The 60,948-nt window shown below is 46.3% G+C and overlaps 3 protein-coding genes across 3 annotated transcripts; all 3 read right to left on the bottom strand.

Annotated features, from left to right (window-relative positions):
* Positions 1 to 301: 301 nt before the first annotated feature.
* On the bottom strand, positions 302 to 4,141 carry LOC149363385 (uncharacterized). The gene is made up of 3 exons (XM_089568507.1): positions 4,117 to 4,141; positions 2,465 to 3,387; positions 302 to 326 (listed from the first exon to the last, which is right to left on the bottom strand). Exons 1-3 carry the CDS (start codon positions 4,117 to 4,119, stop codon positions 302 to 304), a joined length of 951 nt encoding a protein of 316 aa, XP_089424633.1. The 5' UTR covers positions 4,120 to 4,141.
* Positions 4,142 to 14,576: 10,435 nt separating this feature from the next.
* On the bottom strand, positions 14,577 to 38,187 carry LOC149363384 (uncharacterized). The gene is made up of 5 exons (XM_089568506.1): positions 38,163 to 38,187; positions 36,689 to 37,538; positions 31,546 to 31,649; positions 16,289 to 16,324; positions 14,577 to 15,611 (listed from the first exon to the last, which is right to left on the bottom strand). Exons 1-5 carry the CDS (start codon positions 38,163 to 38,165, stop codon positions 14,577 to 14,579), a joined length of 2,028 nt encoding a protein of 675 aa, XP_089424632.1. The 5' UTR covers positions 38,166 to 38,187.
* Positions 38,188 to 52,066: 13,879 nt separating this feature from the next.
* On the bottom strand, positions 52,067 to 60,004 carry LOC149363383 (uncharacterized). The gene is made up of 3 exons (XM_089568505.1): positions 59,969 to 60,004; positions 53,200 to 56,052; positions 52,067 to 52,243 (listed from the first exon to the last, which is right to left on the bottom strand). Exons 1-3 carry the CDS (start codon positions 60,002 to 60,004, stop codon positions 52,067 to 52,069), a joined length of 3,066 nt encoding a protein of 1,021 aa, XP_089424631.1.
* Positions 60,005 to 60,948: the final 944 nt, after the last annotated feature.

Genomic DNA, 60,948 nt, shown 5'->3' with positions numbered 1-60,948 from the left:
TATGTATATAATCTGCTCTCTTACCTGCCAATAAGTCAGATGAAGTTAGCGCCTGTCTTGTGTCTTTCCTCTCTTGTGTGCGTGGTGTTGTGCGCTTGAATTCATTTCAAAATAAGCTATGCACCATCTAGCCCAAACAGAAGTTTTGTTAAAGTAACATCAGCACAGCAGCATATGTGCTTGTTCCGTGTTGTGTGACATTTGCAGTGGAGGGGAAATTCTATTGTTTTCTCTGAAGTTCTGGTTGTGCTCGGTTATTTTCTCGCCTTCTGAGCAGTCAAGCGCAAGACAGAAAGAAAACCTATGCTCTGACAACACGCACCCAGCTGAAAAGAAGATAACAAAGCTCACATCCTTCAGAACACTCGTATTTACGCAAAAATACATCGCACTCTAACTTTATAAAATATCCTAAACTGTCATAATCTCGTCCACATAATAAATTAAATAATTAGCATAAAAGACGGAATTATAGAGGAGCAATCAAAACCGAGCTCTTGTACACCATGGCGGGCCAATTGCGAACAAAAACGCGGCCTCGAAAACTCTAATCAGCGCAGAAAATTCTACAAAGCCATGATTTATTTTCTAATATACGCGTCTAATCAATGCCCCAAACATACAGGCCTCTTCCAGACCTTCGCCGCACTGACTTGACCGAATGGGGGCAGGAATGCAACATCCCGCAAGCAGCGGGGATCCACAACCTACAGCTGACAATAATTAGTTAGCGTCCGACAGCTGTCGATCAGCATAACATTCCTAATAGTTCTGGAAATTACGAAGCGCTGGGATCATTAAGCACGCTTGAAGCTTTAGGAAGTCATCACCGGAGAGAGAGCATGTATAAAGACATGCAGCCACCCACAGACTTAACACGAATGACGGGATGCGTGGCCTGGACTGCCGTCAGCGCCATGAAGCGCTGGGTGGAGCGATAGTCAAGCGATAGTCATCGGGTGGGAGAAAATGCTCTCGAAACATTTGCGGTGTCCGACGAAAGAAGGTGCGAACCGCGGCAGCTTAGCGGGCAGTTCCTGGCTGTGCGATAAGAAAACTGCAAAGAGTGTTGGCGGGGCCGGGGAGGCCGAATCGGCGAGCAAGAAGCCCTGAAACGCCCCCTTGACGAGCGCGCTGTCCACGCGGCGATCAGGCATAGGCGGAAAAGCAGTAGAAGCGAGCTGCGCACCAGCTATCGTCAGCCACCGCAAACATACCGAGAGCATTGTCTCGCACCAATGACTATCGCTTCGTGGCGCTGACGGCAGACCAGGCCACGCTTTCCGTCATTCGTGTTAAGTCTGTGGGCGGCTGTACACGGATGCGACACGCTCCAGCATACCGTAATGCACGTACGCATTAAAGCTCGCTAACTGGCACCATCAATCTCGCACCGACGGCTGGGCTCTTCTCACACTCTCTCAACATACCCCCGTTCAGACCAAACGCTACAATAACGCCGCACAGGGCACGTCTGTACTGAATAAACACTTAAACACCGCCATCAACGTCTACACCAACGGAAGCAAAGCCACACGCCATAAGCAACGTATACTGCTATGACCTCGGCTATACGTTCTAATGGCATCCCACAGTTGGAGGAGTAACAATACAAGCACAGTGCAGTGAATGCCTGGTGACAAGCAGACCGAGAAAATTTAGCTAGTTTATCTAACTTGCATGCTAAATTAACATTCGGCTGTCCTCTATTACCTTGCCGAATCCAACGTCATTGGTCCATGCCATGTCACATAAAGAGCCGCGTGAACGAACGCATGACTCTAAATTCTATTACTTAGCCGCGCAAGGCAGAAAAATGTGTTTCGAGAGCGTATGTTGAACATTTATTGTCCATGAGTGTAATTCCTGCACACTCGATGTTGCCTAGAAGAAGCGACCTGAGGGGCGTTTCCCGTTAATTACAAGGTCAAATGAGCCGTATTTCTCAGACAGGCCAGATCGCTGACAACTTAAAAACTCTAGTCGATTTCTTCGTTTACTAATGTGGCACGCAAAATCGACGGTCATTGCGACGATATATTGCAAAAAGGTTGTGACTGAAGATGAGGGGTGGTGTACAAACGCGTATGGAAGTTATTGTTATGCCTGCATCCACCATCAGAAGCAAAAATGATTACATGTTGTTTTTGCAATAGATCAATTAAACAATTATTCTCTTTCTTGTAATTCTTCTTGATATAATATCGCTTGCTCATTGCGCAAGCGGTGAAGTCGTTATGACCCCACAGAAAACTGAGACAAAAGAATTCTAGGAAAGCAGTTTATTTCTTGGCTATTATCAGGAAAACTAATAGAAGCCTCGAAGTCTGCTCCTCCATTGTAGTGAGCTTCAAACTTGATGCCTTGTCTAAAAAGGGCGTAATTTCTGCAATATGAAAATAAAGCATATATTAGAAAACTCATGGGCATATCAGATAGCAGTTGTACACATTTCCTTGAATACTTACACTTCTTCTTGCGGAGGAGGGTAGCGTAGCTGAGTGGGCTGCCGAGACCGTAGCCGTAGTTCAGGCCGTAGCCGAGGAGACCATGGCCGTAACCGTAGGAGCCGACGCCGTAGCCGAGGGAGCCAACACCGTATCCGTAGACTGGGGCAGAGTGGGCAAGACCGTAGGAGCCATAGGTACCGTAGGTAGCGATGGCTGGGGCAGCGTGGACGGCAGCGACAGCTGGAGCAGCGTGGACGGTGGCCACAGCTGGGGCAGCGTGGACAGCGGTCACGGCTGGGGCAGCGTGAACGGCAGCGAAGGCTGGGGCAGCCTGGACAGCGGTGATAGCTGGAGCAGCGTGGACAGCAGTAACAGCTGGGGCAGCAGCGTAGGTGGCGACAGCTGGGGCAGCGTGGACAGCGGTCACAGCTGGGGCAGCATAGCTGGTGGCGACCCTGGTGACAGCAGGGGCAGCAGCGTAGGTGGCAATGGCTGGAGCGGACTGCACGACCTTGGTCACAGCTGGGGCAGCGGCGTAGCTGATGGCTGGGGCAGCGGCGTAGGTGGCGACGGCTGGAGCGGCGTGGGCGACGGTGGCAACAGCTGGGGCAGCGTGAACGGCAGTCACGGCTGGAGCGGCGTGGTAGGTGGAGATGGTGCGGGAGACAGCTGGAGCGGCCACAGCATAGCTGGCAGGCCTGGCCAATCCGTAACCGTAGCCAAGACCGTAGCCAGTCAGGCCGGAGTAGCCAATGCCGTGGGAGAGGCCGTAGTGGCTGATGCCGAGGCCGCCATAGCTGAGACCGGAGTAGCCGAGGTTTCCGTAACCAAGGCCGTAGCCGAGGTTGCTGGCGAGGGTGTAGGCACCGGTGCCAAGGTGGCCAATTTGACCAGCGAAGGCGCTGGTGGCCAGGGCGAGGACGATGCAGGCACGAATCTGGTGGATATGAAGTGTTGCGCATTCCTGTCAGGCATTCACCTATTCTTTTTCTGCACCCACATACTTGTTGCAAGTTCTGCTCATTAGGTTCTGTGGTGACAAGTTTTATAATGACTGGTATCAGTTAAGTTTTTGTAAGTTTTTTTATATTTGACTGTTATTGAGATAATACGGCGCAAAGAATGAAATGTAAATAGCCATTCACTGCTCATATGTTTAATCTGTGCAAAAATTTTTGGTAGCATGTTGTAATACCCACACGAGAATACATAAAGCGTGCGACTTAAACAGGCTGGGTTGGAGCAGCGGAGAAATAATTTTTGCACTTTCCATTTAATATAAATGCGAATATATGGAAGGTTTCGTATAATTTCCAATAACTCAAATCATTTGTCTGTGGCGACATTCTGAGGTGGCAATCTTTAAATAATAAACTATGTTATTCAGCTTAATTATACTTCAGCTCTAACTCCACCGCTATATTCCTGGTCTATAGGCGACGATCTTCACCGAATATTTGTCAAACTTGCTCTGTGGATAGTTTTGAAATAAAAAAAATGCCCTTCTCAAGCAATTGTTTACCAATATACTCAATCACAAACTTAAAGTACACATTTAACATTGGCGGGCAGAAAATGCAATGTCAACAATTTCTCTAAGTGGGCATGTTGTAACCGAAGCCAATTAGCGCTAAGCGTGAGAAGAGAAACCGTAACAGTGACTAACCATTGTGGTGTTCCTTGTCGGTTGGAGGAGCAGAAGCTTCTGATCTGTGCGGCTGGCGAGGATCCTTTTATACCAGGTAGTTGGGTGCAAGAACTGGCTCAAACTGGTCTAACAGTACGTGAGAAAGAAGGGCGCACCCTTTTTTAAAATAATCGTTAATCGGCGCCGATTCTTCAAGCCACGTGTCTTGAGCAACACGTTTGAGGCCAAAAGATAATCCCTATTCTTCTCCATGCGTCCTAACTTATTTTTTTTTTCCTTGGCCGGCAGCCCTACAGCTTTGATGCTTGCTTTTTGTTGCGTGAAGCTCTCTCGTTATGCGTACAAGAACCAGTATCAGACTGGCACGTGCACGAAAGTGCTCAATTAAAAATTCCGCCTGAGTTTCTACCCGGAACCCACGTGAAGCGAAGTGAACATGGCAAGGACGGATGCGGGGCCTACTCTAATTGAACTCAGCCTTTCTTGGCACTGGTGTCAGAAGAGGATCCTCATTTACGTCTTGTTTAATTAAACATAAAACTAAAGGTGAAAAGTTTGTGGAAACAATAATTTCAGTGTTTCCTCGCTTGGTTGCTTGTCCAGTGGTTTTGCTTGGGTATCAACTCGATCGCCTGAAAATTAATTATCTTCCACGATCCCATACCCTCCAAAGTTTTGTCAATGATTTTACCTTTTCGGCCTCGAGGTGGTAGACGTTATTCGTTCCTCTGGGCAGCCACCCCATAGAGAATGGGCTATGCGTATCGCTATTTGCTAACATTTTTATTTTCGTACCGGCAACGTTTCCCCTCTTAGCAGTGGGGAAGTCATGGTGGACTGATCTCTTTGGCTGTTTGTAATTGACCCTTGTGGTGGCATATAATCCCAACAGCGTCGAAACTGTTTTCACCTCACTTCATTGCGATATGAGGTACAAGCGATCGCTAAGTAATTTGGGTGAGTGCGCGATGTTTGAAGGGTAGCGAGATTGGTAACCCAAAGGCAGTGTCCACGACGGTCTCCGGTGGCCGACACAAAACCTATGAAAATAGGCCCGACTGTGGGCCCCTTCAATCCGTTCCTCTGGGGGTAGCACGTTCGCCGATCACGGGTTCCAAGCCGCAAACGACAGCATATCTCTGTCAACAACCAGCTTGCGTTCAGGAAGGACAGTCGCTTTCGAGAATCGGTCTGTGTCGTGTTAAATAGAATATTGCTGTGTTTCCGGTCACACTATTATCAGCCTTTACTTTGTTTCAGTATGAACTTTTTCTCTCCGTTTCACTCTTCATCGCTTCTCGTTCAATTCAACCGCTGTCGCGTAATTTGCTTGTGCTCTAGCAGCAGAGTGTATATCCATATGCAGAGGGCTGTGTTAGCTGCCATCCCTTCGTATTCCGTGGTGTGGGGTGTGTGTGCGCGCGTGTGCGTGCGTGTGCGCGTGTGCGCGTGTGTGTGTGCGCGCGTGTGCGTGCGTGTGCGCGTGTGCGCGTGCGTGCGTGCGTGCGTGTGTGTGTGTGTGTGTGTGTGTGTGTGTGTGTGTGTGTGTGTGTGTGTGTGTGTGTGTGTGTGTGTGTGTGTGTGTGTGTGTGTGTGTGTGTGTGTGTGTGTGTGTGTGTGTGTGTGTGTGAGGATATTTGTGGCTGCGTTTGCTTCATTTCTTGGTTCTGCGTGGTTCACAACGCTGAACATACATCGGCTAAGGGTGGGCGTCAAACTACCACCCGTTTGCTCGGTTCAGTATGGTGCCTCGAATTTAGTCCTTACAGCTGGGCTATGCTTTCTTTAATTCTTGTAATTCTAGAAGGGCGCTTCGCGTCACTGAGAGTATTTCAACCGCGGCTGCCACATGTTTATAGAACCTAAAAGATGAACCAAGGTAAATGTTTGTTTTTCTGAGTACTGCGATAAACTGTTAGACTTTCTGCGATGCACAGCGGTTGGAGACAACGGCCGAGAACAAGGAGAACACCACAACTGCGCCGACTAACAACTTTATTTCGGACGGCAACCTATCCACACCTTACATACACACAGACAAAACCGGAGGCAGTGATCCGCACGAGCAAAATTAACCAAGGCTCAACGATTGCAAAAATCAAAAAATACGTCGTCAGTTCTTTACCGACACATTCTAGAAAAAAGGGGATGAGGAAAGAACTTAACGCCTACCCTCTACATTTTTCTCTAATTCTTTTAAGATAATGCGACACTTGGCGAACGTATACGGCAATACAGCCACCTTTTCGTGGCGAGGCCTCCATTCTCCGGAGGCTTAGTTCTTTCCTTTACTAGTCCTTAAAATATTTTCAGCCACCGATGACAGGACTAAGGCCCGGTAGCCAGAACTGGCTAGTATCCGCGCTTGGTTTAAGAAACTCCTCTGATTTGTGATTTCCTTCATATTTACCTACAGTTGTGAAAAAAAGCAGGCTATGATATTTTAGTATTTAAAATTTGCGCACGTGGTTGGCGGGACGTTATTAATACAATTTTTACACAATAGCAGCCAATGTTTATCGTCATATTGAGGCAACATTTTGTTCCCACAGGAAATTTATTGAATAACAGTTGGCTGCGCTGTGTGAAGGCATCTGAAATTGCATTTTTTCTTTAAAATTAAGTAAAAATTTAAAAATACCTTTTCACAACACTTTAATGCATCAATAATTTACACGGCAGCCTTTTCCAGCGTAACGGCTTGATGCGCTTTCCACCTTACCAACAGTTTGTCGACAATATGTTGGGCGCTGCCGCTTTTTTGTCCGTCGGGCGTTGCGCGGTACTTATCCATGCGCATATAACTGAAATACTGTCAGAAAACTCCATAATTTCATAATGTCCATCGCCGTCTTCCTCATACAATTTTTCAAAGGCGTAGAAGAGTGCTTCGGGTCGCCGTTCTCTTCAAACATATCCGAATCTCAAATTCTTGCGTGCATATGGAAACATACCCTTTTGAAGAATACCCTGAGCAATCTGTTCGCTCATGGTCCCTGGAATTTAGTCAATGAGGCAGACACCGCGAGCGGGAAATCAGCCCCGTGCCAATTCTTTTCCGTTCTCTCTGGTATAACGCTGGATGTTTATAACGACGCCCTTGTGAATTGTTTTTGGGGCGACGTATGCAGCGAATGCCTCATTCCCGCACGAAAAGAACTTCTATCCATGAATGAAGTCACTCTTTTCCAAAAGTTACGCATGCACACTAGGTGTTCCTTTACGTAATTATATTGTCCTGGCAACCTATTTCGTTTCACAGCTGTGCTGGGCTCATGTCGTTTACTTGCCCACATTGTACAGGCGCACACAGATGTGTTCCGAACACGAAAATTATAACAAAACAATTCGGCCTCTTTATGATTTCGGCATTCGAAAAATTTTTGTGGGCCTATGTACATGGCTTCTCACAGTCAGTGGAGTTACTGTAGAACCTGATAACTTGGACAAACCTTCGGAAATATCGATAGCAATCAGTGTATAGTTTTTAGGATCTCGCAAACATCGTTCCGTTTTCGACAACTTGGCTGATCGCTCTCGCGTGTCTCCTGCGAACATCGAAAGGTTAAACCTCCTGTGAAAATATACCTCTTCAAAGTTTCTGAAGGAGTGGAGTAAGTTACTCTGAAATCCAGTGACAGCTGATGGTAGTTCATTCCATAATTGTGGCTGCGATTAGTTGCCATCGGAATGTTCTTGATGACTTTATGTTAACCACACACTTTGCTTGGTGCTTGTAGGTATATGCAGTAATGCAAACCACGAAATATGTTCCCTGAAAGTGACAGCAAGTTAATAGTAGATTCTAACAGACGAAAAATGAAAGGAACTGCAAGCGCCCATGAAACAACCAAAATGAAAAACAAACAGAAGGCGTACGTTTAAGCCCCCAATAAGTCCTCACAGAAGAAGAGGGCATTATTGCATCACAACATATTTAGAAATAGCAAATGCGTCTGTTATTTGATGAATTTTGTGAATTTATACGAAAATACCATATCGTTTTGTTCACTTTTACCAAAACCTGAAAACAGTGATAAAACCCTACTCTTTTAGGTACCAACCACCATGGTTTGTTCCTTTTTCACGGACTGGCTTTGAGGTTGAAAGGATAAAGTGTTCATTACTTTCTCGTCTGAACGATATTGACTTCCACCACATAAGTATTATTACAATGACGCATAGGCACATGGCGAACCTGTTTGTGTAACGGTTATACTGCCTTCAGTTTTTTTTTGTTTTTTTTGCAATGCGATGTTTCTTGCTCGCCTTATGTTGAAAAATTCCTTTTTGCAAGTTGAGACAGGGCTTGTTGAAAATGTCTTCTAACGCATGTTTTTGCTTCCGCCATATCACTGCTGCTGAGGTAAAGGTGGCTGAGGCTTTGTCAAGCTGCGGAGACAGCAGCTTTTACTTCAGCCACCTCTTTTCGCTCACTTGCATCGAGTGGTGAAAATAAACATGATTATTATTATTACTTGTGTATATCATTATGAGCAGCTCATTTCCATACCCTTGTCTGCTCAATACCTTGCCTTGGGCTTGAGGCTTTGCTAGCCTTGATGCCTCAGAAAGGTAAGAGGTTTCTCGCACAGCTTCTCTGTTTGCTGGAAGTCCTACGTCATGTGTCATGTGTCATCGTCATGTGTCGTGCCGGTAAACGCACTCTCGAAGGTTCGGTTACAAGCTTAGGTTACCCGAAGAATGGACAGCCGTTGTCTATCTCAGTTATTAGAGCCCTGTATGCAGCATATAGAGGTCGTGATTTCTCATCCCACAAGCGGCATGTGGTTCTGTTTTGTTCCACTTTCTAATCAGTTATATCTACGGCAAAAGTGTTAAGTGTACTGATTCCTCTTTTATGAAATTTGCAAACATAACAAGATAAAGCATTCACCGATGTTTTCCTTAGTTTTACTGACTGTTGGCTTTCGTCATATGTGCGTCAAAATACTTCATTCTCTATCTCGGTTAATTATAAAGGATATATCATTGATCAGAGTTTACGCTGTGTGTCGATTTTTCAAGGATGGCGTTCTTAGTGTATACGCACTGTATTAGCGTTCGGTGAACCTCACTGTGCATTGCTGTTGGAAGTCAAATAATCCTTGCAAGATAATGAAGGTCTTGGATCAATAGTGATGATCTATTTAAAGGGGCTCCAATCTTGCGTGCGACTTCCCCAAGACTTCCGCCGGTCACATGCTGCACCGCAGTCTAGTGATGGCGTTCAGCATCTTGAGGAAATTTATGCCGCAAATTTTTCTCTCTCAAGGCTTTACTTCAAAATTTCTTTCATGGTACCTTCAAAGAGTGAATCGCTGTTGCCGTCTCGCCTGACCAATCTACTTGACGGGGACGCACGTTATGTTGCAGCGATTGAGTGAGGTGTCTGCGTTTTGGCTACCACATCGAAGACCTGGTTTCAAAATAGGGGCATGTCCTGGTGTCTTCGTCAGTGTAGATGGATACGGGATCAAATCTACATGGTCATCGTTGCCCCATGTCGTCCCGCCGGGCTGTTCACACCAAAGATAGACTGCGCGTGCCGCTCTCAGAGTTCGTTGATTTTGGCAGCCCTGGTTGACAAGGTTCAAAGTGCGTGGTAGCGTCTGCAGCTCCAACATTATGTCCTTTATTTCATTCTGTAGATCATCATTGGGACTTCGTTTCGCTGCTGATATCTGCTGCGTCATATCTGAGGTTGTTTTAGACAAGTAAAAGACATGTGGAGACAAGAAATCGATTTGTGTTGCTATTGTTGTTATTCGCCTCTTCAGACATGGGACATGCCTACAAGGGGGCAAGTGGTGATGACTGCCGAGGGAAATGATAGAGATAGATAGATAGAGAGAGAGAGAGAGGGAAAGGCAGGGATGTTAACCAGAAAGGATTCCGGTTGGCTACGGCGCACAGGGGAAGAGAATGAGGGGAATTAAAGAGGAAAGAGAGAAGGAACAGGAAGTAATCAGTCTGTCAATCAAGGCAGTCTCTCTCAAAAAACAAAAGAGTGCCTTGTAAGCCTTGATGGCAGTTGACTGTTGTGGCCACGGACCGAGGATCTTGGCCTCTGTGAAGGAAAATGATTTAACTTGTAAATTTTAGGCGTGGTGTAATAAAGGGGAAATTCGTGAGTGCAGCCCACTCAAGCTCAGCCATACGGAAACAAAGGAAATTTCCACAGCTTTCAGAGAAACTTTACGGTTAAAAAATTTTCACCTGGCCTTGGGTTCGAGCCGTAAACCCCATCAGTGGTCCGATACTGTCGCTCTACGAACGAAGCTAATCAGAACAGCAAATGGATAGCAGCGGGAGAGCAAACTGATCAATAACTCGAAATGCGAAAGTATTTCAATGGTTTAGGACAATCTTGCACGGTGGAACAGATTAATTACGATGGCTTCAGGAGTAAATGCGCAAAAGTGGAATAGAAGAGAGGTTTGGTTTGGTTTCTGGGGTTTTAATGTCCCAAAGCGACTAAGGCTATGAGAGACGCCGTAGTGGAGGGCTCCGGAAATTTCGACCACCTGGGGTTCTTTAACGTGCACTGACATCGCACAGTACACGGGCCTCTAGAATTTCTCCTCCAAAGAAATTCTAGCCGCCGCGGCCGGTATCCAACCCGCGTCTTTCGGGACAGCAGCCGAGCACCGTAACCGCTGAGCCACCGCGGCGGCAAATAAGAGAGAAATGACATAAGAAAGCACAGCACTGACTGCAAATAACAAAAAAGAGCACGGAAAAGCGAGAAAATATGTACAAAACTTTGAGCAGTAATGAAGTCGCGAAGGTAAATAAATTGGTAAATTGGTTTTTGAGGAAAGGAAATATCGCAGTATCTGTCTCAGATATCTCGGTGGACACATGAACTGCGCCGTAAGAGAAGGAAGGAAGGTGAGTCTAAAGAAGAAAGAGAGAAAGAGGTGCCTTACTAGAGGGCTCCGGAAGAATTCCGATCACATGGCGATCTTGAACGCGCACTGACATCACAGAGCACACGGGCCCCTTCTGCGTTCCGCCTCCACCGAAACGCGGTCGGGTTCGAATCCGGGTACTCCGGCTCGGTAGACGAGCGCCTTAACCATTGAGCCACCGCGGCGGGAGTCACAAATCGGGTTTAGGACATAACGTTTGACGTTCGCACCGGAGCAGAGAAGAGCGGGAAATGAAACAATAAGCCTTAACCTCCTGCGGGAGAGCTGCAAATACATCCTTATCTATTGTGCAAACCGCCTGCAAAAGATTACATAATGTTCTATTGGTTCGACATCTCCGCTTAATCCACGAAGGTTTGTAGGAGTGGCCACATCTTCATCTAGGCCTTACGAGAATGCTCCGCATGGGAGTCGCCGACACCTCACACTGCCGAGGCCTACATGAACATATAATTGAAATTTACAATAAGTAATTGAAACAATTCCTAGATACCAACCGATTACGGCATCCTGCCGATAAATTTTGGTCTCGCTGAAAAGAAGACATTGTTAGCAGAACAAGATTAGAGATGTCATACGTAACATGTGTTCCAGGAGCGGGTGTGGCCAAGACATTTGCCGCCTAGTTTCCACATTCAGCGCACTGCGCTTCGACCACGAAAAAACGCACCTCTACGCCATTGCGGGGAACAAAAACCCCAGGAAACAGCTCAATCGAGCAATCACAGAGTCTTGTAATAGAACAGCGCAAGGACACAGGACGAGAACGGAGAGAAGACACACACGGCGCTGAACTTGCAACTACGTTTATTGGAAAAACAGGCTGCTTTTTAAGGCAGGGCGTCAAGAAAGCGCGCGCATGCGCTTTGTCAAAAATACACTTTTCGGGTAATAAAATGTCTCGTATTAGCACGTGTGATTATCGGTGCTAACCACTGTTTAGCAACTTCATTTCCTTAGAGGACAATGCTACTGAAGGCTGGCTGACACATCTGTTTCCTTTTCTCAAGATATGAAACGCCTCTGATACTTCCCTCGTGCTACGATCATTATGTATGAACAAGACCGGTGTCAACGAGAAACCGGGTGCGCTTACACTCGAGACAATGCTTGGCCAAGTTTGTTGCACACTTTCCTAAAGAATTTTGGTGCTCCAAAAGCGGTACGTTTATGCAACGACCTCTCTGGCCAATATAAGTACGCCCACAGGACAGATGAATCTGGTAGACCACAGCAACCTTGCACGAGAGGAACTTGTTTGCATGGTTAATTTTGCACCCTGTTTTCTTTCCCATTCCATCTATTCAAAAGAAGAGAGAAGTTCAGCGCCGTGTGTGTCTTCTCTCCGTTCTCGTCCTGTGTCATTGCGGTGTTTATTACAAGATGCTTAACCAACTCGCCCAAACTGCCATTTTACTGCATTCACAGAGTTTTCGATAGATACCAAACTAGAGAGGGAACCTTCGAGAACACTGACTGCGGCAAATTTCAGAGAAAAAAGATGTTTGCAACGAATCCTTACACTGAATTCGGGTCACGAATGCAATAACTATAAGAAAGAGCCTGCGAATAGATCCCAATTCAACCTTCTCATTGCTCCTAGACGCATCAGTAGAAGCCATAGTTTTAAGGCGGATTTTTCGAAGGGGTTCCATAAATTTCCATATTTCGGTTTAAGTCATGGGAAATAATGATAAAAGACATCCATATAAAGCGCTGTGCACTAACCACCTCAAAAGAGCTGTGATTGACATCTAGGACTGATAACAGATTCTGTGTAAACCCAACCTAAGCAAACTGAAACATTGTTCATTGATGAGTGAGTAAGGAGGGCATCGGTTGAAAAATGGCTAGATGTGTTATCAGAAGCAGCAAGCTCAATAGACGATAAGAAGTTTTCCGCCATAAGAAGCTGGAACCAAGAGTTTAGGTTGCGTATACGAGCTTCCACGCAAAACAACGCTGCAAACCGTTTTCGGAAGCCCGAAGCCAAAGCGCAGGGCCGCCGTTCCAACAGCAGTTGCGGTCGAAGCTTGTAACTTCATCAACCAGAGAACAGCATAGAACCTAACTCAAGTATAGACCTTGCCTAGGCCTTAAAAAGTAATAGGAGCCTGTAAGGCGCATAACAATTTTCTTATTGCGTATGGCGCAGAAAACAATCAAATTTTGCAGAATTATTCCTAATGTGAGACCGTCACTCAGCTCTAGCGTCGTACGTCACAACCAGATATCCGACACACTTGAACTGTGGAAATGGGTAGGAGGACTACATTAGCGCGTTGTGCAAATAACTGCGTGTCAATCGGAAAGAAGCACGCGCCACTTTGTCACACATTAAGTAATAAGTCAGCAATGTCCAGAACGATATCTGGAGCGTTTAGGCATACCTGAAACGACAGGCAGAAGGCGTGAATATCTATTTCCGAAGTCAGGTATGGCATCTCTGCAAACAAAAACTGTAATGTCTTGATCAAGAAGTGTATGTCCAAGGGGTACATTAAAAAGCATTCCCATGAAAACCAATCCTTGTAGCAGGCCACTGGTCTCAACGTATTTCTCAGAGCCATGTCCAACATTCTTAGAAAACAATTTAATATTCCATTATTGCAAGGTCCTGTAATGGAAATGCTGAAGGTGATGGTCCTCTCTTCCGATGCAGTAAAATCTTTCTTTTAACGTTTTTCCATCGCTCGCATCGAGAAGTAGAAAACCAACGGACAACGTCTTTTATGACCGCAGAAACGGTAATAAGAAAAAAAACAAGCCTGGCGGGAGAAGATGCACGATGTATTAATTTTTATAGTGAAATCTTGCAATCAATGAAAAAAAAGCGTTCATGCACATTTTCCCCTTTAAAAAATTTTGTCAGGAATTCTTAGGTATGAGAAAGAGCCAAGTCTACAAGATTAGTTGTCCCTTTCAGAATTCATAAATGCAGACATAGATATAAAGAGATGAATGCATTTCTGCAGGTTCATGCAGAACGATTGTATGCATTACGCTGTTAGACTCCTTTTCTTTCTCAGCCAGGCTAGTTTTGTGACCACCACAGAGATCATGACACCATGTAGCTGTACTAAAGCGATAGATGAAGCAGTCATTATCACCGAACCTCAGTGAAAATTTTCGAGCCCAAGATAAAGATTCTTTGCTACTGCATATTAAAAATATTTTTATCCCTGCACGACTATTGGAGGCAGCGCAAATTTAATGTGGTCACCAGGGGCACACACAATAGTTAGTTGCCTCGATGCTCTTCTGTTTAACCTTTACGACCAAGCAAATGCAAGCGCATTATCAGCGAAACACACCAAAAAAAAAGAAACTGCTTAGACAAATTATGAAAAGGGAAAGAGTTTATTGCTCGGCCATTATCAGCAAAACTGACAAAGGCCTCGAACTCAGCTCTTCCTGTGGAATGTGCTTCGATCCTGATGTGGTGTGCAGAATGTAGGGAATTTCTGTAAAGTGCAAAAGATAAACATGTAGATAACCACCAACACAAAACACCCATAGCTGATTTCAAATAATAACCACAAACTACTTACACTTCTTCTTGCGGAGGAGGGTGGCGTAGCTCAGTGGGCTGCCAAGACCGTAGCCGTAGTTCAGGCCGTAGCCGAGGAGACCATGGCCGTAACCGTAGGAGCCAACACCGTAGCCGAGGGAGCCAATGCCGTATCCGTAGGCTGGGGCGGCATGGGCAAGGCCGTAGGTACCGTAAGTACCGTAGGTAGCGATGGCTGGGGCAGCGTGGACGGCAGTGACAGCTGGAGCAGCGTGAACGGTGGCCACAGCTGGGGCAGCGTGGACAGCGGTCACAGCTGGGGCAGCAGCGTAGGTGGCCACAGCTGGGGCAGCGTGGACGGCGGTGACAGCTGGGGCAGCATAGCTGGTGGCGACCCTGGTGACAGCAGGGGCAGCAGCGTAGGTGGCGACGGCTGGAGCAGCCTGGACAGCAGTGACAGCTGGGGCAGCATAGCTGGTGGCGACCCTGGTGATAGCTGGGGCAGCAGCGTAGGTGGCGACTGCTGGGGCAGCGTGGACAGCAGTGACAGCTGGGGCAGCATAGCTGGTGGCGACCCGGGTGACAGCTGGGGCAGCGGCGTAGGTGGCGATGGCTGGGGCAGCCTGGACAGCAGTGACAGCTGGGGCAGCATAGCTGGTGGCGACCCGGGTGACAGCTGGGGCAGCGGCGTAGGTGGCGACGGCTGGGGCAGCGTGAGCGACGGTGGCAACAGCTGGGGCAGCGTGAACGGCAGTCACGGCTGGAGCAGCGTGGTAGGTGGAGATAGTGCGGGAAACAGCTGGAGCAGCCACAGCATAGCTGGCAGGCCTGGCAATACCGTAACCGTAGCCAAGACCGTAGCCAGTCAGGCCGGAGTAGCCAATGCCGTGGGAGAGGCCGTAGTGGCTGATGCCGAGGCCGCCATAGCTGAGACCGGAATAGCCGAGGTTTCCGTAACCAAGGCCGTAGCCGAGGTTGCTGGCGAGGGTGTAGGCACCGGTGCCAAGGTGGCCAATCTGGCCAGCGAAGGCGCTGGCGGCCAGGGCGAGGACGATGCAGGCACGAAGCTGGGTGAAATAAATAGTTGCGTTTTGTTTAGCACGAAATACACACATTTCTGCGGCGAGAACGTTTGAACACGTACATGGGCGATTAACGGACAAAAGGTGCAATTACCACTGAATGTAATTGGTGTCATTTGAAGACATGAACCTCGCGTTATAAGCCTACATTGAAAACCGTGGAATAATGAAAACATAAAGGCTATCGGGTTGGACGTGCGTAAATTCAAGAAAATTTTTATAGTGCTTAGTTGTAACAACTGCAGGTGATAAAACAAAAATTCCCGTTTTTTGTACGAGCGGACGAGATGTCACTTTTACACAACCCATGCTTTCTAAATGTTTCGCGCATTCTTGGCAGGTCTGATTAGTCATCAGCGGTAATATTGGGTCGTTGCATTTTTTAAAATTAATATTTAGGACATCGTGGAAAGAAAACTCGTTTAAGTAGGTTTCGCTTCACCCTGGTTTTTGCGATTCTTTCGCGGTGATTTGGACCGTAGTATGCTTATAAATTACACGCTGCAGTGCTATGTAAAATAAGATTAAGTTTCTCTCCACCGCTCTGTTACGAATGGTGTGGCGGAGGATATCCGTTTCAACATGCCTTTTCTAACTGCGCATAGTCTAATCCCGTTGACTAACCGCTACTAAGAAGAATGAAATGAAGGATGTTTGCTAACCATTGTGAAGTTCCTAGTTCTTTGGAGAAGCAGAAGCTACTGATCTGCACCGTTGGCGCGGAAGCTTTTATACCCGATAGTTGGCTGCAAGAGCAGGCACTAACTGGCCTTAACAGTGGTTGGGGGAGGAGCCAGCCCGTTTTTCAACTAATCTTTAACCGCCGCCTCTGTTTGAAGCAGGCACTTTTCCGGAACACGCTCTAGCCTGTAGAGTATCTGTATTCCTCGCCATCACTGCTAACATTATTACTTTTTTTTTCTACTTGGTCGGTAGCCAGACGGATTCTCTCTGAATTTTTTCTTTAGTCTCGAGCTTTCGCGTTACACGTGCCAGAAGTAATACCGGAGTTACACGTATGCGACAATGTGTAATTAATATTCCGCTCTAGTTTTTACCGGTAGAACGCACGAACCTGTTAGAACTTGCTGTAATCGACTGCAGCTTTCTTTTGAGGTCACGGTATCTTTATGTGCTCCTTGAATTTATTTCAAGCGCTTCCTGTCGCTGAAACCTTCATATTTCCATTGCTGCTCTCGCGTATTTGCTGCAACTTAAAGACGAAAGAGAAGATTAATGCAGATTTGTTGGTTTCATCGTCATCATCATCATCAGCCTGACAACGCCCACTGCAGGGAAAAGGCGCCCTCCATATCTCTCGAATTAACCCTGTCCTGTTCCAGCTGAGGCCATCATATCTCCTCAAACTTCACAACCTCATCCTCTCACCTAATGTTCTGACGCCACTAACCATGCTTTCCTTTTCTTGCAATCCATTCTGCTACACTTAAGAATTTCACAGCGTCGTGGGTCACCTGTGGGTCACGTCATTTTTCATGCTGTGCGGCCACAAACGCTGGTTCACATGGTGAAGTTATGGGTCAGATCTTATTGTGAGGCCTATGAAGGAGGACCTACAAGTAAAAGCTGTCCTACAGCTGCATCGTGTGACGCGGTATTCATGGCCGCACAGCATAAATAAATTGCGAGACCCTACGGTGGCCCTCGCCGCATTGAACGTGTTATGAACCATCGCTTATCTTGCCTTCGCACTATGTGCCCTGCCCATGCCCATTTCTTCCTCTTCATTTCGACTAGGACGTCATTTTCCCACGTTTGTTCTCTTACTCACTAGACATTCCTCCTGTCACTTAACGTTGCACCTGCTAATTTCTTTTCCATGACTCGCCGCGTCGTCCTCAATTTAAGTTGGGTCCTTTCCGTTATCCTCCACTTTTCAGCTCCATAGGTGAGTACAGGTAAGATACAGGCGTTATACCCTTTTCTCTTGTGGGGTATTGGTAAACTTCCATTAATGATCGGAGAGAACCTCCTGTATGCGCTCCACCTCCTTCTTTTCCTTCTAGTCGTTTGGGTCCAGTGATTCGGATCTGCGGTCACTACCTGCCCCTATAAAACGTGTTCTCTTACCACGTACAGCACATCGCTACCAATTTTAAACAGCTTTTCCAATGAGAAGCTCCTGAACATTTAAATTAGTTTTGTGCATGGGAACTTTAAGACCCACCGTTTTGCTGTCCGTAACTAAGGTTATTAAGTATACTTTATTAAGGCGGAAGGCTTTAATGCCTCATCGTTGTAAGAAGTTGTCGACAGAAATGTTGCGCTTTTCAATTGGTTGAAATTGTCGTGACGCCACAGTGCGCGAATTTCAAACGGGGGGAATCGTACTTTGGATAGTAACCATGTAATGAATTAAAGGGATAGTATAGTGATGCTCCGAGTAAGTGGGACAGTTCGGTTAATTAACCAATTAGCCTAATCAACCTCTCTAGTCACACCAGAAAAATGAATAAAACTAATTAGGAAATCGGTCGATTTGGGGAATCGAACCAGGGTCTACGGAGTGCGAGACGAGCACGCTAACCACTACGCCAAGCCAGCCCTATGGTTTGGTATGAACAGAGGCACGTCTAGTGAATACGGTGTCTTCGTTCACTCCCATTACTCCCTTCCCTTACGGCGAGGTTAAGGTGTCCATTGAGATATGCGAGACAGATACATATCCTTTCCTCAACAACCAATTTACCGAGGAGCAAGGCGTAGGGCCGAACGGGCGATGGCGTTCTGTAGACTCCCTGGCAGCGTTACAATACGCTGTCGCATTCCACTCTTAGAGGCAAACCTTAACATCTTAACAACACATCAGTGACGCAAGCAGCAACACCGCGCTTTCGCCTCACCGCACCCCCCCCCCCCCCCCTTAATTTTTAACTCTTATCCCCATCTCTTTCTAATCCAGGCTTCTGAATACCTCCTGTTGAGATGAGATGAATAGCACTGGCGAGATCGTATCTTCCTGCCTGATGCTCTTTATTAGAATGTTCTCATTGGCTGACACCCTTCCCTATTGAAATTTTATTGCTGAATCTGTGGAGGAGTATGGTAGCTGTGCAGTAGGTATAAATATAATCCACTATTTTCACATGACACACATCTACACTATTATTCCGCAAAGGCTGCATGACTAATGAGGTTACGCCTGAGTCAAATGCTTTCTCGTAATCTATGAACGCTATATCTAGGGGTTGTTTTTATATTCAACCCATTTCTCTATGACCTGATTTTGGTCTATGGTGAATACGGTACATTGTCGTGTGTCCGTTACGAAAATCTGCTTTATCCTATGGCTGATGGGAGTTAAAGGTTTCCTTGACTTTATTCGCGATTACATCAGTAAGTACCTTATAGGCAACGGACAGTAAGCTGATCGCCCTATAATTTTTCAAGTCCATGACATCTCAGTTCTTGTGAATTAAGATATTGTTAACGTTCTTCCAAGCTTCTAGCACGCTTGAGCTCATTAGGTATTGCATATGGAGTGTGACCAGTCTCTCTAGAACAATCGACCCTCCGTCCTTCAAAATGTCGGCGGTTACCTCATCGTCACCAGATGCTTTCCCCCTTTGCATTCCTACTGAGGCTTTCTTTACTTCCTCTTTCCTTACTGGCGAGATGTCCCATTGCTGCGTGATACTGCCTTTCTCATTTACGCCCTGATTACTTTCGCCACTGTAAAGATTTCAGTACAAATCTGCGGTTACTTGAACTAACTTATCCATGCTGCTAATGCTGAAATGGGCCACGCTAGAAAAAAAAGGGGCTGCATTGCAATTGGTGTCATAGGATGAGCTGACCTGAGGTATTAACGCTAGGTTTTTTATCTTTTGTTTATTTTTTGGTTTTAGAGTATAAACAAAGATTGGTGAAGCGCATAGTTCGCAAGTCTAACCAATGGCGTAAAGAAACCTCCAGTCACGATGCTTGCTACATTATGATCAGCAATTCTACACAGTTATTTGGTGCAGAAAAGGCGGCTTTAAAGGGCGCTCAATACAAATTAAAGTTGCCGCAAATTTATATACTAACGAGTTATGAGAACAAAACGACCATCCTCACTAAAATCGGCACTTTACTACTTCAGAAGAGGGAGGAGTGGAATACAAGTATTGCCCCCATTGGTTGTATATTTAGATGCAGTGTCCACACCACGAACGTACCTTTTGCTGCCGCAGAAGCATCAGTATAACCAGAAAGAGGCATAAAATCTCTTTTTCCCGGCCGCGGGGGTTGAATTTCTTTGGAGGAGAAATTCTAGAGGCCCATGTACTGTGCGATGTCAGTGCACGTTAAAGAACCCCAGGTGGACGAAATTTCCGGAGCCCTTCGATAGGGCGTCTCTCATAGCCTGAGTCGCTTTGGGACGTTAAACACCATAAACCAACCGTAAACCAACCTCTTTTTGCTCAGAACAGAAACTGGATGAAGTAGCCCTCAGTGTCTTTTAAGGCCGGTGAAATTTCCAAGGCGACGAAGAATGCAGCGTTCCTTGGAAATTAATATGTGATTCAAAGTAGCCCCTTTTAGTGATCTGAAATCATGTCAAAGAACAGGCCATGCATCAGCCCTCAACTAGCTTTAACAGGAAACCCAGCTGGAATATTTCCAGTCGCCACTAAAGAAACCAAAAACAGCAAATTTAGTGCTGACATGGCAGTTACATAATCGCGTGCTCTATAGGTAGAAAAATTCGCAATCTACAAAGATATAGAGGGTTCGCTTACATATATGCCTCCTTTTTAGTAAATGTTTCCAAGATCTCTCTTTTTACCTTAACCTTGAACGGAATGCAATGGTAGTTTGTGAAAAGAATTTGTGGTATCCTTCTTTTTCTATTTTGTTTTTCTCTCTTCAATTCGGGATCTTTATAAATATTCTGAAAAGGCCAACCTGGTCCCCATTAAGCTCAGTTGCAGATAAGGTATGCCGGGTAACAACAGGAAAATATAGACTTAAGTTGACTGCATGAAAGACATTCCCCAGTATGGTTTCGAGGCCAGCTCATAGAAGGAGACATCCGCAGTTGTGTGATAAGGAATTTGCACTGCTAAACGAACACCCACTTTCTCTCGCCCGTTTCCTTTGAACTTGGGAGGGTGCATGGTTTTTTTGGGTGACTTCGCACACTGTGGAACCTCCGCTACCAGCCGCTTTTTTAGCTGGGTATAGTTCGCTCGATATCTGTTTGTGCTTGCGGTGCTATACGCAGTGCATAGATCAGCTGCTTTTTTGTTAATGATGGCCGGCGCTCACAGAGCCTCTTGCTGCTCGCAGTGTTTGACACGCCTTAGCCCTCGTCCGCTATCACTCGGCATTAGCAAAATAATCGTGGAACCAAACACACAGCAGACCGATGTGAAGTGGGACGCTTTCGAATGTGCACCTCTAAACGTTCGCAGTTAGAACATGCAGGGTAGGTGGCGGCCGCCTGAGCCTAGTGGCCTAAGGCACCGAGAAACGAAGTTTTTCTCCACAGCTGCTGGTTCGTGTCCCTCTCGAAGTTATACTCTGGAAGCTTTTTATGCGTAGCATATTGCAATCACTCAGTTGAGCCCTTGGGCGCGGCCGGGCAGCCACCAAACCACGTGACGTGATGTCACGTGGTTTGGTGACGTCACCTCACGTGGTGACGTGACGTCACCAAACCACAAAAAAAGAAAAAAGGAAAAGAAAGAAGAAAAAAAGGAAGAAGAAAAGAAAAAAGAAAAAAAAGGACGGCTGAGCATGGTGGCGGTTGCCACCGCCCCGTTTCAAAGGGGGCGCTCCTATCCATCCATCCATCCATACGCCACGGAGGGAAAGCTGGTGAGAAAATCGAGTGCCGCCAAGCAATACCTCGCGCAAAAAGACCGCGCAATATGCAACGCATTCTTGGCTTAACCAAGCTAAGCCTGGGAATTTTTTTTTGGTTGTGTGAAAGTCAAGCGGAAATTTTCGAATTGCTGAAGTTAAGTTCCAATGCATGCTCAGCTCTAGGTTCGCCGTGGTTTTCGGCCGATGTTCACCTTTCTTCCCCTACAATACCACCTTAAAGCATTTCATCCTTTAAGATTAACTGCCAAGGAAGACACAGTCTCGCGCTGACTTCGAACCTATCTGGGTGAGCAGCGACCGCATTAACGGACCAGCCAATCTGAGCCAAGCACATAAAACAATGATCGAAACTACACCAAGAATGCATCCTACGAACGAATTACCGTGGAAACTAGTTCTCTCATATTATATAACAACGAATTAAGTTTTTGATTTCATATTCATTCCTAATTTTTGATAGGTTTGTTTAATCGGTTAACATTCCTGCTTCAAATCAGAGTCTCTCTTTAAACTTGAAAGTTTCGATATCAAATACCTGACAGTACAAGGCGGCGCTCTTGAGTCACTGACAGCCTGCCTTAAGTGGTTATGATAATGGCCATGGTGCGGCAGTGTGACGTAAGACTAGAATTCCCAAAGGTGGTGCTCAGAAGTAAGAGACGGTATATCCTTCTTGGAGAGACGTAATGAAGAACTCTTCGAACAAAATAATTTAAGAACTGTTGCGTGATGTCACTGCAAGGAATAAGTACAAATAGGTTGCTTCTCTTTCATTTTTTACCTGTTTTCATTCCACTTTGCCTTTGCAAACAGTTTTTTTTTTTTAGCAAAGTTTACGCCAGCGTTACATATGTACTGCTGGCCACCGCTCTTGGAGCCTTCATGTAGAACTGAGTGCCGGACTGCCCTGTTACTTTGATCCGGTACATGCACCCGTGCTGAAGCGGGTGCACTAATGGTTTTAGCATTTTTGCAGTTGAAATATTTGTTATGCATGCAATTAAGTGGCGCGCTTTCATGCGCCAATTTTTGTTCTTTTTTTTAAAGTGCTAGTGCCGTACAAGATAGCAGTGATTTCCAAAAAAAATAAACCAAGGCCACGAATTTCCTCTTATGAAACGTGGTTGGTGCACAGAAGATGCTTTAAGCATATTTCACGCCCAGACAGCAGAAATGCCACTCTTTCTTTCGTAACAGCCGACAGAATACTTTTTTCCGCAAAAGAACACTGGCAAAGCAGCATAGTCTTTAGAGTGAAATCTAGAAAAGGTGTATGGTGCGGACGGAATTTAATTATACCAAGTATTTTTAAAATGTTTTTGTCCATCTCCAAATTACTAAACGACCGTTAATCTAATCAACTGTTAACTGACACGCCTTGCCCTCTCCTTTCAAGTGAGGACGCTGGATAATGAAGGCATAAGCTTTCTTTGCCGTTTCTAAACCTCCGGGCGGTTATGCCAAAGGAAAAAAAATGAAAGCCTTTGAACAAATGCAGCAAATTCATGTTTCATAGGCGAAGGTTACTATAAGAGGTACACCGCAGCCCGTAGCTGGATACAAAAGTGGGCGTAGAGGAGATTTCACTTTGACTCGCGGAAATCATCTCTGTCACATTGCCAATATGTGTGGCTACTAACAATTCTTTTTCCGAGAACATTATGGTAATTTTTTTTCTCCTTGGATAATCAATGCAAATCTTATCATCTACTGTAGTCCTTTAATCACCTCTTTCTCGTTTCTATTAGAGTACGCAGGTAGGAACCGGACTTGATTTGACCATTCAGCGTTCTCTAAGTTCACCTGCCCGTTTCCCTCAATGCCGATCCAAATATTACCATAATGGTCACCATTTCGAGATCAGCCGATACAGTGAGCGTGAGCCGGGACTGGGACATGACCGGTTTAATAAAACTGACTGGTTATACAGTCGCAGGAAGAAAACCTCACTTAAATTGCGCACACTGAACTAGCGCCGACAGACGGTGACTTACCAGGCGCTTCTGATCGTATCAAAAGCTGGTCGGTGCAAGTGGTATTCATGGAGGGTCCTCAGCATTAAAGGGATGTTAATATATTATACCACTCGAAGTGAATTTTGATGAAGGCGAAGCGCAAACGTATCCGTTCGCTTTGTGATGTCAGCGCGTTAAGAACATAAGGCAGTCTAAATTAGTACGGAGGTCATCACAACACCGTCTGTAGCAATCTATGCTTAGCTTCTGGGCGGTAAGCTGAAAAAAGCGGCGTTAATTTGCTTTCTTCTTGCCGGCCTGATATGTCATAATAGCAAAATATACATTTTTAGTACAGCGTACCGCGCAAGGGGGTTTCCGCACGCAAAGTGACTGTGTCAGATTAACCTATCTCATGTCAGCGGCACTTTTAGTGACCTTAACAGATACCGCATCCCTAGTACGTTAAATGCGGTGCCGCCATCTAATAGCAATGAATGAAAGCACTGTATCGCCAGACGGGGGGAAACATATTCTGTGTTCCTTACTAGGAAATGAGAGTGTTTTAGAAACCTTTTTTTCTTTGAACACCATAACGTGGACAATAATAAATAATAAGTCACAAATGTAGGAAACAGCATTTTTTATTATCGTCATCGTTATTCTCATCGTTATGCTGTTCCACAAAAATAACTGAAGTCACAAATGTGCGGGTTTGTTCAGGTTTGTGGGGGCATAAATCCCAAAGCTACGCAGGCTATAAGGGACGCCGTAGCGAAAGACTCCGGAACATTCTGGGGTTTTTTAAGGTGCACTGACATCGCACAGTACACGGGCCTCTAGAATTTCGTCTCCATTGAAATTCAGCCACCGAAGTCGGGATCCATCCCACCTCTTTCGGGCCAGCAGCCAAGCGCCGTAAGCACTGAGCCACCTTGACGACAAAAGACAAACGTAGGAAACTGCATGGGGAGGGGCGCGGGGTTTCTGTTGCAGCCAGAGTCTTCGCTTAGGCGAGAGCGGTTGTTGCGACCCGATTCTGTTCTTTCACTGTTTGCTCTTCATATCTTTAAACGCTCCTCTATCTGCACGTGGCAGCGGTGGTGGCTCAGCTCGAGCCAGTGGGTAGTGCCGCGTAATTTTCTTTTCATTTTTTTTTTCAATCGCAACAACACAGCATCTCCCGCTGTCGCTGCTATGACGAAGAAAGCTATGGCGTACCGGGCAAGTGCACAGGGCTTGGCGTCTGTAAAGTTGAGTAAGTTCCAGACACTGGATAGGCACCACGCCCACTGCAACCCTGGCAGGTTGGCAGTTGATGGTTGATCGCGAGAGTTTGCTCACCCAATGAACGCTACGGCCTAATGCTGCAGCGCCGTGTGTCTGCCATAACGTTGTCAGCGCTAACGCATGCAGCCCACATCTCTCATCACCCCGCGTGCCTCAAAAAGCAATTCTGGTGTCCACTGCCCGGTGGAGCCACTTACGCACGCTTTCTTTCCTTAAAATCATTAGAGTCTAAAGCGTTACCAACGCCAACGCCAATAAACGCCGACGGCTTATGGCTTCAGTGTCGCGTTTCTGCCACAGCACTGTCAATGACAACGCATGCAGCGCACATTTGTCACTACCACCACGTAGCTTAAAGCGCAGCTGTGTAGTCCATTGTCCCAGACTGCCGGTTATGCGCCTTTCCTTTGCTTCTGAATCTCCCGCTCTGCATCGGTTTCGCAGCTTAAAGCGCGACTAAGGTGTCTATTGTTCAAAGAGGGGCAAGTTAACTCCTTTCCGCTGCTTTTGAATGTGCCGCTCTTCAACGGTTTCGGAAAACGTGAGCAAGGTGCCCACTGTCCCAGGACCCAGTTATGCACTTCCCTCTGCTTTCTTTACCTTATGGCAACGTGGCATGGGCTTTTATTTATCAAGGGCAATGTAATGCAAACTTGTGGTCATGCCGAAACTACCTTTACCAAGCGTAGTGAAGCTGTCTCTTGAAACTTTCGAGGAAGCGGCTTTGCTGTGCCCGGCAGCTCTCAAACACTTCGACCTTTCTTTCTCGGGCAGCTGTCCGCACTGTGCGGAGAAGTCTTCGGACATGTACCACATGGCGTGGGCCTGCCGCTCCAACCCTGATATCCACCCTCAACCCAACGCAACCCGGGAGGACTGGGAGGCGACCCTGCTCGGCTGCTCTTACCTGCAGGCCCAACGGGCCTTGGTCGCACGAGCTCAGGCGGCGGCCGACGCCACTGGGTTCCCGAACTAGGGACCTCCACCTAGTACTTGTAAGGGCTGGCCCCCTCTGGGTCAGCGCAACCTCTTGAAGTTTGTGTGCACATAAATGTTTTCCACCACCACCGGCAACCGTAGTGGGCCATACCCTTCAATCCCTTGCTACTCTCCCTTTCCCCTCAGTTTTCTACTCAGAAGTGGCTGAGGAGGTAGCCATTGTCCTTGCGACTGCCCACACGGGAGAACTTTATATTCTCACAGATTCGAAAACTGTAATGCTAAATTTCGCTCGCGGGCCAGTTCATTTCCCTGCTATTTACATGCTGACCTCGCCCAGTGCGAACCCGACCCGCCACGAGGAGCTCCTCTGGGTGACTGCGCACTCAGGGAACCCCGGCAACGAGGCCGCCGATAGCTTAGCCTGAGCTCTGATATACCACGCACAGGCGGCCCCCGTGTCGGAGTTCTCCCGGGAGCGCATGCACACACGGGACCTACTGCTAGAAAAACTTGATGTCATGGGCTTTAGGGGTCCTTTTAAAGATTTGCTGAAAGAATATTTTTCTAATCGTGCTCAAGTTGTTGAAATAAGCGGGCATCGAAGTTCTGAATCATTTTTGTCGGCAGGTGTTCCACAGGGCTCTGTTTTATCGCCTTTGCTTTTCGATTTATTTGTAAATGATTTATCGAATGCTGTCGCAAAATGTTACATCTTTCAATACGCCGATGACACGTTATTGTTGTCAACAAATACTTCATTGCCTCTGGCCATGGAGGCTCTTAGAACAGATGTGGTGCATGTTATGAACTGGTTCTTAAATAATTCTATTGCAAATAATCAACAGAAAACTAAACTCATTTGTTTTCGTAATCCTCATAAAAAGCTTTCTTTTGTTGAGCCATTGTTTTTACATTCTTCGCATTTCCTTAATTGTTCTTGCATTCCAATTAATTTTTCAAATAGTGTCAAGTACCTTGGTATACTTTTTGACAGTAATATGTCTTGGAACAGTCATCTTACCCTAGTATGCAACAAGCTTCGTGGTTTATCATGTGTACTATACAATGTTCGTTATTTATTACCTTTTCAGACTCGCAAGCTTATTGCACATGCTCTCATTTATGGGACTCTCAGATATGGAGTCACTGTTTATTATCATTGCTCAAAGACTTGGCGAATGAAAGTAAATGCGATACTAAAGAACATCCTTCGATCCGTGGCATACAACACAAATGCTTCACCTGATTGCAATTTGTTTTCGCTTTTACAGCTGCCCTCTTTTGATGCCCTCTTCCATCATGTAGTCATTCGTGCTCACTTTTGGGAGAGTACATTTTTGGTGCCTTTCATTCCTGTTCGTCCTTTTCGACATCATCCCCGTTTTACGGTACCTCGCTGCTACATTCACTATGGCCACTTCACTCGTAATTATTACATACCAAAAATGTTTAATTCTCTGACTGATTCAATCTTTTCAGTTTCTTCGTTGTCTCTATTAAAGAACTTCTTAAAAACACATATGTCGGTAACCTATACTGTTTCTTTGTTCTTGTTTGCCTTAGGTATTGCGGTTTATCATTGTTTGCTTGCTTTGTAACACCTATTGTTTAATATATCTGTCTTTCATCGATTGCCGAGTACTGCCCTACAAGCCTTTATGGCTTGGGCAGACTTGTCTTAAAGATTGTATTCTGTTCTCTGAAAATAAAGGTGCTTATTATTATTAAAAAAAAAATTCAGTAGGCTGATTCAGGCTCACCGAGCCGAGCGACAGCTCCACGCACCACCACACTCCGCACTTGATAATTACCAGCAAACCCTACGGTGCCGCCTCCAGGCGCGAACCCTCCCATCCCCTTATACTAGGTCCCGCTACCACTAAACACTTACAAACCCTACTTGCACCCTCTGCAACCACTCCACCGCCACCCTTGCCCACATTCTATTCCAATGCCCGGCGGATCCTCTTCAGCAGCGCCTGGCGCACCTCACACAGCTGGAAGTACTGGGGACACTACTACGCTCTGAGGACCCGGTCTGGCAGAAGACCGCCGCGGACCGGGCTGCCGACGTCATAGGCCGCAGGAACATGAACGTTTGAGTGTAGTGGGGCCGTGCGGGGGCCCAGGGGCCTGTGTGTCCCAAACACCTTTGTTAAAATAAAAGTTTTTACCACCACCACCTGTCTCACAGCTCATGAGTGGACTGTGCGCTCGCAATATGATTGAACTCCATCTACCCTCTGTGTTACGCAGAGACATTGTGCGCCATGTAGCTCATACTCAACCTAGATTATTGGTGACGCATAGCAGACGGATTGCTTTATGCAGAGTTGACACCACGAGCTGATATCTGTGTTAAATCGCTCGAGTCGCAGACAATAAAAACTTTAATTTTTCTTCCTCCCTTACTGCGTTACATTCATAAAGCCGTAGTTCAGAGGTAAGCAATCTGTATGCGGAACGTGCACTTCATTATGCGAGCAAAATATGGAATATAGTAGTCTTCCGTGTGCACAGCGATATCTCGAGGCCGAACTAGTACGTTTTGCCAATTTTGCGCATTTTGAATGCGACTTGAGTTGCCTAACCGAAGCGTGATTGCGTTAGCCAATTCAAAGTTGTCACTTTTTCGTTTAGCGCTCGGTTAAAGGTGCAAAACACTGCTATAACCCGTCTATTTTATGCAAGTGAGTAAGACGTTAATGTCTTTTTTTTCTCAGGAAGGCATGTCCAACGCTGCGAGACACGTACGAGATGAGTATATTTTAATTTTTCGCGATAGTGTTCTGGCATGACCTCTGCAGAAACGTAGTTTCTGAAGCAACCTGAAGCACGACTGCTTCAAAATGCGAGCCAAGGATAACAAAAGAAGTAAATGGAGACCTTTCTGAGAACGCTAAAAAATGCGAATATATAACAGCACGCACTAAGTGCGGACCCGTAAGGATTTCTTTTAAGAAAGTCGGCTATCACGCACGCATCATTGCAGATTTGTGAAGCGGAACCGGTCGCGCGTAGAAGGGATGAAATGAGAATGTAGGAAGCGCTTGCTGCTGCAGCGTGCGAGAATTCAACTTGGTTGCTCAGTGCCTTTAACATTTAGGCCCTCAGCGCTACGTCGCGCGTTGCAATCCAGGTCCGCGGGGCCCGCATTCCTGAGGTGACGAAGTGCGAAACTTCTCGTGTACTGTGTGATCGCATATTACATGAAGGACCCTGGCTGGTGGCAATAAATCGGGTGGCCTTCACCACTGAAGCTTTTCCCCTTGCTCCTTCTGCCTCCTCGTTTATACCTCCACTAACGACAAACTTCCGGGGTCCACCGAGAGACAAAGACAACGACTGCGCATTTCCTTTCCCATAAACCAACTCGATTTTAAATAAGTGTCACACGCCAGGCCTGAGGGGACCAGAAAACGTTTCATATCTTATGCGTTCATGGCGCAGGGGCCCCCTTCCGGTCCATAGGAGCCAAGCTCTACGCACGGGTGAACGTAATACGACGCGTAAACCAATTTTTGTTTACCGATAGGCCTCAAGAGAAAACTATACAGCAGCTGTATCTTACCGCTACTCACCTATCGTTCAGAAACGTGGAGGCTAACGCAAAGGGTTCAGCGTAACTTGAGAACAATGCAGCGATTATGGAAAGAAAAATACTTAATGGATCAGAAGCGGGTGGAGTGGGTGATTGAGCCGACACGGGTTAATGACATCCTAGCCGAAATCAAGACGAAGAATTGTGCTTGGGCAGGGCATGAAATGCGAAGGCAAGATAACCGCTGGTCCTTAAGGGTAACGGAGTGGATTCCAGGAGAAGCCAAGCGTAGCAGAGGGTGGCAGAAAGTTAGGTGGGCGGATGAGATTAAGAAGTTTGCGGGGATACGGTGGCCTCAACTTGCAAAGGACAGGTTCAATTGGAGAGACATGGCAGAGGCCTTTGCCCGGCAGTGGGCGCAGTCAAGCTGACGGTGATGATAATATTCAGACCAGGAGTAAAGACATAGGGTACGAGGCACTGACAGTTGTGCCTTCTTCCATGGCTTATTTTCATCCACCATCTGCGCAGGTTGGGCAGAGAAAGAATTCTACTAGGATCTCACGAATTCATTAAGGTTTTAACTATTAGACTCAAGTCAAAATTGTTGCACAACAATAAAAGACCAATGATGGTTGGTTTGGTTTATGGGGTTTAACGTCCCAAAGCGACTGAGGCTATGAGAGACGCCGTAGTGGAGGGCTCCGGAAATTTCGACCACCTGGGGTTCTTTAACGTGCACTGACATCGCACAGTACACGGGCCTCTAGAACTTCTCCTCCAAAGAAATTCCAGCCGTCGCGGCCGGGATCGAACCCGCGTTTTTGGGACCGCAGCCGAAAAAAAAAAAGACCAATGAGGCGGACTAAGAGCACACAATAACAAACTAGACAGGCTGGGAAGCATGGGAAATTAGTTCGCTGTTATTTTGTTTTATTTCCTCTTGCTTTTGCACGCATGTAAAGGCTTCTATTCTTGGAGGCTTGAAAACACAAACGATTTCAACATAGTGCCCATCTAGTTTATCTTCATTTGAGTGGAGCGTGTATAGTTCGCGCTGTTGTAGTTTATTTAGCAACCAGCGCTGATTAGCCCAAAAACTTTATTTCTTTGTGGTCCCCGAACTCAATTGCAAACTAAAGCAATTTTTGCATCTTAGTTGTTTCTGACAAGGTAATTCACCAGAAGCCGGGAATCCTTGTAGCCTTTTGAAACTGTGAAAATCAGTAGCTGTGTTCACCGAAAGGAATGACAGTGAATACCGCGCGAGGATTTATCTAGATTATTTACTTAGCGATGCTTGCATCCTTTAATCAGACACTGTGCGCAACTTGCAAAATAATAAGAGCAGATTACCAGGTTCTAACGACAGAGAAATTGGTTTTCTTATAGAGGAGACATTTGTCAGGGAAAAACGGAAATAAAACTGAAGCGATGGAATCGCAACTGCAACTGTTGGCTCTTTTCACAAGTAAACGACGTGAGTGCTTTTCCTTTTTTCACCCATGTTTGAAGGTATACACTCTCGCTTCGCATTTTTGACGCCGGTAACGGAGTCCCCAATCCACCAGACGTTATCGTCAACGGCACGACGTCATCATAATTCATGGTGCTCAGATACTGAACACCAGTGTTCTCATTTGGTGGTGATAGCAGGCAGGAAGAACGGACGGCAGGCTGACGAGCAGTGCAAACAGAAAATATTTAGCCGTCGAATATTTGGTTTAAGACGTTCCAGATAACGACTCTTTAAGATGCGGGCAGCTGCGCCGCCAGGAGAATGAACCGGCAACAAGGCCATGCGAAATAGATGGCAGTTCTGCGGAAGCCTGCTGGTTAATGAGTCAGAAACAGCTGCCCTACAGTAATACTAAGGCGTCGAGTACTTCGCGCTTCCACGCATTGCTACCGCATCGTCTTGGTTCTAGGGCACATAGCTTTGCCCGGCAATGAGCGCGCGCACAGGCACCTTGTAACCCCAAATCTTGCATGCTAGCCACCATCTCCTCCGTTCCTCGACTAACCTCCGAACTCTAGTATCAACGCAGGCAATCTGACCCTCTATACATGGTGTGATGAGCAACCTATCCTCAAAGCTACTAGAGCCGCGAGGGAACACCCCCTAAGACTCAGGTCATTCTTCATAATAATGAATGAATGAATGAATGAATGAATGAATGAATGAATGAATGAATGAATGAATGAATGAATGAATGAACTGGCAGTTAATTAGGTCGTTTGAGTATGAGCTTTTTCTGGACCGCCACTCACGAGACATCGCAGGGAGCGCTTGCCTACTGAATTAGCCATAGGCATCTTTAACAAGCAGTGCCCCTTGTTGCCGTTATTGGAGTACCGAGAGCCCGCTGATCGCCAGTGCGCACGCACTGACTGCTCCTGACACGACAGGCTTGCGTGTGTCTATTGGGTACCTGCGCCATCTGGCTGCCTCAAGGCGATCTGCAAGTGTGCACATACAGCGCGCGTGCTCCCGGTACTAAGTAACAGTAATACGCCACACGCTGTAATTAAGGTAACTGTTGTGCATGGAAGTTCTATTCATTACCATTTTCGCTTTTTCTTTCCTTTGCAACATTAAGAATGCATGGCTTCACCAACGTATTTTCGTTATTTTTTTCCTTAAGCTCGGGAGGGATTTAGCTTTCCTTAAACACACATTTTAACACACTTTGTATTGTGTATAAAACAGCACCAAATTGTGCGTGTGTGTGTGTGTGTGTGTGTGTGTGTGTGTGTGTGTGTGTGTGTGTGTGTGTGTGTGTGTGTGTGTGTGTGTGTGTGTGTGTGTGTGTGTGTGTGTGAGGGGGGGGGGGGAGACACCCAAACCCCGCCTTAAGGATATGACACGATGGAGTAATGCGTTCATTCTCTTATATACAGAAGGTCATTCTCTACATCACATTCATTGATCCCTGGGAACCCTCATACCTCTCTTGGCGCAATGGTGCAATGTTTAAGCGTTCTGCCACTGGCCTGCGATGGCAGGTGATTCCAGCGATGGGCCTTCTGCTCAGGTTGCTCTTCCTGAGTGACCAACCCTTAATTTAACCCCGACCTGCCACGGTCGCCAGTTTGCTCGTAATCCGGCGGTTGTGACGACGCCGCAAGCACACGTGCCCTAGGTGGCCCATCAGCCACCTAAGTTCTACTCTGGGGACGAACTGCCACACTCACACTCAAGACTTCTCGCTCACAGTGCCGACTACGCCGACACAGGGTTTTATGGTGAACGGGGCATTTAACGCTATCACGTTAAAAGGGACGAGCTACAGAAATGGCACGTAAGAGCACTTGTTATTAAGTGTGTGAACTTATGGCAAGAGCGCGTTAAATGCATGTCGACCAGGCACGTTCTGAAGCGAGAAAACGTTAACATCTCCAAAGCACCAACCCGAAGGTTCCTCAGTGATAAATTTAGTTACGCCATCTTGTGGGCAGACCATTAAATAGAAGGTTTACTGTACGCATGATGCTTCTTTATGCGAGATAACCAAGACCTCAGTGATTTTCCTCTTTCATAACTAGGGGTAACCCTTGAGAATGGCGCGCCGTTAAAGAATACACAATATCTCTTGCGGGTTTTAAACTGGAGTGCTAGCTAGGACACCATGCGATTTTCCAAAGAAGTGTGCACTATCCCAAACAATCCCGAGTGCCGCAGCACTACACGTACTTTGTAGTCACAGCTTCGAGTGAACAAAATAATCATATCAAGCAATATCCTGGATGACACACTTACTGAAGGGAAAGGAGGAAAAAATAAAAACATGCGTCTGGCATACTAAACGAAAGTTCTGTAGTGTAAAACGTATGGGACGACATGAAGAACCCACACACCCGGAACGCTGACTTCCATATGATTTTATATTGAGTCGTAAAATTGCGTAGTGCTAACGCTACATTGCGTATACAGCGAAATTCAACACGAACTTTAAGCCATATAGTGCGTGTGGTGCATATTCTCGATGTTTCGCGATTTCAGGCATCGCCTGATAGTTTACTCCATAGTGTATTATATCGCATGCATGATTTGGCGCTGAGCTCTCGTGGAGTCTTGCGATTTATGCAGCAGTGTGCATGTTAGCGGTCGCACGCAGTATAGGGTGGCGTGAACACTACTACAACTGTGAAATTTTCATGAAACATTTTTTCACAGTGCCATCGTCTTCTTACATTACAATGTTGTTTCACGAGTCGCTTGAATAGTCTGTTACTACTGCTTGACGCTTCTATTAACGCGCAGTTACGACTGGTGGTGATAGCAGCTTCCCCAGCGCTTCCTCTTATCCGCGGCTTGGTGCTAAGTACGAGCCGCTGCCGGCAAGTTGCCACACAAAGCGGCAGTGCGCAATGAAGCTGGTTGCGCAACCCGCACGCTAACACGCAGAATCTCTCTCTCTCTCTCTCAGCATTAGCGACGTCACCGCCATCCATCAGACGCGGTGTCTAAAGGCGCCAGATCTCATGGTTGAGGTCACGTGATAGCTGTGACAGGAAGAAACCTTTTCCGGAGTAAAATGTAGCTAAAGCTGGGGCTGTAAAACAAACTTATGCTCCTATCACATGGGCGTTTCGAAGGCCTTTAAAACGGTGCTCTATCGATTTAAAGGCCAACTGAACGCTGCTACACGGGCAGCTCCGATGGCCATCACGTCAGCACTGGCCACTGCGGCACCACAGCACCTCTGTGTGAGATGAAACTTCTCGACGGCGATTTAGGTTGCGTGTAGCAGCGGCGCAAATACTTTGAGTTCATTAGCAGTTGAGAATCTTTGCGGCTGTAGACTTAATAGCCATTGAAATTGCCCATGCAACGTTGGCTATTTCTGGGTCAGGTCTCTTTAAACCTGTTAAATCTGGGCCAGGTCTGGACCACCTTCTTCTCCTCTGTCAGATACGACCCATATTGTACACATACCGTCGTCCATCCCTTCCGCGGTCCTACTAGCAAAGTTTCGTTGGGGCAAAGGCGCGAAGTTCCGAAGGAACGCGTCGGAGACCGTGACTGGTATATTAACAGAACAGGCAGAGGAAATATATCCTGCACTGTCGAGAATGTGGCGGCGCACCGGGCTTCCCGGGTGCTCCGTAATAAGCAGGCACCGTGGCGGGAGCGTCAGAGGGATTGTAGAAGCAGCGGGGATGTTCAAAATAAAAGCTCTTTCTGCCCCTCCATTGCCGTAAGAAAAAGCGGGAAACAAGTTATTGCAAACAACTTTACCTCCGTCAGTATTTTGTTGACTCTTTGACGCGAAACGCAATTGAAATACGACAAAGCACGAGAGAGGACAGACGAAGTACTATCATGAGCGATTAACTGCTTTTACTAAGAGCTGTCGCTAAGTTGCGCGCGTAACAAAGCAGAGTGTTGTTGCTGCGTAGATTTTCTTTTCTTGTTTTTGCTGGCTCTTTTATGTAAATGTGAGCCTCTCTCGGTAACTCTCTGCTGTTAGTTGTCTTTTTTCTGTATTTCAGTGGATGGTCCCAAATTACGGATTGTTACCAACATTGATTCCTCTAAAAAATTAGGCGTAATTCACCTACCAAGTGCAGAAGAGGACGACGGCAAGCACCATTTGTCTAACTGCTGCCTGTATTTTTCTCCTCTCTGCAGTCAACCAATTCTTGTTATTAACCAGCTTTATTACCATCTTTTGAAAAGCCAAATTTGATTTGTAAGTAAGCACTTGCGCTAACTGTTCTTTGTGTCGTGCATTGATTACCTGCACTGTAGAACGATCATGGATAGCCGACTAGCTCACACCCGTGCTCTTGTGGCAGCACACAGACATTGCTTAGTGGAAGGAAGATAAATGCCGAAGTTCTGGGTAAACTGATACACCTTTCGTTATCTTACTCTTGTTTGTTCGCCATATGCTCCTAGCGACAAGTTCGCGATATGTGATTTCATATTGCGTTGGAAAGAACACGCAGGTAACCGCTGCGATTGACCACAAGCTGGTTCGCGGTGCAGTAAAGGAAATGTTCATGGGCCGGTTGCACTGCCGGGAAAAGTCTGACGTGAATGGCCGCTTTGCCATTTCCTGTGTAAAATTCCTGCCTGCACTGTCTCTCAGCGGGGATCAGCACTCTCATGTACGAGTAATGAAATAAGGTTTTATACTCATAAAAATCCAAACTCCCTGGGGTATTGGAGTGTCTGGCGACGACGACCTCACATGATGGAGCACAGAATTATCATCTTTAAAATCTAGAATTTCTCCCCTGTAAGACGAAGCCGCTATCAATGCATTTAGGATGGCAACATACCTTTGTCTACTTGCTACTGTATTCTAAAGGAATTTAGCAATGCGGCTGTTACGTTCTTGTCAAACGTAACCGAGTAACGGTACTTGCCTCGCAGCCGCATCGTGGAAGGTTTAGGGCACCCAAAAATAGCCAAAAGGCTGGGAACGTGGGTACAAGGGTTCTTCTTAGGTTAAACAGATTAAGAGAATAAAGCCGCCATAATTGATTTACGACACAGCTGAGAAACGAACTGCATTGCCTGGATACTTTCGCAATAGACGGTAGCTAATTTCGTTACTGCGAGGCGAAACACTCGACACCTAAGTTTGGGACTAAAGCAGTCTCAGCTCAGTGAAACCGATACGATTTCTGAACAATCTACCAATCACAGCAGTGTAACCAAAAGAAAAACAGGTGCATAAAAAGACCTAAGATTATTGATGGAGATATCGCGACAATATATCACTGTTATTCCAACACACCTTTCGACTCCGTCATATGGAACTAAACAGCTGCTAGATCGCAGAAGCAGAGTCGATAAATCAGCGGCACACCTATCCGCACGGCCCTTTGCCAACGTGCGCCAGAGAGAGCGTTCTACGTGGAACCCCGCCACAAAAGGCCTTCGGCGCACCTCTGGAAAAGTGTGTAGGTTGATCGCTCGGTCCTAGTTATGCGCCCCACCGTACACTGGCCGATTGCACCTAACTGCAGTGGCAATCCGTCGTACAGAGGAGAGCAAGCCTTCTGGCGTGACTTCTTCGACACGGAGAGCTTTATGCTCACGTTGTGATTTCGGGAGATGAAATGGGTTTACTGTAGAGTCTTAAGAGTGTCCTGCTGTGAATTCCGTTCTGAATTCCGTACTGCTTCTGTTCTGGGAAGGAGTAGTGGCTTAAGGAGCATATATTGAACCCACTGCCCACCGGAATACGTAGTGACCTTTGTAAGCCCCTTCATTAAGGTTTCACGCAGTAGAGCCGGAGCCAGTAGAAACGACGAAGATATAGAGTTGAAAGACAAACTGTTTATTCTTCGACCATCACTCCAGATGATCGAAGCAACAAAATTTCTTCGAGCGTTGTAAGACAAGTTCGATCGGGTCTTTTGTTGAAGGATAGAATTTCTGGAACGAAAAAATAAGGTTATATTAAAGATTAGACAATCGCCCCTTTAAAAAAAATAAGATGAAATTTGTAACATAAGCTGGTGTAGGCAAGGGCACTTACACTTCTTCTTGCGGAGGAGAGTGGCGTACTGGAATGGAGAGCCAAGGCCGTAGCCGTAGTTGAGGCCGTAGCCGAGAAGACCGTGGCCGAAGCCGTAGTGGCCGACACCGTAGCCGAGGGAGCCGACACCGTAGCCGTACACTGGGGCAGCGTGGGCAAAACCGTAGCCGGCAACAACTGGAGCGGCGTGAGCGACGGTGGCAACAGCAGGGGCGTGGTGCACGGTAGTGGTGGCGATGGCTGGGGCAGCGTGAACGGCAGCAACGGCAGGGGCAGCGTAGGTGGTGATGGCTGGGGCAGCGGCGACAACTGGAGCGGACTGCACAACCCTGGTCACAGCTGGAGCAGCGTAGGCAACCCTAGCGACAGCTGGGGCAGCGGCGTAGGTGGCGATAGCTGGAGCAGCAGCGACAACTGGTGCGGAGTGCACAACCTTGGACACAGCTGGAGCAGCATAGGTGGTGGCAACCCTGGTGACAGCTGGGGCAGCGGCGTAGGTGGCGACGGCTGGGGCAGCATGCACGGCAGTCACGGCTGGTGCAGCGTGAACGGCAGCCACAGCTGGGGCAGCGTGGTAGGTGGCGACGGTACGAGCAACAGCTGGAGCAGCGACAGCGTAGGAGGCAACTGGAGCGTATCCGTAACCGTAGCCAAGACCGTAGCCGGTCAGGCCGGAGTAGCCAATACCGTGAGAAAGGCCGTAGTGAGTCAAACCAAGGCCGCCATAGCTGAGACCAGCGTAGCCGAGGTTACCGTAGCCGAGGCCGTAGCCGAGACCGAGGCCATAGCCGCCTGCGACGTGACCAGCAAGGGCGCTGGTGGCCAGGGCAAGGACGATGCAGGCACGAAGCTGAATAAAAAACGCATATTAGTAAGGGAAACCCAGAGTGTAAATGTAATTTTCCGTAAATGTAGTTGATGCACGTTTTTGGGTTTTTAGCGCTGTCTTCAGTTATGACAATCCTAGTATTCTCGACTTATTGTGAAGATTTCTGCCTCTAAGGGTTGCAAAGAGCAAAATCTTTGCTGAAGCTATGTGTATCTCTGATCGCCTTTCTTTGCGTGATCTTGAGTTCTTAGGTTAACTGACTGGATTATTTCAATAAGTGTGATGGGATTGCCTTAAAGTCCATTTAGATCATATCTGTACTTCCCACGAAAGTTTGCAAGAAATGCGTTTTGGTTCTTTTCTACGCTATTCAGGGCATATATTCCTATGACTGACCTTCAAAAGCAAAGCTACAGTGGGTACAAAAGAGTTCACGTCGTTCATATACTAAATTTCGATTTATGATTGGCGCCAAGCAAAGTGCGTTGATGGGTTACTCGTGCGCTTTTTTTCTGCACAAAAGTCTACAGCTGAGGCATGGAAGACCTTAAAAAACCATGGTTGGACTTTCTTGAAAACGATCTCCGCGTAAAATGGCGTCTCGTTTGCCACTAAACGTCAGAAAATGTGCCTCACAACACTTACCATGTTGTCGGAGCTAATCCTTAGGAGGAGCAAACGCTTCTGACCGCCGTGGGGCAGGGAGCGGCTTTTATAGCTGAAAGTTGGCTGCGAGAAAAGCCACGAACCGGCCGCAGCAGCAGGGGAGGAGGGTGAAAACGCCCACTCTTAATATTCATCTTTGAGCGTCGCCAAAAAAGTGAAGGAGGCCTGTTTGCGCAACCAATTAGACCGTTAACGTCGGCCATTTTCCTGGCGGTCCTCACCGTTCTTGCACTGCGCGAAGGTCGGCTTGGGAGGGCGAAGGAAGCTTTTCATTGCTGTGTTGTTTCAGAGCTGTTGTGGTATCGGTCGCGCCAGTGCCAGGCAGGAGAGGCTGGTGGTTCGGCGCGTCAGGAATGGTCAATTAGGCATTCGATGTAAGCTACCGCCACGCATCGCTGCGCTTCACCTCCGCTGCAAATACAGTAGAATTCAGATGAGCCCCTTACCGGCCGACCATCTGCGCGTACAAGCCAGTGCCATGTGCCACCCAGTGTCCAGACGTCAAGACCTCTTTTTTTAGCTTGCCGACAAGAATCACTCAGCGCCATGCGACCAGGACGGGCTGGAAAGTATTTTATCGCTTTTAGGAGCCTGACGAGGAAAAAGTGCCGTGCATAGAAATTGAGAGATATCGATATGGTCTTGTTTTGCATCCCAGAGACGACCCTCTGTTTGGTGCTTAAAATTGCCCTTGGGTTTCAAGGACGCTAATATTTTTTGTGGCGCTCGTGTGGTGTTCCATTTTAGGGGATTCCCGTGAAAGCCGGTTGCAGATAGCATCGGGCTCATCAGCGAAGCCTTCAGGAATACAGAATCGCGTTTCCATGCGGTGCAGGCTTTTTTTTTTAACTTTGTTATGGGTCCTACAATATTCGCTCCCATGCCAGAGGCGATGTAAGTCCTTAGGCTAACTTTCTGTGTTGATTAAAATGGTTTCTGTGAAGATTATATAATTTGCGTTATGAACCATGTAACGACGCCATTAAGGGTGCCTAAGTGGAAGCTTGGTCGCAACTATGCTGCTATATATACTGGGAGCTGATCCTGCACCTGACGTTCAGTGTTGAAAACGGTGTTTTGCGTTGTAGCAAACAAAGCACACATAGAAAGCTTTTTTCCCTAAATATTTCAAGTAAGAAGAGTGGAATAGGAATTCAAAGCTTGAGCAGGAGAACAAATTACTGTGGACAAGTGATATTGGAACGGGGCAGGGAGGCAGTGCCGTTAACGTACACTAGATCCTTTTAATTCACTTATTGGCCCACGCAGTTAAGATCCTGAGCAGAGCCTTGCACACACACATACAAAAAACTGTAAGGCCGCGCCTAGTCATTTCAGATTATCCCATGAGGAAACCGAAGCCCATCCCACAGGCTTGGATTCGCTACGAGGTTGGCTCTCAAATTACTTGCATCACTTAAGATATTGTAACCTGATAAGTGAGACATTCATCTTTTCCAGTCACTCTCAAGAAGACTTGCACGCAGATTTCTTCATATCTAAATGCAATTCTTACGCATCTTTCATGAATATGTATCTCAAGTTTTATCATGATATGACCATACCGAGTTTTCCGGGCGTGGTTGGTTACCTCCTTCCTGCAATCACATGGCTTGCATTAACTTTATCTTAACTCTTAAGGTTCATTAAGTAATGGGCCTTAAACGGTGCCTGCCTTCTTTATTTAGTGACACGAAATACTTTTGGACGTCATTCACCTTTATTCATAGTCATTTCCTTCTTCTGTACGCAATTTAAGTTTTTGCATTACAACATTTTGAGGCGCGGCTGCGTTGCAGCTTACTCAGGGGACTTTGTGAATAAGAAATCGACTAATGGGTGACGTTCATGGTCTTATATGTGCGAGTGCTGTACTTATTCCTGCATTAAAGGCGTTGATTTTAAGCAGCGGTTTAAGATGATTGCCTCAGTAAAGACATTGAATGCAGGATGGAGAACACCCTTGCTCTTTGACGAAGCTGTCAGGAATATTTCGGCTCTACACACTTGATCACGTAAACTAATAAGATAGTGATGTGCATATCGGTATATGCGTAAAACCCCTCTTAGTTTAATCCTGTAATAATCTGTTAGCCACCGTTTTCTTCATAAGGGCGTGAAAGTTTCGGCAGTGTAGATGAACCAAAACTATAAAGACAGTCGATAGCGGATCAAACACGTCCGCCGCCGCGGTGGCTCAGTGGTTATGGTGCTCGGCTGCTGACCCGAAAGACGCGGGTTCGATCCCGGCCGCGACGGCTGGAATTTCTTTGGAGGAGAAGTTCTAGAGGCCCGTGTACTGTGCGATGTCAGTGCACGTTAAAGAACCCCAGGTGGTCGAAATTTCCGGAGCCCTCCACTACGGCGTCTCTCATAGCCTTCGTCGCTTTGGGACGTTAAACCCCGTAAACCAATAAACCAACCGAAACACGTCCGGCCAGTGCTTTTAAAGACTGTAAAAGAGTAAATATGCTCAAATGTGCACTCTAGAATCGCTGTGGAAAGTCTAACTTTGAAGCACACAGGAGGAGGACCCTAGGCGTCAAGAAAAGGGGACTATATAGATGGGTAAAAGGAGTGCCTTTGTGAAGACGTCCTACGCTGTGGAAATAATAAGTATCCGAAGGCAGCGCTACTTTTAATGGCCTATATACTGGCGGTTTGGCTGGGGGTCAGAAACTGAAAAAGGAGAAGGTGGATTAATAATGCTCAAGTTCTAGGGAACTGGTTAGGCTGATGAGAGAAAGGTCCTACTTTTATGACGCGGACTCGAGTTCTGGGCGGATTTGTGTCCTAAAGGGAAGAAGTTTAATGGAGCATGCATCGTTAGTAAAATTATGGCCGAGGTAATACAACATGCTGATTTCATTATTGCTATATAAGTGATATGCCATGTCGAGAATGCTAGTTATAATAAAGAAACCGAAGTTACAAGTAAAGACACAAAGCAGAATGGAAAGTACCAGCGAGGAATGTAATTGCAGTTGTAATTCGAGGGGCTAGATTCGAGGGGCTGGGCGTAATGAAGATTCAGATGAAAAATAAAAGCAGCCTCTATCCCTCCAACCTTCCTTTGATGAAAGAGACGGTGAAGCCATGTGAATGCCGATATGCTCCTCTCTCGACTCAACCTCGCTTACCCTGTCAGAGCTAGAACAGTATTATTATCATTTTATATTTAAAAAACAAGAATTTAGGCATTAAAATGAGGGGAATCGGGCTGGCTTCTGCAGAATTGAATTAGTTTATAGGAGCTAAGAGAGTGGCAGCATCGTAGTATGCGGTAAGTTTTAGCAGTTTTTTTGCCTTGATCAGTTTTCGAGAAAAAATTGTCTTCGTGTTTTAAGTCGCTAAATGCTCACAATGATGGATGGCATTTAGTCACGGAAAAGGTAACTTAATGTACTAAACTCTCATTACCATCGGCAGGAAAGGGATGAATGGCGGAGGGCAGAGTACATATTAGATATCTGTGGTTGCTTTCCATGTTTTCATTTTTAGTTTAGGGATGGCTGCTAAGGATTAGGATATTACATCGCAATCAATCGATATTTTTGCCATGGACCCGCAGTTGGTAATTACGGGCATTCAAGTGATTGAAGGATTATTGCAAGTTGGTCAGTTGATGTGTTGTTTTTTGAGTTTTTGAGCATGGTCCGCCCTCCAAACTCCACCAGCCTATTTTGGATATCCACCACGTTCACTTCCACTTTCTGTGTCCATCCATTATCCTTTTTATATTTGCGGCTAGTTTAGCTTCATACTTCGAGCTCTGGAGCGTACGCACGTGACAATCTTTAAGTTGAAACAAATGCTCTTTTATAGAAGTCATGGGAAAATTGTGCTAAAAAACACGACGCACAGACAAAGGGCTCTCAGAACAAGATGAACGAAGACCGCACTCACCTTGTTGTATGTTTCCTACTTTTGAGGGACGTGTTTTTAACGCAATTTTCTCATGGTTTCTACAGACGATCACCAACTACAACTATTGGTGAAAACACTGCTTGGCTCAGAAATATCTCTTGGCAAGGAATCAACATCGAGCAGGGTTTTAGACCGCTTACCACGACCGGGATAAGGTTGGACGTAAACGGAAACAAGCAGCCAGAACTCCACCAAGAACATTCACATGTAGTCTAAAACCTCACCAGAGGGCAAGAGAGCTGAAATGTCCGACACAGTGCGCAGCCGAGCGACAATCACGCAGATTGGGTATGAGCGGCGAAGCAGTAACGCAACGCCAATCGCATGCCGTAGGTAATAGCTAGGTGGCAAGCAGTGAAAGCACGAAATCTGCATCAGCGAGGCGCGAGGTTACAAGTCATGTTCGAGAGTCAGCCTCCGTTGCCGCTTCAGAGAGAATCGCTGTGCTAGCCGTTTACAAAGCCTGTCACCAGGGTCGATGTCGACGAGGTCGGCCGTGTCTACAGGAGCTCTACCGCAAACACGATTCGCTCTTTTAGTGGCAAGGAATGGAGCGCAGTTTAAGCGGCCGTGCCGCATATTCCTCATTAGCGACGAACCAACATAGAAGCAGAACTACCTGCCGTAGGTGACAGCCAGGTGACAAACAGTGCATGCAAAGCGCTCATCGGGCAAGGAATACGTAAAACTAGCACGCTTGCCTTCTTGAGAGCACTGATATTTCCGTCTAACTTTGCTCGTCCTAGAAAGTTCTAGTAAGCAAGAGTCGACTGGAAAACCTCCTCGCGCAAAACTTGGCGTAGATTGGAGTTAACACGTATCGGTTAAATGCGGGGGTAAATGCATGGCTTAATTTTGAACAGGATTCACATCCATACTGGACAGGACTTCGCTTCTTCCATCTAAGGAAAGGACTGAATCTTCCACGTTTTTCCTTCATGCTGTGTTTATGTTGCTGGTGACAGGACTGTTTAAACTCCAGTTCATTCGGGTACACGGGTACATGTGAACACTCTGTTCACAGAGTGTCTTGGGCTATGATATACCTGTATGTTTCTTTCACTTTTGGTCACCATTTCGGTGAAGGAAAATGAAGTATATATATTGGAATACACTCTTAAATTGCTCATGCCTTCCATGTTGCGTGATCAGAGAAAGCGGTGTTTTCACTTTTACAAATAGCTGTATTGTAATAATGCCTTTATTTGCCATCTCAGACATGAGGAGGAGGGAGGAAACCAAATCCGGCCTATTGACTAGGCGTGTTTCCTATGAAACACGCTTAGTCGATATACGGCGTATGAGGGACGCCGTAGTGAAGGGCTCTGGAAATTTCGACCACCTGTGGTTCTTTCACGTGCACTGACAATGCACAGTACACGAGCCTCTAGAATTTCGCCTTCATTGAAATTCGGCCGCCGCAGCCGAGATCGAACCTGCCTCTTTCGGGTCAGCAGCCGAGCGCATCATCAACATCAACACGCAACATATGTACAGAAATGATGGTACAGTATACAACAAACGAAAAACTTCGGGGTGTTCTTAACCACATTCATCAACAAAAAATGCAACAGCTTTAATGTAGCTTAATATGATGTCTGGTTTAGTTTGGTTTATCTGGGTTTAACGTCCCAAAGCAACTCAGGCTATGAGGGACGCCGTAGTGAAGGGCTCCGGAAATTTCGCCCACCTGGGGTTCTTTATTCTGCACTGACATCGCAAAGTACACGGGCCTATAGAATTATGCCTTCGTCAAAATTCGGCCGCCGCGGCCGGGATCGAACCCGCGTCTTCCGGGTCAGCAGCTGAGCGCCGTAATCACTCTGCCACCGCGGCGGGGCTGATATGATGTCTAGAATGTGTTCTTATAGTCTTCCTATTTTCGCGCCAAAACACTGGTTGGAACTGATTACATTGTCATTATGCTTTATGCATGAGTCATAGCCTTTAGAATGCTCGAGTACCTATCATTGAATTATTCTGTGGGATCATACTAATAAGATGCACTATTCCACCCTATTTCGTGCACTAATTCTGCTTAAAACATTTTCTGAAGGGGGCCTAGTTATAAAATTCGTGGGTCTTGGAATTTTAACGTTTGGGCTTCTAAATTTTTGCGGTCCACCTTCATAGGTCCGCGGTGGCCATATGACTCATAATCCGGTGGCCAGATTTCCACATGCCACGCTGTTAGGTTGTGATGACGTCTAAAGGCACATGGCCTATGTTGAGCAATCAGGGTGGCCCATCAGGGCAGGTTGTGATGACGACGTAAGATGGCGTGGCCTGTCTTAACTAATCAAGGAATTTCATTACGAAGAAACCGAACACTGCATGACGATAACCTCAATGCTACCGAATTAATCGTTTTGGGGTTCATATTCAAGCCAGATATCACAAAAAAGGCAACATTTGCACAGAAACTCTTTTGCGGAGGCAACTCTTTCCCATTTTTTTTTACTGACGCGATTCTTTTAGTAATATTTCAAGAAAATATTATTGCACATCATTTGCTACTTTTCGAGATCTTAGTTCTCAAGATCGCTTTTTATTGCATTAAGAGCGCCCTGGACTTGTTGAGCGTCTTCGCACCTACTTCTAACTTGTTCTACAGCTGATACGGAAAGAAATGTTAGCCTTTAAACTAGAAATGAAATAAACAAGGTATTCTGGAACAGGGATATGAATTTCGTTGTTGTGTTCGGTGATTTCTTTGTTTTATAGGAAGTGGCATCTTCTCGTTGTTTCTGGTACATTTGCTGCTTCTGTTATATTAAGTCCCAGATGTGCTACCTGACGCTGAGCACTGTCACTCAAGCCGTCTGCTGCTTTGAAAGATACGCACTTGTATTTTCTGCGCCGAAAATGAAACATTAATTATTATTGCAATTAGATGCCTCAGAGTTTTCTCTTCGTTGCAGTCGTGTTACACTATATACAGGGCGTGTCACCTGAGACTTCACACCTTTTTTTTTTTCAATAGGCTTTTTGAGTGAGAAGAGCGCTTTTTCCGCCTTACCATTGTAGAGTTGTAGTACAGTCTTTGTCAAAAGTAACCAGGCTGCATGGTTTGCTTCTAGCTCGTACAGGGGAGCCTTTACAGCTTCCCTGAAGCTGAAATGGTCGTTAAAGGTAAGGACTGGGGGTCTTCTTACCTTCCAACAAGTTTTGATGTTTCGGAAAGCCCCAAGGGCTCCACTATACAAGCTAGAAGCAAACCATGCAGCCTGGTTACTTTTGACAAAGACTGTACGTCAGTATACAGCTAAGACGTGCTAACCAGCAGGCTGATCAACTAATATTTAGTAGTTGACTTTTTAACTATTTCTCTTCGGCTTCTTGATTGTTGAGAGGCGTGTAGACTCCCATAAGTAAGGTCCGTATAAGTTTTTAACATTTCAAAAATGTGATTACCCTCGGCGCTGTGGCCGAACATAATCCAGCCCCATCGAGCCAGAATGCATGCGCTTTCGAGAAGCAGGCAAAGCAACCTCTCCAGGGCACATAACTCGTTGAAATAGCCAAACTTTTGTTGGACCACAGCGCCAAGGGCAAACCGCATTTTCTAAATTCTGAAAACTGATATGGATATTAAATACGGTCGGCTACACACGCCTTAGTAATGAAGAAGCCTAACAGTAATAGTTAACAAATTAACTATTTCATTTCAGCCAACCACCCTGCTAGTTAACAAGTATTAGCTGTATTCTGATGCACTTCACCACTGAAAATGTTATGCCGAAAAAGCGACCTCCTAAATCAAAGAGCTAATTTTTAAAAAATTTTGTAAATTGTTATGTGAAACACCTTGTATATATAATGTTGCGCACCAAGCAGGCTAGAGCTGTCGAGACATTTGCATTGAGGATAGAAAACCTTTGTTTCTGCTGTGTAATGCAGGCGCACCCATTGTCGCAGGGCAGCAAACCAACAAATTTTAAATGAGCGTAAGCACAAAGCCATAACTCCCCGAAAGAGCAAAGAAAGGCTAGTGTAAAAAGCGGAAGTGCTGGACGGCAGCAATTACTAATTCTCATTGCGGTGAAAAAAAACTCGCTGCATTGCAATAGCTCAGAAGAGTATTATACGTATACCTTGTACAAGCATATATCAACGCGCGCATGCACACACACACACACACACACACACACACACACACACACACACACACACACACACACACACACACACACACACACACACACACACACACACACACACACACACACACACACGCGCATAAAAACATACATAAAGGGTGTTTCTGTGAAGACATGTATTTTGAAAGAATAGGTTTTTTGCGGTAAACTTATTTATTGCCCATTAATGACCATGACAGTAGTGTACGTATAAAAGTCGTTGCAAGTGGTAATTAGCGTAGTAATCAACAGCTTTGCTGATCAATATTTAATTTGCGCAATTTAGGTATTTGGTTGAGGTGAGGTAGTTATAGGAGATCATCACTGTATCCGATGTCTAAACTTACATCGCAGAAAGTTTGATAGCTTGTTGTGCTACGCTGCTCAAAATTGCAGCTTTCCGGACGCGCATACCAGGAGGCCTGCGGCCGCAGGTCGCCACACAGTCACGCCCACAGGCTGACGTCACTCGGTGTTGTACGAGTTACACGCATCTAGTACTTTTTCTCCTGCTCGAGCGATGGCAAGTGGTGTGCCGAGGCCACCGTTTGCTGCGATTCACTCGCCCGCACAAAAGTGACGTCATCACCAGCACCGAGTTCGGCGCATCCTGGCACTAAAGCATCCCGGCGTGAAAGCGTTTTGCGGGGTGGTGCAGTCATGCCGACGGACTTTTTTTTTATTTGTGGCGGGAAACTGGTTACTACTTTTCTGCGTGAAAATGGCATCGAATTCCTGATAACCGTCTCACCTAACTCTCTCAATTTTTTTTGTTTCGTTAAAGTTGGCAATATCTTTATTGTCTTCACTTAACTGACGCTGAACAGAAGCGCTGAAACCAAATTGGCCGCAGCGTTAGAAGTACTAAACGCAGTTTTTTAAAGCTCTTATTGTCAGAAACGTTTTATGCGTAACATACTAAGCATTTTAGGATTTTGGGCACAATTTGGCACAACAGAGAAAAAATCGAATGTTTTGGTTTTAGTCGGGAAACTATATTTCTGGAGGAATAATGAGGGGCTCACCCAGCACATCCTCAAAATGGTGATCTTGAATGCCGATCCACATCTGCGTACGGCCTTTCACTCCGACAGAGTGCAAAATCATGTCGTCAGGAGCATTGGCCAGCGCCGTGGTAATTCTTTCCTTCATGTGCTGCAGGCTGGTGACGCTGTGTGACACTCCTAATGTTTTACATACTCTAAACGAAAAAAAAAGGCGTTGAGATTCAAAACTGTATAAAAATCTCATAAATTGCTAATCGAAGGTAGCAACATGACTCAAATGGCATTATGGCATGTAGGAATGTAAAATAATATAATTGCACTGAAAAGAAACTGGGATGAGATTAGAATCAAACCCAAGCATTTGCATACCGAGTTAGGCTACCCCTAAGCATCTCGTTTGTCTTGGTTAAAAGGGGACCTGTAGTGTTTATTCGGCAGTGTCCGTGTGAGTGAAGTAATAGCGAGCAGCTCACGCTGTCACCTCATACCCAAGGCGGAGCTTAACTGCGGATTGAATGTTTTCACTTCGTCTTATTTACGCTCGCGTCGGGCCACTGTCTGCGTCGGTGACGACAAGTCACATTCGGCCGACAGAAAAGGTAGCAGCGGATGGTGGCCGCGGCGTCCGCTTGCCGTCACTCGAGATTAAATTTAATGGATTGGTATTTAGACTACTGCGTTCCTTTTCCCGCGCCGTAGCGCTAGAAAGATATGTAGCTGCCGTAGCCCAACCTTGAAAAAACAGCAAACACCGAAACTTCCGGGCACTTTCGACAGAGGATCGAGCTTCTGAAGCCTCTGGGCTTCGCTCTAAGACGTGTATATATGGGCTAGGTGTTGCTTTAACGAGTTCCAAAAATTGTAGTTTCCGGTCATTTTCTTCCGAGTGCTCTTTACCTGTGCTCACTACGCACAAGCTGAATTCATAATGTGATGTAAAGACATTCCGAAAGTTGTTTTAGTTTTAAGTTTATCGGGTTTAACATCACAGAACGGCTCACGCTATGAGAAACGCCGCACTGGAGGGCTCCGGAAAATTCCACTAGCTGGGTTCTTCGATGTGCACTGATATCGCACAGTAGACAGAGGCCGCCGTGTCCAGGATCGAACCAGTGTCCCTCGGGTCAGCAACAGAGGACCATAATCACTGATCCACCACGAAGAATGCTGAAAAAAGCAATACGCCGGGATCCGCAGATGTGATTGCAGTGCTGGGAACGTCGGGCAGGGGCAGCCATGATGCTTCCAAATCGGGTAGCGAGGTGAAGAGGATCACTGTTTCACCAGGGTGGAAATTTGGGCAAGGCGGTGGCGCCTGTGTTGTTGGTGTGTGTTCTCTCCCCTTGTGTCCGTCGTCCTGGTTTTGCGCTACTCTTATGTTAAGGATCACTGTATTTTTCGAGTGACGTCATCCCGCGGGCTTATCTACGGCACTCAGCCTGCTGGACACTCGGTGTGCGGGTCTGGAGAGCTGAAATTCCAAGTGCGTAGCGCCGCTGCCAGTTGCATTTTCCTAGTTGAAGTGATGTAGTAATAATCCCGTAAGATTTTTTAATCGCAACGAAGCGCCAAACTGCCGCAATTGTAAGGTTAGTTAACATATGCTGGTCAATTATTCCGCCAGTCCTTACATAGAGCCCGTTTTTAAAGCCGGCCACTGTCATTGTCTCGATGACACAAGAACACAAAAAGGCGATTGCTGCGATGGAAATCCTAGGATGCGACAGCCATTTACCTTTCCAATCTCAAGGCGTGGACAGAAACAATGTGGTATTTTCAAATTGAAAGTTCAATCTACTCTCGTCGGGGACCAGCGCGTTTGCCTCACCCCCAAATGTCTTGCGAGGTAGACGACACACCTACTTGCTAGTCCTGCGCCTGTACAATCACAAACTGAATCTATACCTGCACTGAAGGGCGGAATATTAATCCGGAAAATCTGGGCGAAATAAACCAAAGTTATTTCAGTGTGTGTGCGTGCGCGCGCGCGCGCGAGCGCGTGTGTGTGCGTGTGCGTGTGTGTGTGTGTGTGTGTGCGTGTGTGTGCGTGCGTGTGCGTGTGCGTGTGCGTGTGCGTGCGTGCGTGTGTGTGTGTGTGTGTGTGTGTGTGCGAGTGCGTATGCGTGCGTGCGTGTGTGCGTGTGTGTGTGAACGTATTTACGTTCACAGTACTAACGTTTACGTTTACGTTACTGAGTACGTTAGTCCTCACTAACGTACTTACGTTTGCAGGTCGTATTCTTCTGCCGCCAATGCAACCACGTGAAAAAAAACACACTACGATTGAGGATCACCTGTAGCAAGCGCGGTTATTTTGATGCTTAGAGTTTGCTCATTTTGGACGAATAAACCAGACTAACGACGAAGAAACAGCGTTGGTGGTGTGGGTCGCTGTTGGTGCGCTGCGAATGCTCGGCCGTCTTTATTGAAGCCTGTGCTTCAATAGAGCACAGTTCCAGTCACACTGTGTTCCTCATCTCTCCTGTGTCCTCTGTCGTTGGGCTAATTTATTTTTTCAAGGCCATGTACCACTGACCGAGATCGCCACTATTTGCTCCTTTTGCTTCTCTTAAGTCCTTTAGGCTTCAGAAATTAAGGATATTTCTTTTCTCCGGTTCAGCACACAAATTAGGGTAACGATCGCTCTGAAATGCATGTATGACAACTTTTTCAAGGTATTGTTGGCTATTTAACTGATTATTTTAGCTGCAAAACATCTAATATTAGTAAAAGAATAAATAAAGAAGGAAAAATGAACTGGTTTTCTTTTTGCAACGTAAAATACCTTCATAGGCTCTCGTGATCAGCTTAGTGAAGCCATACACAACTTTCTATTAAAACAAAAAAGCAAAATTTCGCCCTAGAAGAAAAAGCTACCTTTATAAGCACTTCCGCATACGCCTTCGGTTAATAACGTTTCACGCCCGGGTGCTCCTTTTTCGTAGTTTCTCCTTGCTTCTCTCTCGTGCCGTTCTCACGGTTGTAAATCGATGTTGATCGTTTGCCTTCGTGCCAAAAGACAAAACTTTATGCTTATAAAAGCGTTTTTCGCCGTAAGTTATATTTTCTTTCGTGTTCAATACAAATCTCTATACTTGCTAGCATTGCAGTTGAATGCTTTTTACTCGTACTCGTGTCAGTTACAGGTATCCTCTGTGAACATATTATGCGATGTTTTGTTCAAATTTTGAATTGTAAAAGCGCTTCGTATGAAGCCAAATAGCTCTTTGTTATCTGTGCTGGCGATGAAGCTCGTGGGAAGGGAGCAGCGTCATGCCGCTATATTTTCCTTTTTTTCTCTTTCTCCTGAGCCATGTGACATGCATTTCTGAAATAAGCTTGACTTAAATAAACCAGGCCGACTATCTTGATAATCTTCCTAGTATGACATGTTACTCACTCTAATTAACTGCTGCCTTCCTTAGTGTCGCATTTCATATATTGGAGGAAAAAATAAAGAATACCGAGTCTGTTATTAGGCATCCTAGATTGAAGCCATCGCGATTTAACCGTGACGCCTCTGAATGTGGAGCCCGGTGTCCTACTTCTTTAAAATATGATAATATTTTATTTGCAGGGTTTACGGTAGTATACAGTTACTCACGACTGGCTCCATCGGTGGGTGTCCTCCAGAGTTCAAAGCAGTCAGTTTCAGATGCACGGGGCGCAGTCTTGTTGAAGCCAACTGGTTCGCTCAAATTCTTATTCGGGAAAAGTGGGCCATGTACAGTCTTTGTCAAAAGTAACCAGGCTCCATGGTTTTGCTTCTCATTCATACAACAGAGCCCTCACAGCTTCTATAAACATCAGAAAGTTCTTTGAAGGTGAGAGCACGGGTTCTTCTTACCATACGGAGATTTAGAGCTTGACGGCTGGCATAAAAACTTTAATATAGGACGGAGAATAAAAACGTGCAGCCTGGTTACTTTTGACAAAGGCTGCACATACCTGGCAATGCTTACTAACACACACTCACTCAGTGTGAGCTTATATGCAAATTGGAGGTACAGAATGTTGGTTAATCTGCGGCGTCATTCTGAAGACTTTCGCAGCCACGTTTCCTATCCCTATGTTATCACTCCGCCTTGACCAAGAGATTCAAGTGGGTGAACTCTTAATAAGAGAGCAAACTTAAAAGTGTAGGTGGTCTGTGTTATTCAAGGGAGCAATGCGTGCTCAAAACTATCTGAAATTCACATAACTTGATTCCCAGCACCGATACTTATAGCCTACGAGCAAAGGTCGGAGCCAGAGGATATCCCTCCGCTCGTTTTAGCGCCCGACGCAGTGCGAACAAGCGCGCTACATTATTTTTGTGTGCATTAGCCAGTATTTGATTCCCGCACATCTAGCCTTCTAACAGCCACCTAAAAATTTTGAATGTCAACGGAAAATTAAATTTTATGGTCTTGAAAATATTTATGATCTTCAAGAGACCATACATCTGTGCCAAATAAAAGCATCGGTAAATCAAGATTACTATTCCTAAATTTGATTCCCCTCACCCAGACATGTTTGGAAGCAGCCCACCTATTCTTAGAAGAGGCAGGCTGTAGCATTTCACACCTCGATTTTGCTTACGCTATTTCTTTATTGGTCAGAAAGATTGAATACAGAAATGTGCTGGCAGATCTTTCGCTGAATGAACAAGTGTGCGTACAATAAAATCGTGACATTCGCAGAGCACTAACTTCCTAAGAGAAAGAATTCGCTATATTAAGCAGCGCTTCCTAAGGGAGTAACCATCTGTCGAAGTCGAAGCGCTCTTAGGCCCGGACACGTGGCACTGGCAAAATCCTCACAGGTCTCATCATAAAATGACCAGCGGCGGTACGTGGTGAAGGACGGAAGGCGAGGTCGCCACAGTGGATGTTGCAACGATGTCCGTAGGCGGACCCAGTGGATGACCCGCCACAGCGGCTCCAGCCGCCTGCATTGCTTGTGTCACGGCTGTTGAGGTCAATGCTGCTGCCAGCTTGAAAATTTCCTGTAGAGGAGGAAGCCATTCTCAAGCGCTTCTGGGTACTGAATCAGTACCTGTCAGCGCTACTTCTGAAAAATGTCGCCACTGCCGAGCGTAGTGTGACCCATACTGCCTCCGAGCGCCTAACGTCTCAACTATGAACTATACCTGTCTATTTTTCTGAACAAAAAATAGAGTGGTCCGCTAACACCCAGTCTGACCCGCTATCAGGACGCCAGCACCACTATCAAAGCATTCTTCAAGCAAACGATATTATTCTTTGGCATTTGCGGCAATTGTTTCCAGCTCTAGCACGACATCAGTTGCTTTTCTCATGAAACCACACTGAGAAAAAGGAAAAAAATTACTCGCGCGTCCAGTTTATTTGCCACCATTTTGTATCAGCCTGGCAAGAAATCATATGCTCAGGATTTTACACTGTGCTTTGGTGTAATTAGCGGTATCCTCTTTTTGGTAAACATTCCTCTAAAATGATATCGTGTAAATTTGTCATGTAAGCAAAAGGAAAAAGTAACTGTAATCTCTACCACGGAGAAATAGAAGAAAGTATACTGATATGTTTCATGCTGAGATCGCTTCACTTGAAAGAAAATGGTGTCTTTTTATGCCCCAGTAAATCGTCGTCTTCTGTGCTTACCACTGCTCTAAGAACTGGCCAAGTTTCTAAAGTTCTAACATGACCAGCAAGAAAACATGCTCTGAAAGAGTTGCGCTTCATTAGTCGATACTTTTTATTGCCGCCAAAAGGAAACAAAGAGGAAGTCTTCTTAAAGCAGTAGCCGACGTCGCATACCTAAAGGCATCATCCAACTATTCAATTAAAAGCACTTTCTTTGTTGAAAGTGCTCCTGGCTTCTTTTAATGCTGGAGTGTGTGTCCGTTATCGCAATAGCAAACTATGCAACATTTGACCCCCACACAAAGTGCCGCTCCTATTGAAGTGGTAATATTTTACGCACCGGGTTCATCCCAACTTCTGTGTCGGGCTTATCGGCGGCGGTGGGCGCTGGGGTCACCTCTGCTGATTCAACCCCAGAAAGTGAAGAATGTAGCGTTGACAGGTGGGGAAGATTGACGGCTACAGAGCTGACATTCTTATGTTCCTCCTGCACATCAGTGTTCACTACGCTGGAAGACTGCGTGATTATCCCAGAGTGTGAAGAGCTGACATTCCCAGAAACGTTGACTGCTCCGTTGAGAATTGATCCGTTGAGCATGTCGGAGAGCACACTGCCATTTCCAGCCTTTGTCACGTGGACTACAGTGCCACCACCTTCCAGAGTTGATCCCTTCAGCACACCCGATTGGGCGCTACCTTCTCCAGTCATTCCCAGGCCGAACATAGTGGGCGCACCGTGCACAGTTGATTCTTTCATTACACTGGAATGAACGCTGCCTTGCCTAGTCATTCCCAACCCGAACATAGTGGGAGTGCCTAGAACAGTTGATTTTTTAATTACACCCGAATGGGCGCTGCCTTCTCCAGTCATTCCCAGCTCGGCCATAGTGTGAGTGCCTTCCACAGTTGATTGTTTCATTGCACCCGATTGCATGCCTTTTCCAGTCATTCCCATGTGGACCATAGTAGGAGTACCTTGTACCGTTGATTTCTTTATTACACCAGATTGGACGCTGCCTTCTCGAGTCATTCCCAGGTCAATCATAGAGGAAGTACCTTGCACACTTGATTTTTTTATTACGCTCGACTGGACGCTGCCTTTTCCAGTCACTCCCAGCTCGGCCATAGAGGGAGTACCTTCCACAGTCGATTTTTTTATTCCACTCAATTCGACGCTGCCTTTTCCAGTCAATCCCACACCGGCCATAGTGGGAGTACTTTTCACAGTTGATTTCGTTATTACACCCGATTGGACGCTGCCTTTCCGAGTCATTCCTAGCTCGACTCTAGTGGGAGCACCTTCCACAGTTGATTTTTTTATCACACTCGATTGAACTCTGCCTTTTCCGGTCATTCCCATCTCGGCCTTAGTGGGAGTACCTTCCATTGTTGACTTCTTTATTACAGTCGATTCGACGCCACCTTTTCGAGTCATTCCAAGCTTGACCATAGAGGGAGTGCCTTGCACTACTGACGTTTTTATTATACCCGATTGGACGCTGCCTTTTCCATCCATTCCCACCTGGACTGAAGTGGGCGAACCATGCACAGTTGTGTGCTTGAGTATACTCGTTTTTACGCCACGTTTTCGAGTCATTCCAACCTGCACCATCGTGGGGGTTCCTTGTACATTTGTTTTTTCGATTACACCACCCGACTGGCCGCTGCCTTTCCGTTTCATTCCCACTTTGACTATAGTCGAAGTACCAGCACCCGGGGCTGGAGTCACAGACAGACCACTCTTAAGTGGTTTATGGGTCACTCGCTTTTGGGAAATGGTGATATTTCGCTTAGTGACTGGCTTTGGCGTCGGCCGAGTAGTAGTGGCCTTCGGAGTCACTTTCTTTGTTCGCTTAGTTACCGGTGGCCTAGTAGAAGCTTTAGGAACAGTGGGCCTTCTAGTTTTAGGTGGGGGTGGAAGTTTCTGCTTTTTAGGCCGACGGGTGGTGACTGGCACCAAAGGCGGAGTTCTTCGTGGGGTCTTCATAGTTACGCTTTTTCTGGTGGGCGGAGTTCTTCTTGGGGTCTTCATAGTTACGCTTTTTCTGGTGGGCCGAGTTGTGGGTTTCAAAGTAGTTGCCCTAGTTACCGGCACTGGAAGCGGCGCGGATTTCCCTTGTCTTATGGCAGGGGCAGTCACAACAGACGGCGGGGGATTGGCATTGAGAGTAACGTTTATCTTTACGGGAGGCTTAGTTGACGTTCCCTTATGACCCGTTCTGATCACTGGTGCTTGATGGACATTGACGTTGACTATCGTAGGCGAAGGAAGAAACATGATAGGATGTGTAGGAGGATTATTTTGACGAACTTTCTTTGTCGCCATTTTCTTGACTGGCCTAGGCGATGGCTTCGCTGGAGGATTTCTGTTAACAATTTGCGGAGGTGGTGCTATCTGAACGACCGTTGGAGCATGAGCAACTATAAAAGAGTTTGAATGGTAGCCGCTCAGCGTTACTGTTTTTCCGTGTTTGGCCGTCCGGGGATTTTTTGAAGGTTTTGGAATAGGTGGTCTGGCCACAGTGGCAGCAGGCGCAGCGGCTGCAACTACGCTGGGCGCAGAAGCCAGCACAACATGCGACGACACACCAAATAAGTGGTGGGTTGTACTCGCCACCTCTTGTGAGGGGTGCGCATGGTGAGGGAAGGGAGGCAAATCGGGTGGTGGTCTGGCGGCAAGCGGTGAAGAAGGAATATAGTGCACTACCGTACTGGCCGGTTCGTATACGTAATGGGGCACCTGGTATGCAATGTTGCTGTCTTCTCTTGTCGCCTCTTTTGTTCGAACTCGATGTGAAGCTTCATGCACAGCAGCGTTGATAGTTTTCTTTCCATGGGTCGAGGAGGCCAGCGGTCCGGTAGTGGCAGAAGCCCCTACTACGACGGCGGAAGCTGCCGCGGCACTCACTGCGACAGGTGTATGCACGACGTGCGTCACTCCCGTCTTTACTGAGTTTCCACTGTTGACTGTTATTGGCGGAGACTCAGGAGGGCCAACGGAGACCGGTGTGTACGGCACTTGGAACCACGGAAGCGTCGGGTCGGCCATCGTGCCTGAAGAAATAACTGACGGAACTTCTTCTTGCACGGATGGCATGTTCACAGCCGTGGGGACGTAGGAGTAGATTTCGGTGTGGCCCATGGAATCAGAGCAGCCGGCTGTAGCTACAGACAGCACGAGGTACGGGCAAATCTGAAAAAAAAAGGTTTTTATTTTGTAGCGTATGCCTTTAGAAATGAGGGCAGCCTTAAACCTCACATCGAAAAGACCACCTAGCGAAAGGTCATATTCGCTAGCTGGCGTAGGTGCTTTACCATATAAGATAAAATGGCCGGTGCTTACCATTGCTAAGTACGAAATATTGTGCGTAAGCACTGTTCTTTGTACGAGGACAACACCGCCCTGTACCTGAGAGCGCGACTGAGGCGCCCACTGACCAAGGGAGCCAGCTATGCCCGTGCCCATCTTCAACTTTTTCATTATCAATGCCAATTTAACTCATGCACGCCGGTGGCCTATGCTCCGGTGTTGTGTTGCTGTCCTGCGTTCATCATCATCATCATCATCAGCCTGACTACACCCACTGCAGGGCAAAGGCCTCTCCCATGTCTCTCCAATTAACCCTGTCCTTTGTCAGTTGCCGCCACTGTATCCCCGCAAACTTCTTAATCTAATCCGCCCACCTAACTTTCTGCCGCCCCCTGCTACGCTTGCTTTCTCTTGGAATCTACTCTAATACCCTCAAGGACCAGCGGTTATCTTGCCTTCGCATTACATGCCCTGCCCAAGCCCATTTCTTCCTCTTGATTTCAACTAAGATGTCATTAACCCGCGTTTGTTCACTCACCCACTCCGCCCTCTTCCGATCTCTTAACGTTACACCTATCATTTTCCTTCCCATAGCTCGCTGCGTTGTTCTTAACTTAAGCTGAATCCTCTTTGTTAGCCTCCACGTTTCTGCCCCACAGGTGAGTACCGGTAGGATACAGCTGTTGTATACTTTTCTCTTCAGGGATATTGGTAAGCTACCAGTCATGATCTGAGAGAACCTGCCATATGAGCTCCACCTCTGCGTTACGAAGTTGCAACGCCAACACGCATTGCTCTAGTGCCCTGTCTCTGCCAGAGCGCTGCCCATATCAACGCATGCAGCGCACATCTCTGTCACTACCGCCGCATAGCTCAAAGTGCAAACATTAGTCTGATAGCAGTATTAGTCCATGAAGAAGACGATGTGCATTGCACAGCGCGAGAGTGCGTTCTAGTTTAACAGGAGGCGTGCTCGGCTGCGGAGGTAACCTAGTGTTCTTGCGCAGTGGCCAGCGAAGCAGAATTGTTCGCTCCGGCGCAGTTTCAAATCTCGGTCACACAGTTTCTACTGAGTTATTTTTTGTTGATTTCTCTAACACTGCACATAACCCAAGCACATGTAAACTCACAAACATCGCAAAATCTTGCTCGGGGTTTACCCTTCGGAATAGTGCGTTCGCACTAAAAATCAGGACAGATGACAAAGACTTAACACTCCCTAACTCTTGATTCGTTCTTTTACTTTTGAGCCATGCTTCTTTGTCTTCGCGCAACCAGATTTCTAAAAATAAGCTTCCGCAACTAATCTGGCAACAAGATTGGAAATACACTTCCCAGGCGTACTGTTGGATGCAGTTTTCTACTCCTTCTATGCCCATGTAAAGACAGACATTCGGTCGGGAAATATTTCATAGAATAGAGATACAGAGACTTGCATGGAAGACTGCTGTGAAGATCTCTTTTCTCAATGGGCATGTAATCAAGCATAAAGTACTTATTTTCAGAATGAGCGAAAGTGCAAACGGCCAGGATGAACTGCAGCGTAGGCCTTTGGTTCTAGCGTGGGCTAATGAATAACGCCTGCGTTGCATGGAATGGACTGTAATATGTGTGGACCTCCGGCGTGCCAGAAAACTTATTATATAGAAAGTCGGAATTCCGATACAGTTGAAACGACGAAATAATTTGTCTTTTTTTCTCTCCGCGTCCACTTCGCTGTTCTCGTAATCCATGGTGCGTAACTACGAAACAACCAACAGCCACTACACCGGTGTCGAAGCCTGTGTGCGCATAAATCCTTATACGAACGACAAACTTTCAACCTGTAGCCATGTATATCTGTTTTGTTCTCCTCTTAGTGGTGGCTATTTCGTGTTGGCCAAGATATTTCGGGAAGCCTGAGTACTAATAATCGATTGATAAACAATCGCGCAATCTCAAGTGTTGTGAAACATCACTTCAGAGAAGCACTGCATATATAATGCGCAAGCGCTGCAGAGCGCTATTTGTTACTATAGGCATTCCCTCTCAATTTCAGTTATTTTGCTGAGTCAAATTCATGGATCGGTAATTATTAATTTTTTGTTAGTGTGTTCATTTTCTTACTATGCTCCTCCATAAAAGGAGTTATTCGCACTCTATCGAGGCTGGCTCTAGACACTGAAGCAGTGAGGAGCAGAATAGCTCGCGTGAGTTCCGTGTTGAGTCTCATAGAAAGCTAACAAATGCAGCATTACTTGTAACAACGGAACTGAAGAGAATCAGTGGCTGCTTAAGAATGGATAGATTAAGGAACGATTTTATGAAGTGGTACTCTCTGTACATCTTACTAAAGAGAAGAAAGCTACCACAAGTTACTCTGCTGAAGTACTGACGCACAACTTATGGCTGTATTACTAGAGCTTAAATATTCAACGAGTTGCACACAGATAGAACTGTTTCTTTTTTCAGCCGCCCATTCGATTACTTATCTCGCATTCGAACATCGAAAAAAAAAAGAGGGGATGCGCTGAAGACACGGGAGATATGCTGACTAGCAAGTAGGATTTATTAGCAAAATATTTGGCTTTGACACCTGAAACTGCTTATTGGTTGGAATGCACAAACATTACTGTCCCTGGGTGGATTGTTTACGCTTCATGTTTGTACACGTATTACAGTTATTTTCTACGTGATTATGTGTTTGCGTATTGCATGCGCACCAGATCGCAAATGTTCAGGCCTCTCGCTGCACTGCCACGAGGTGGACGAGTTTGCATGTCTTGGACGCAAGACGCAGATGTTTGGTAGCAGTTTGGCAACTGAGGCGGCGCGATGTATGAGGTTCGAATCCCTGTCGCAAGCTAGCCTCTCATTTATTAAGGCATGTGAGCTATATGAAACCAGAAATCGTAAGACACTACCCGGAGCGCTGTACGACAAACTTTTGCGTCTCAATTTTGGTAGGAATGACGGGAAGACTGGTGCCATATGGAGTCGGCCAGCCATCTAGTGGCGGTGCTCGGCTGGCTGTGTACGTCATACGTCCGCGTGATTACGTCACACTATTTTTCATGCCATCCCAGGGATCTTGAGTACCATCTGCGAGCGCACACACGCACGTCGCCGAATTTTCTCCTAATGGAGCTCGTAATTATTTAACATTAATGTCCCCTTTCTAGAATTAAAGCACGGTGTCGCCAGCTCACGAATTACTTTTCAGTCAGTAACAGTGCGTTGCTCCCTTGCAGCGTTCTTTCGCACATCCTGTCGTCTTTCGGGGTGCAGATAAATCTTTTATTTTTGTCTTTAGACAAGCGTTCTGTAAATTATTTGCCACCCTAAGGGCAACAACATTGTCTTAGAGGCCTTTTAAAACAATTAATTGTGTACACCTCTTTGGACCTTTTATTAGATTGAATTTAAACGAAATTCAACTGCTGTAGAAAAATCGTTTATTCTAGAAATTGAGAGGCATCATTACAAAATTTATATTGGAAGTGAGGTTACTGCGCTGAAGGGGCACACTTAAACTTTACCGGGCGTGGTGACTACTCTGCAGAGTACCGTGGCATCGAATCTCGCCTGCGGCGGCCGAATTTCGACGGGAGGAGGTGCAAAAATAATGGTCATCTGCGCTGCGCGATAAAAGTGGTAGATAAAATACCCTATGTGGTTGAACGTATGTAGGAGGGTTCTACTTCAGCGTGTCTCATAGCTGTGTTGCCTCCTAGAAACATTAAATCCGGATACCGTATCATAGGAGAGGCTATACCAACTTCTTATCCAGAAAAATGTACGAGAAAAAGCTTACACTTACACAAAAGGCAACCACGCATCCATTGATTGAAGGCATGATGCGTGCGTAGGACTAATGAAGTTCAGGAGGTGGTGTCACTCTTGTTCACAGTCCTAGAAAAGTGCACACGTTCAGTGGGTGTATTGGAGAAAGAAATAAACTATGAGTGCACTAACGAAATGTTATGTGAAAAGCGCACAGGTCAACCAAGAAGTAGTACATAATATATAATTTCAGGATTGAAAATGGCGTCGCGTGAGAAATCGACGTTAGAGGAAGCTCACCATCACGAAGGTATTAACACAACCGGTTGCTGACTCCAAGTGAATAGGCGACCACACATTAGCCATTGAAAATTCTCCTATTTTCGTGACAGAGATAAACGTAAGCTGAGTCTCAAAACAATGGGGTATGGAAAACCAGGATAGAACTTCGTTGGCAACGTCAAACGACATGTGCTGTTTTAGATGCATGCAAGATGGAAAGCCGAGGTGGCGATAGATGGGTAATGAGCCCATCTATCCGGTGCGAAGAAATTGTCTTTACAATGCTCACCACAACTGTGAACGCCGCCGCCGAGTTCTCTCGTCGCACTGTACAGCTTGCTTTAGAAATGACTCAGCGTAGATGACGTAGCAGTTTTTTGCTATTTTTTTATTTGTGGCGCAAGCAGAAAGAAAAGAAGAGAACAGCCTATCTTTTAAAAATACTGTTGACGTTGCATGGTCTACAAATGCCGAACGACTTTCTGCGGAACCTTTCTTTCCGGCAAATGATATCGAGAGGAAGAGGCTGTTTACGACAGTGAAATATAGGCTTCGATGATTTCTCGCGCGTTATTTCGGGCATTCTTTGTGCGAGTACGACACGCGTCATCTGCCGGTCCTGATCCTATAAAAGCACCAATTCCTCATATATATCTTACTGCAGAGCAAAAAATCTCCTTTCTTTCGTAAACCTGCAGTGCACACATAACGTCAAGTAAAAAGAAGAGGAATGAA

The sequence above is a fragment of the Amblyomma mixtum genome, chromosome 2, assembly GCF_055824585.1.
Source record: "Amblyomma mixtum isolate Tamu chromosome 2, ASM5582458v1, whole genome shotgun sequence".
In the NCBI taxonomy this organism is placed as follows: Eukaryota; Metazoa; Arthropoda; class Arachnida; order Ixodida; family Ixodidae; genus Amblyomma; species Amblyomma mixtum.
The sequence above is the reverse complement of the archived record's forward strand: the minus strand, read 5'-3'. Positions and strand labels throughout refer to the sequence as shown.

Bases quoted from the DNA above. Each gene is read 5' to 3' on its own strand.
- LOC149363385 (XM_089568507.1), bottom strand. The intron at 327-2,464 runs GTATTCAAGGAA...TCTTCTTTTCAG, and splicing joins CTCCGCAAGAAGAAGTGTAA to CTGGGTGCGTGTTGTCAGAG.
- LOC149363384 (XM_089568506.1), bottom strand. The intron at 31,650-36,688 runs GTAAGTGCCCTT...GCACACTTGCAG, and splicing joins TCTCCTCCGCAAGAAGAAGT to ATCGCCTTGAGGCAGCCAGA. The intron at 16,325-31,545 runs GTACTCCAATAA...GCAGATCAGTAG, and splicing joins TGGCGATCAGCGGGCTCTCG to CTTCTGCTTCTCCAAAGAAC.
- LOC149363383 (XM_089568505.1), bottom strand. From the start codon at position 60,004: ATGCCTTCAATCAATGGATGCGTGGTTGCCTTTTGT. The intron at 56,053-59,968 runs GTAAGTGTAAGC...TTTTTTTTTCAG, and splicing joins GATGCGTGGTTGCCTTTTGT to ATTTGCCCGTACCTCGTGCT. The intron at 52,244-53,199 runs GTGCGTAAAATA...CCTCCTCTACAG, and splicing joins CAGAAGTTGGGATGAACCCG to GAAATTTTCAAGCTGGCAGC.